General features: G+C 35.7%; 1 protein-coding gene across 1 annotated transcript; it reads left to right on the top strand.

Moving 5' to 3' along the window:
- Positions 1-41,135: 41,135 nt before the first annotated feature.
- Positions 41,136-69,858, top strand: LOC132300672 (protein CHROMATIN REMODELING 24). The gene is made up of 24 exons (XM_059797853.1): positions 41,136-41,656; positions 41,758-41,853; positions 41,933-42,073; positions 42,181-42,279; positions 42,376-43,319; positions 43,413-43,543; positions 43,630-43,684; positions 44,102-44,230; positions 45,168-45,275; positions 45,404-45,459; positions 45,538-45,628; positions 54,469-54,606; positions 54,704-54,781; positions 57,678-57,887; positions 57,973-58,044; positions 58,265-58,345; positions 58,429-58,547; positions 59,409-59,520; positions 60,051-60,119; positions 60,257-60,351; positions 68,186-68,314; positions 68,565-68,630; positions 68,730-68,862; positions 69,521-69,858. Exons 1-24 carry the CDS (start codon positions 41,527-41,529, stop codon positions 69,689-69,691), a joined length of 3,453 nt encoding a protein of 1,150 aa, XP_059653836.1. The 5' UTR covers positions 41,136-41,526; the 3' UTR covers positions 69,692-69,858.
- Positions 69,859-72,089: the final 2,231 nt, after the last annotated feature.

Raw genomic sequence — 72,089 nt, 5'->3', positions numbered from 1 at the left:
ACAAAGAAGCCATTGGATGGAGTGTAGCTGACTTAAAAGGCATTGACCCTTCTATTTGTATGCATCGCATACACATGGAAGTGGATGAAAAGCCATTTAGGGATGCTCAAAGGAGATTGAACCCAAATATGAAGGAAGTTGTCATGAAGGAGGTTGTGAAACTTCTAGATACGGGAATCATTTATCCTATCTCTGATTCCAAATGGGTTAGTCCAACTCAAGTGGTTCCTAAAAAGTCAGGAATCACAGTTGTTAAAAATGTTATGGGTGATCTTATTTCGAAACGCACCGCCACTTCATGGCGTGTTTGCATAGATTACTGAAAGCTGAATTCTGCCACTAGGAAGGACCATTTTCCATTGCCTTTCATTGACCAAATCTTGGAAAGATTGGCTGGGCAACAATACTATTGCTTCCTAGACGGTTACTCGGGGTACAATCAAGTGGCCCTAGATCCATTGGATCAAGAAAAGACCACATTCACATGTCCTTTCGGTACATTTGCTTATCGACGGATGCCTTTCGGATTGTGCAATGCTCCTACCACTTTCCAAAGGTGTATGATGTCAATTTTTTCGGACATGGTGGAGAAGTATTTAGAAGTCTTCATGGATGACTTCTCGGTTTTTGGGTCCTCATTTGATTCGAGTCTCCAAAATCTTAAAAAAGTGCTTCAAAGATGTCGTAAGACTAATCTTGTGTTAAGTTGGGAAAAGAGCCATTTCATGGTTCAAGAAGGAATCGTGCTTGGACATGTCATCTCTAAAAGAGGAATAGAAGTAGATAGAGCGAAAGTTGAGCTAATTTCTGAATTGTCTCCATCTACTACGGTGAGAGAAATTCGCTCATTTCTAGGACATGCCAGTTTTTATCGCCGGTTCATCAAAGACTTTAGCAAAATTGCTAGACCCTTGTGTAACCTTCTTGCCAAGGAGACTCCATTTGTCTTTGATGAAGCATGCCTAAATGCTTTTCATCAACTTCGCACTCTTCTATCATCCGCTTCCATCATGCAACCTCCAAATTGGTCATTACCATTTGAGATTATGTGTGATGCTTCCGACTTCGCAATGGGTGCTGTTTTGGGGCAAAGGGTAGGTAAACTACCATATCCTATATACTATGCGAGTAAGACTTTCTCAGGTGGCCAATTGAACTATTCTACCACCGAGAAAGAGTTACTTGCCGTAGTATATGCCCTTGATAAATTTCGGTCACATCTCTTAGGATCCAAGGTAATTGTGTTTTCCGATCATGCCGCTCTTAAGCATATTTTAATGAAAAAGGAAACCAAACCTCACTTGATAAGATGAATTCTACTTCTTCAAGAATTTGACTTTGAAATTAAGGATAAAAAGGGCTCTGACAATGTCGTTGCTGATCATCTGTCTAGATTAATGGTTGAATCTTCTCCAAATCTTGAAATTCATGAATCATTTCCGGATGAACAACTCTTTCAAATCTCAAATGGGACGTTGCCTTGGTTCACCGACATTGTTAATTATCTTGTAACCGGCAAACTTCCCATTACTTGGTCAAAACAAGAAAAGGACTAATTCTTTGCTACCATCCAGAAATACTATTGGGAAGATCCCATTCTGTTTCGTTATTGCCTGGATCAAATCATAAGAAGATGTGTGCCGGAAAGTGAAGTTCCGAGCGTCCTTGTGTTTTGTCACACACTTGCTTGTGGTGGGCATTTCAGTGGAAAAAAGACCGCTTTGAAGGTTCTTCAAAATGGGCTCTTCTGGCCCACTATCCACCGAGATGCCTATAACTTTTGCAAGGTGTGTGTTCGGTGCCAAAAGTTGGGATCAATGTCAAAGAGAGAAATGATGCCCTTAACTTCAGTCTTCATTGTTGAAATCTTCGATGTATGGGGCATAGACTTTATGGGACCATTCCCAATGTCTTATGGCTTTCAATACATCCTCGTTGCCATTGATTATGTTTCAAAATGGGTTGAGGCTTGTGCTACCAAAACGAATGACCACTCCGTGGTAATTGCATTCGTTAAATCAAATATCTTTGCTCGTTTTGGTATGCCAAGGGCTATGATAAATGATGGAGGAAAACATTTCTGTAATCAATTCTTGAAACAACTTTTCTTGAAATACTCCGTCACACATAAAATGGCCACTCCCTACCATCCCCAAACAAGTGGGCAAGTCGAGGTGTCAAATAGGGAAATCAAGCATATTCTTGAGAAAACTGTCAATCCGACCCGAAAAGATTGGTCAAGAAAATTGAACGATGCTTTGTGGGCTTACCGGACAGCTTACAAGACTCCAATAGGCATGTCTCCATATAGACTTGTTTATGGGAAGCCTTGTCATCTTCCGGTTGAGCTAGAACACAAAGCACTTTGGGCAATAAAAAGGCTTAACTTTGATCTTGATAAGGCTGGAAAGGACCGTTTACTCCAACTCAATGAGCTAGAGGAATTAAGAAATGATGCCTATGATAGTTCAAAAATTTACAAGCCAAGGACAAAAGCATTTCATGATAAACATATTGTGAAAAAGTCCTTTGAAGCCAGTCAAAAGGCTTGGTTATTCAACTCTAGGCTCAAATTTTTCCCTGGAAAGCTTCGAACCAAATGGGAAGGCCCTTATCAAATTATCTCCGTCTCACCTCATGGGGCGGTTGAACTTAAAAATCTAAAAGACGAAGGGACCTTCAAAGTTAATGGTCAAAGGCTTAAACCATACATTGATGGACAAAATTTTCAAAGAAATATGGAATCTGCCCTCTTGGTAGATCCCATTTACTTTGAAAATTGAGAACATCTTACGTCTTTCTAGCGACGTTAAACACTAGTTGTATCGAGTTTCTCTTTCGTTGCATTTTAATTTCCATTTTATTATTATTTTATTTTTATTTTTCTTTTTGTACATTTATGCATTTTTAAATTAAAAAAAAAAGTGAAAAAAAAAAATTGTAAATGAGTAATGTAGGTTGGTGTTTCATTTTATTTCTATTTTATTATTATTATTTTTATTATTTTTGTATATATTTCATGTTAGTTTTGATTTATTCAAAAACATAAAAAAAATTTTAAAAAAAAGTATTAAGTAGTATAGGTTGATAAGTGATTTTATTTCAATTTTATTTATTATTATTTTTATTTTTATTTTTTATCTATTTTTCATTTTAGTGTATATATTCTTTTTAGTTTAGTTTTGTTTTATTTATTTATTTTTTAAAAAAAAATTGAAAAATTGAAAAAAAAGAAAAAAAGAAAGATTGATCCCCAAAATAGGTAGGAGATCGATCCCATTTTCTTGGCAGAGAGCAATAAAAAAATAGGCCAAGTGGATTGATCCCCCGTCCAAAGGGATCAATCCCATTTTACTTGTGTTTCTCCCTTCTCATTAAACAGTGAAGGGGACAATTTTTTGCCTAAAATTGTCGATCCCCCATCAAAGCAGATCGATCGCACCTTAGCCCTTGAAACCAGGAATACATTCCTCTCTTCTGTTGCTTGAAATTCTGCTTCTTCCCCAAAAATCTCTAAACCCAATATCATTGTCCAACCCTCACGGTTCGCTCTTCTCTTCTCGTGGCTGTTCGTAGTTCTTCTCCGGCATCGAGGCTGAGTTTTTCCAGCGATTTAGGCTGGTTTCGCCAGCGATCAATGCTGGATTCTCTCTGTAGATCGCGGCTGGTTCATGGTTCTTCTCTGGCGATTTTGTGGGTCGTCGTTTGCCGTTTTCTTGGTCGCTGTTTCCAGCGATTTCGGCTTGGTCTCGCCGGTGATTTCGGCTGGGCTTATTGCCGGCGAGTTTGTGGGTCAAAATAAAAATTAAAAAAAAAACAGCAACAGAACGATTTTGGCTGGGCTTTATCTTTCCGGCGAGTTTCTGCATCGCCGTTTTCTCTTGTCGTGGCTGGGTCGCCGTTTTCCCCAGCGATTCCGGCTGAGTTTCTTTGGGTTTCGATTGGAACGATTACAAGATGAGTTGGTTTCGCCGATTTGATTTGGTTCTTCTTCTTCAAGTCCCGGCTGGATTGTTGTTCTGCCGGCGAGACCCAGCAGCGATTCCAGTGGCTGTTCATCTTCTACAGCATCACGGCTTTTCATCTTCTGTAGCGCCATTTTCTGGGTTCATCGGCGTCGCAGCTTGTTTGCTGGTATCGCTGGCGATTCTTGGCCGGTTTACCCAGCTCTGCCGGTTGTCTTCTCCGGCGAGCTTGTGATGTTTAAAAAAAAAAAAGGGGGAAGGAAAAAGAAAAGGAAAATGAAAAAAATTAAATAAATAAAAAAAGAAAAAAGAAAAGAAAAAAATTAAATAAATATAAAAATAATAATAATAATAAATATAAAAAAAATTAATTTAATAATAAATTAAATAAAAAATAATACATAAAAAAAAATTTTGAATTGTTGTTTAAAAAAAAAAAAAAATTGCATTGATAATTTTTTTTAAAAAAAAAAATTTGAATTGATTTATTTTAAATAAAATAAATTTCACTAGCATTCCGTCTTGCTAGAGAGACGTTAAACTTAGCCCATTTATTTTTATTTTTTTTATTTTGTAGGTTGTATATACATATTTTTTTTCTTTGTTTTTTTTAAAAAAAACTTATTTTTCTTTCCATTTATTATAATTTGTTTATTATTATGTATATATATATTTATTTTATTTTAGTATATATTTTTCTTTCTAATTTAGTATATATTTTTCTTTCTAGTTTAGTATATTTTTCTTTGTGTTAAAAAAAAAAAATTTAATTAAAAAAAAAAAAAAAACATCTGGGAGATCAATCCCATTCTTGTAAAAAAAAAAATATTCAAAAATATTTGTTTCCAGTATGCCCTTCTTACTGGTTAGGAATGTTTTTCGATTTTATAAAGGGTTTCATGTCATATTTCTTTGCATCGTGTTATATATTATTTTGAACTATATGCATTACTTATCCCCTGTGATATTTGCTGTGAGTTTGCTAGTATGATTATACAGCTAGGTTTTTGCATTCAGGTTTGGGGGAGACATCTTTCCTACTGGATCATTGCCGGACTTTATAGTCTTTGCCATCACGGTATACTCTTTCCATCATTTTTCATTATTCTCATTGCATATTGAGGACAATGTACAGTTTAAGTTTGGGGGTAAGGTCATCATGATTTATTCTATTTTAAGTTGAGCTTTAAATGCATGATGATATTTGAGATGTGTTTGACAATGATTTTGAACTTTTGAAGCATAGTGCCTTTGAAAAACAAGTTGTTAGAGTCTAATACTTCTTGTATGCTCTAGGATACCATTTAGGGGTAAATTTCAATTTTTGACATCATGTTTGCTCTTGTAGTACACATCATCTTGTTGGTTGAAAATGCTTTGTGAGTTGGTTCTAGAATTCTACACTTGCACTAGTGCACACTAGCATTCAATTTGTGGGGTACATGCTTAGTTGATTATTGTCTTGGTTTATCCCAATTGAGCTAGTATGCTTTGAAAGCTTTCATTCTTGATAAAATGACCTTGCAAAAAAAAAAAAAAAGAAATAAATAAAAAAGAAATAAAAGCACTCACCAAAAGTGAGGAATAAAAAAAAAAAAAAAAAAAAAACTGCATTCTTTCAAAATGTCAACTGATTAAAAAGGAAGACAAGGGAAGAATGTAAGATGTATGATTAGTTTGAGTTCGTAACCTAGCCATTCCGAGTCATTACGCCCTTAGAAGTGCTTTTACACTTAACGCCCTAAAACCATCTGGTTTGGGAGTCGTTGGCTCAACGCTTGTTACATGGGGTGATTAGAGAGCTTAAGGAACTTGGACATTACACATGGTCATACATAAAAATTAAAAAAAAAATAAAAATGAAATCAATAAAAAAAAAATGTTTGATTAAATAACTAGGTTCATTCAATGTCTTGATGTCTGGTACTATATTTGCATGCTAGTTTGAGGGTAAGGCTATGCCATTACTTTGATTTGCTAGGATAACAACACATTTTGATGTGGTTCACTTAAAAGGATGAAAGAATTGATTCAATTTGCATGATTAATTGATTGATGTGTGGAGGACCGTTTTTGCTTACATGATGTTGAAATGTTGATAATAGCTTAGAAATGACAGAAATTTGCATACTTGAGGTAGTCTACTTTCAACACTTGTTTAATATGTGTCGTTGCTTCTCAAGTAAGAAAAAGCTTTCGATGTTTGTGGGTACCATTTCTGGAAACCCTCACGAGACTTCACTCGTCCACTAGAGGTTTAAAAGGCTTGTTGCATATGCTAAATGCAACCGTGATCCCTACGAAAGTGGTGTTATCTTTATTTGTTTTATTAGTTCATAGTTGTATATATGTTTATTTCATTTCCATGCTGTAGTTCATTGCTAGGGACTAGCAATATCTAAGTTTGGGGGCGTGATAAGTGCTTAAATGTTGCACATTTCAGCACCTAAGCTAGGGTATTTCAGTCTTTGTATCTATCTTAATTTCATGTTTTAGTCCTAATTTATGTTTATGTTTATTTCAGAGCAATAAAGTTAAAATGAGCTAAGAACGGTCCATTAAAGCCTTTTTAGAGTCAAGCAAAGATATTCAGAAAAAGCTCAGAAAATGGCAAAAAGGAGGTCGCAGCCCATTGCTCGTATAATGTGTTTATTCTTCAAAAGCGGTCAATCTCAGGCCTTTGATGATGTTCCCAAAGATGAAGAAGCAAACTAATGAGCTCGGGGCTAAAATTGAGCTAAATAGGGCTTAAAGGAAATTTCCAACTCTGGGAGGATCGATCCCCCAGGGTGGGGGATCGATCCCCCAGGACTTGGCAATATTACAGATTTTTTTTATTGTTTGGGCTTATTTTGTGAACTATTGGGCTTTAATAGGGTTGTTACTTAAGGCCCAGTGAGCTATTAGATTAGGGTTAGTATTTATTTTATTTAGGTGAATATTATTATTGGATTAAGTTTTTTAATTATTATTCTGTATCGTATTTTTTTCTCTCTGGAAAAACACGAGAAAGAGGAGAAAAAGCAAGAACAGGCTAGGGTTTTAAGAAGAAGCTCAGAGATGATGAATCCAAGGATGGAGATTGTTCTGTCTTCAACTCCATCAACCATGAGTGGCTAATTCTCCTACTTAGGGTTGGATAAACCCTAAGCATGTAACCTATTCTCTCTCTATTTTCATACTTTTTGGGGATTTATTTATGTAATTGATGTATAGGCTTGAATAACATGATTTAATTCTTTCAATTGTTTATTCGTATTAATCTCATGTTGTCTTATGTGTTATTGATGAATAAACAAGCTATACACTTGAATTCCTTGTAAATTGATTCTTGTGATGTCTATGCATGTGGTTAATTAGTTGTAATCGTGTTCAAATTAATGAAAAATTACTTTTATTTGATGGATGGCACTACATGTTTAGGTTAATTTATTATCTAATTAGTTTTAAATTCATGTTTAATTAGTTTAATTTAAGATTAATTAATTTAATTGCAATTCAATTATTAGATAAGTAGACCATCTATACTTATGTTTGAATTCTATACTTTTTGTCACAATTGCATTATCTTCTAGATTAATGTAAGCTAGAATTGTAACTTGAATTGATGGACCATTCTTTGGATTGGAGAATTGCACTACACTTAGTTTATTTGTCATTAGGTATGCAATTCAAGCTTGAAATTGATGCTTCATACTTTTCTTTGCAAGTATTAGCTACATTATAATTACATTTAATTATTTCCCCAATTAGTTGAAAGTGAGTGAGTTAAGGAATGTGCTTAGTGGTGAATCCTACACCCTAAGTCTCTTTCCAATCTTTTATACTCTACTCTTTATTTGCATTATTAAGTTTAAAATTAGTCTAATCCCAAAACCAAACCTTTTTAGTAATCACATAAACACTAAAGTAGAATTCAATTCTGGAAAACCTATAATTGTTTAGATCTCTTGGGACGATCCCTACTCACTTTATACTCCATAGTATAAGTGTTTAGTGGTTTTATAAATTTTAAAATATGGTGCCCACTTGACATTATTTCTAAACCTAAAGTGTTGTGCATTATTTTGTGCACACGCTTGGTCGTACCACATACTTCCTTTTATTTCTCCTGATGGCCAGCTCTATCTCCTCCACTGGGTTAAATAAGAAGCCCTGGTCTGCTAGAATATGTGTGATCAAGTGGCCAAAGGGTAGAACTAGGACTTTGCTTTATCATTCCGTCTAAACACTAGATTATCCCAATACTTGTGGATAATTTCTCAGATAAGAACCGGAACTGAAGCCCAACATCCTTGGTTGAAACTGTACAAGGCCTTCAAAATCCCTTCCCGCCTCTGAGTATTATGCCCAGATGGAAAAGCATTGCGGAACAGCACAGTGTCAAGAAACCATAATTTGAAGGGAATATTAACCCGCTCCGCATGAGGGTTGCCTAAATAGGCTGTTTGAGAAGAAAGAAATGCAGCTATATCTATCTCTGAAGGATACTCTGGAATGATCAGGTATAATGATGGTTAGTCTCTATGACCACTGGAGACATGTGGGGGCATTCGTAGACTATCTCTATAGAGACAATAGAAAGGACAATATCTCACCCATCCACAGTAGTATGAAAGATTTGTGGGTCATCCTCATCCCGCCGGAGGTGCTGGTAGAATAATGCAACCAACCGGGGATACACAATGCCGCTGATCAGCGTAAGAATAGCACCAATGCCATACCGTTTCATCTCATCATAGGCCCATTTGGTCTGCTTAGATCGGGCAAAGAAATCAGTATCAAAAATATGCTCCGGCTCCTGATCTCTCTCCGAAAAATACGGATCAAGAAATGCTCTGAAAATGGGGCCTTCTGCATCCATAGATGATGCATTGGAAGAAGATGCAGAAGATAATGCAGTCGCCTCAGCCTCAGATAAAGCAGACTTCTCCTCTAGAGATGGAGGGGGCTGCGGAGGCTTGGCTACTTTCTTTCTAGCAAGTTTCTTTTTCCACTGCATCTGGAAAAACAACATATAGAAATCAGTGCATAGATCTAGAAATAAGGTAAATATCTCGAGTGAAAACACAAAGCATGCCTAAATCAAGTGGAAACATTGAATATATGGTAATGAACATGCTTGTGCAAGAAATTATCAAGAAGGCTTCAAGAGTAGCATTCAAACCATTTTTTTAAATTTTAGAACTAGAACATGCTTCACAGACAAAGAATGGATCATGGCACAGTAAACAATCTCAAATCATGTAAAATGATGCATTGGTAGCAAAGAGGGAAGAACAGTCACTTTCTGAGAAAATATGCAAGTATGTGACCAATGGGACAAGTCTAAGATGTGATGTGCACAGAATATGCAACGTAAATTCACAAACCTAAGATTGAAGATGATTTTGCAATTTTTAAGGCAAGTAGACCCTAGGATGACATCGTATCATTTTCTAAGCAAGAATGTCTACAAATTCAACATTTAAGACCAATGGAGTAAGTAGCGTGACATGGAGGGAACAAGTCATGTCAAATGTCTATCTAAAATTCAAGAAGTATGTACATCATGAAATAGAGACTAAGTGAAATGCACAGTTACAAACACTTCTATCCTAAGCATGTTATGATGAATAAGTTCAAAGATGAATTCTAAACATGGTATGCAACATATGAAGCAATTAAGAGATGATGCACAGATTTCAAAACCAAACTCCATTCACAAATATCCCATCCTCCATTTTCAACAAAATCAATAACCTACGATCACTCAAGGCTCGTGACCCCCTCTAGGCAATATAGCGAATGAAAATGATCGCTTGTGGCTCGTAATCCCCTTCTTTACATAAATGAAGTAGACAAATGGTATAGAATGAAATGGATGAGAATTTTACCCCTTTTTGGATCAAAAGCAATGACCGGTTAAAAACCTCGGTCTCAAGCCCTTACAAGCTTTCAAGAATGATTCACAAAGATATAAGGCAAGAATGATGGCATTTTAAGATCAAATTTTCTAAACTTAAGCACAAATGACAATTTGGTTCAAGTTTCAAACATATTTCATATCAAGACAACATTCCCCCAAACTTATTTCAAAAGGCATTTCAAAGTTTAATTTCATCCCAACAAGTGTGTACTATGGCTTAGCAATGACAAGATATCCTAGAATTGTAATTTGAACTCAAAACATTCAATTTGTCCCTAAACTTATTCAAAGATCAAGAAATCATGATATTGCAACAAAGAATTATCCAAAAGATGCAAACAAGCTTTCAAAACCAACAATGTGATAAGGGTGTGTGCAATTATTGACAAAAGTATTTACAAGCAAAGAAACTTACATTTTATTCCAAAAGCACAACACTTATCCCAAGAAAATTCACATTAGGCCATTTTCTTATACATCATCACAACATATGACTTCAAAAAGTTGGGTTCAAGTTAACATTTCATCACATTTTTCAAGAAAATTTGAAGTTCTCAACAATTTAAGCTCAAAACATATCAAATAGATGTCCTCGCATGGCAAGAATCATGAATTGAACAAGATCAAACTCAATGGCTCTTAAAACATGCATTTGGATGAAGAATAGAGCAAATGGAACAAGTTCAACTCATTTAACGGCATTTTGGACAACTTTGGAAAATTTCAACACTTTGGCTCAAAATTGAAATTTTTGAAACTTCGGAGTTCTAGAATTCACGTGCATTATAGATAGGCATTCTCACAAGAGTCATTCATTGACATTCAACATTTGAAGGAATTTAAAAACTCAACTTCACATTTTAATTCAAAGTCCAAAACTCAGTTTTCAACTTTTGAAAACTAACAAGTTGTGCACAAATGACATTATCAACATTCAAAGATCATTTTCCCAAATTTTGCACCTTAACCATGAGCATGTAGCAATTTAACACCAAAACATTGCAAAAAGTTCCATTGTAAAACATATTCATGCATTTAGACTTGACTTTTCATTTTCAAGCTTAAAAAAACAAGTTTCAACTTCAAGTCACAACATTCCATGCATCTGAAACAATTTAGGCATATCACCCATGCAATTCAACACTTAGGTTTAAATAAATGAGATGAAATGGGGACATGCTTTCAAATTTTCAATTCAAAGGTCATTTGCAAAGTCAAGTTTCAACTTAGGGCTCACAATGCCAAACAATTTCAAGACTTTCAACTTCTTAAGCAATCTCATTCCAACTTACAATTCAACACATCAATTTTTCCTTTTCTATTTTAAACAATCAAAGTTCACAATTTAACTTCAACACAACTCACAATTCCACTTTCTATTTAAGACAATTATGCTTCACAAGTGAACTTCAAGTAACACATACAATTCTACTTTTCATTTTTCAAAAGACAAAAATCCCATTTATATATGACAAACAAAGTTCCATGTAGATGTTTGAAACTAAGGCACAATTGTATTTTCCAAAAATTTCAACATCATTTCCTTTCAAAACCTATACATGTATCGCATTCAACATTTCAACATGGCATTGCAATATGGCATAACTTTTCTAAAACTTTTAACATCAAAGGATATATATACAATGCCCACAGTCTATAGTCAAATTACAGTTCCAAGCATTCTCGGTTCCTTTTTTTTCAATTATTTAATTTTTTTGGTTTTTCAGTTTTCAATTAACAAAGATGCATATATATACAAAATTAAAATACAAGAAAATAAAATGAAATAAAAATTAAACTCAAAAATGGGTACATACCCGAGATGACAGAGAGATGAGGAAACTAAGATTCGGAGAATCAGACAAATTCCGGCCTACCGTGGCCGAAGAAGATGATGGAGGTCACCGGAGTTTGCAGAAAACTCACCGGAGTTTGAATCGCTTCTCCTTGGCCAAAATCGGCCATAGAAGATAGAGAACTTCCGAGATTGGGAGAAAAACTGAGAGAAGAAGAGGGAGAGCTCGGCCACAAGCCAAGAGCTCACTACCGGTGATGATAGCGGCAAAGCTTGGAGAAGCCTTGGGGCTTTGTCGAAAAACAGAGAGGGTGAGGGAGGAGATCAAATTGAGGGTAAGAAAAGAAAGGAAGGCCGAGAGGTTTGGGGTTTGATAGGAGGGGTTTCATTCAGGTGAGGGAGATTGAGAGCTTGAGAGAGGGAGAAAAACCGAAGAGGTAAAAAGTGTGATGGCCTGGTTTTTCAACCCGGTGCGTCAGTGATGAACCGAAAGTTGAACCGGTAATGGATCCGAGATGCGGAAGCGAAAGGAAAATCAAAGTCTCTAGAGATATAAATCATCCCCAAGACACCAATGTGACCTTCCGTGAAGTCACGGAACTCAAAGAAAACAAATGAGCAAACAAGAGTCAAAACGGGCAAAATCCGTTAATTAAGGGAAAAATGGTCAATTTGCGAATAAAAAGGGAAATTTGACTCCAAGCAAGTCAAATGAGGTCCACACAATCTAAACTAATCATTTCACAATATTCCAAGAGGTTCTAAGAACTTTGGCCAAGAATCCCACAAGATTCCCATTCTTGGTTCAAGCAAAATCTGACACTGTCTCACTAAAATATGAATAACTCCCACTATGATTTGAATCTGAGAATGGAATTAGTACCATTGAAAAGCTGACTCAAAATTCTTGAATTTAGGCTCTGGAATCACCCCATTTGGATTAGAAATGAAGAATATATGACTGTTTGAAGTCGGAACGACAGTACTGATACAAAACTGAAGGGTAGTTGTGTGATTTCCATTTAGGTCGACCGAAATAGCCATTTCGGTCGACCAAACTAGGTAGAAACTCACCAAAATTTTGAATTAAGAGAAAAAGTCACTTCAGTCGGCCGAAATGAAGGATCGGTCGACCAAAATGAGCCAAAACAGTACCTGAGCAAAACAAGGAATTGGTCGACCAAAACAAGCCACCGGTCGACCGAAACAGGTCAAAAAGGTGAAAATGAAGCCTACCATGCACAAGAAATGAGAAGAGTTCTTAAGTCTCATTTGAAAACCCATAACAAGATCAAACTTAAAACCGTGTATTTGTGTGCTAATGTGAGTATGCACGCAAACATAAAATAACATTTTAGACGCGCTACAATGGCCAATGGCCTCATTACATTCCATTTACTCCAAATCACATATCAAACCTCTAAGGTTAGCAAAATTACATTTCAAAGGCAAAACTTGAAATTTAAAGTGTGTAGCCCTTGACCTCATGTTATACATATAAAATAGGTTCCAAATAGTGTATCTAAGTACACTTTACATATCGTAAGGCAAAAATGGCATATTGAACCTAACTAAATATTACAACTTTAAAAGTAAAACTTAAACATGCTAACACTTGCATGTGAACAAGAATACATTTAAGAAAACTTCAAATCTAAAAATCACCCAAGGCAAATGTAAATCCCCAAATCTTGAATCATGAAAAATGTCCCTGATAACTTTGGCGTGAGTAACGTAAAGCTACTCGTAGGAGATGAGCATGCATAGACTAGCATTTTACAAAATTATCACCTTGAGGTGAAACAAGTCAAAGGGGCTCATACAGCCTAACGTCTATGTCAAAATAAGACTCAGGGAGCATCCTAAGTTACATAAGTATAAATCAACACGAATCATGATATATATTTGAAACGAATCAAGGTTAGGATAATCCAAAGAACACGACAAGTTTATAAATTAACATGAATCACATTATCAATGTAATTGAACAAGGTTTGGAATAATCCATACAACACGACAATAAGGATACTTGAATACAAGGATCACATTATCAATGCAATTAACATGATTGGAACATTCCAATTAACACGACAAGAAGATTACTCGGATATAAATTACAAGAATTACATTATCAATGCAATTAACATGATTGGAGCATTCCAATTAATACGACAAGAAGAATACTTGAAATCAAGGATAATGCATCATATCAATGCAATTAACAAGATAGGAACATCCCATAAAACACGACAAGATCTTAGAACTTCAAAAGACAACACTTGAAATCTAAGGGTTTAAATCAAATAATGTGGATACTCGGATATTGCCCAGACTAAAACCGTACTCTTGGGATCACTTTAGGGCTACTAATCCATGGGCTCCTTCCCTTAGTCCACACTATAATGTAGGGAGCTCTCTATCTCCCGTACTAGAATCAAGTCCTAGCCATGTCAAATCTTAATTGATATCACCGAGTTTTCAAAATCAACAAGTTGTGCAAGTCAAGATAGTATCAAGATACAAGTAATGCATTAACCACATTTCATGCACAACCAAGATTTTGGAAACACACAAGTCATGCCCTAAATTCTCAACTATAATGGCATGTGAAATGTCAAGAAATCATAGTGTGCATCTATATAGACTACAACCAAGATATATAGCACATGGAATCCATTGATGTAAATATATACCACAAGTATAAGATTAACGATTTAATTATTTACTAAACAACACATGAGTAATTATACCATGCCAAGACTATTGTGCAAGTTCATTAAGTACATTAATGAAACCAAGATATAAGGGGGTCATAATGCTTGATAAAAAGATAAAAGTCCATGAAATACAAGTCCGATTCATAAGTTTGACAAGAGCTCAATATCAAGGCATGATTAACTCGATGGGAGCATAAAAGGGAATTTAATCTACTTAAGGGATTAAATTCTCAAGATTACAAGGCAAGTCCAAATATTCTACGAACAAGATATGTCAAGAATCATGTCAAGGATAAGTTCAATATCAAGTTACAAGTTGATTTCATACAAGACACAACCATGTGAATTAAATTCCATACAAAAGAAATAAATAAATGTAAGTTTCAAAATTTATCCGATTATTCTCTATTTGATACACGTGAGAGAACTTGTCAAGGAAATCATGAATACCAAGTTAGAAACTTAATCAAGTCCATGGAACCATTGAATAGATTTTAATTAATTCATTTAAGTAAAATCTTTAAATTTTAAAATTCATCCAAATGCTCTCAAATTAATGTATATTATATAACATGTCAAGACTTGATTTAATAGCATGATACAAGTAATTTCCATGTAAGCTACAACCCTGATAATTAAACCTTCATAGAAGAAAAATAATAAATGACAGATTTCAAAACCTAATCAAATATTCCCGATTTAATATATGTGAAAGTATATGGCATGCTCATCAATAATATCAAGTCGGAAATCCAATGAAGTGAATAGTACACTTGGAATAAATTAATTAATTATCTCTAGATTTTAAAAAATCTCCGAATACTCTCAAATTCACATATGTTGAAGAGTATGGTAGGGCCTAATATAATATGATATCACATATTGATTTCAAGCTAGATACGGCCACATGAATTAAATTTTCATTCAAGAAAAATATTAAATAAAAACTTCAGTACTTGTCCAAATGCTCTCAATTTAATATATGTCAATGATCATATCAAGGTGTAATTTAATATCATGCCACATATTTAAACCAAGCTATAACCAACCGGGATAATCAAATCTCATACAAGAAAAATAAATAATAAAGTTTCTAGATTTGATATCAAGGCATGTAAATAAGTTGTATAAGCATCAATAGCATGCAATACATTAAGAATATAAACTTATTGAATCCCCTACCTCAATTTGAGATAAATCTCAAATTCCTACCGAAAGAAAAGTGCTCCGAATCCGATGATACTCCTAGGTTATGTCGTGGATAATGAGAGGAACAACTTTAACCCTTTAGGTACCAAGAAAATCCAAACCCGAACTCGAAAATGGTCGGAAATGGATTATAATAAGGGGGAAAGGTGCGCGTCGTCAAGGCCTTCGATAAACGCTAAGGCACTACGATATTTTACACGAGGCCAGAAGGCTGAAATGAAGGAAGAAGAAGGGCAGCCATGGCTGCCATAGATGGCAGACCAAGAAAAGGGAAAGAGATGATGAAAAAGTGATTTTTGACTTTAAGTCATTCTTTTTATAGTAAAACCCAAAAAAGGCCCCGCCGGGTTCGAAAAAGTGAAATTTAAGCAGACGCGCTCGAATGGCAAAACCCCATGAACAAAAAAGAATCAAAATGAGAAAATATGAACAACAGAAGAAACTGTGTCAAAAATCGAGTTCCGAGCAAAAAGATATGCCCCGAACAAGTTCGGCGGCAACTGGGGTCAGAAATCCCTAAAACTAGGGAAAACGACCAGGAGGAAATTCTAAGAGTACATGACTCGACGAAATGAGAAAATAAATCCCGTGCGAGGATGCAGGCTCAAAATGAGACATTTTGTAATTAATTACACAATGCCCTCCAAAAAGTGTTAACTGCACTAATGACCCAGAATGAAAATATCTTTCAAAAATATTTTCTTAAAAACCCCTGAAATAAAATATCTTCAAATGATATTCATGAAAAACACCCCAAGAAAAGAAAATGTTTCTGAAGAAACTTTGTATCCATGCCCCTATAGACACCGGGAACAACCAAAGTACTTTTCTACAAAAGTAAAGATATATTTTGTGAAAACCACTTAGAATGAAGGTACGTGAGTTGGAAATGAAATCCGAGCACGAAAAGTGAGGTTGTGCCAAAAAGTGACAAACGGGAAAAAAGACGAAAAGTGAATAGTGTCCAAAAAGTGAAAATGTGGAAATGACTCGGTCCTTAAAGGAAGTTGTCAATCCAAGGGAAAGAGTCTCAGAAACCATTTCCAAGCACTCGAGATGACACCAAGTGACGAGAAATAGAACTCGGAAAAGAAAATTAAATAGAAAAAATTTATTCGTAAAATTTGAGAAAAAGGAAAGGAGGGAAAACGACCGGGTCATTACAACCTACCCTCCTTAAAGGAATTTCGTCCCCGAAATTAGGAACATACCAAAAAAGGAACAGAACAAAGACCGAACACAAGGTCAAACCAAATGACAGCTCATAAAGCACTGAAGGACAACTCGATCCAGAAGTCTCAAGATCAACCCAAAGAACGCGAAACCACGAACTAAGACAACACCTCATACGAATCGGCACGTTAACCCAACGTCAACCACTGAGAGAATCCCAAGACAATGAAATGTTAAAACACAATAAAAGAAAAGAGTGACAAGACAGTACGAACAACGACCAGAACCCGCCCACAACATACTCAAATGTGTGGTAGCAATGACAGTGCCTAGCGCCCACCTACACTTACTCGTTAGTAAGGTAGCATCGATGGCGACTAGCACCTGCCTATAACACACAATTTGGTACGGTAGCGTGACAGTATAAGGCACTAGTTCATAACCTGCCCCCAACCAAGTCAACTCAGAAAAACCTATCGATACGGATGACATCAATGTCGGAAACGATCATTACCAAAAGCACTAAGGAAACCAGGCATTTTGTGAGAGTGGGGTATGGTTCAATGATGTCCGGCCGGACCATCTTGGCCAATCCCAAAACTCTAACAACAATGTTATAGGCACCGCTATGCTTAAGGCCTTAAATCCTTGATGTAAGTAGAGCCAGCAACTCCTACATTGCAAAACACCATTGACACTCCCCGACCACGTCGTGAAGCCACGAAGGAAAAAGGAAGTGAAATGGTGCCTCCCTGGCGTGCGTGTCACTCCATCAGATAAAGACTGCGATTCTACGCTCACACGAGCTTTACTCGCATCAACCGTCAGACTAAGGTCTTGAAACACCCAACCAATAAAACAGACAAGAAGGTTTCCGACATGGGTCCTTACAGAATGAATTTCTCCTGTCCAAGGAAGAAACTTCGTAAAATAATAATGCATCCAACGGATACGACAAACCCTAAGAGATAATGTCAAAACTAGCATGAAAGTAAATAACTAGTATGCAACATAACAATGGACTATCTACTCACACAAGTAGTAAGATCACATAAAGTATGTCAGTGTATATAGGAGAAGAACGTAAAGCATGACGATATGCTGTATATAATTATGTTAAGATGAACAAGTGTATACAATTTACTCAGGTAGACAAGCATATACCATATGCTAAAATAACAAGCAGGTACCATGTGCTAAGGTAAACAAGCATTTATCATATGCTAAGACAGTCGAGGTAAGCTTCTACACAAGTTGCCACATAAGCAAACACACATGTTATCAACTCAAAACATGTTATTAAGAAGTATTTATACACATAGAGCATGGAAACACAAGCATGATATGCACCCAAAACCCGTCGTCCAAGGTATTCGAACCCGGATGCTCTGATACCACCTATGACGGCCTTGGTTTTTCAAACCGATGCGTCAGTGATGAACCAAAAGTTAACCTGGTAACGGATCAGAGTTGCGGAAGCGAAAGTTAAACTAAAGTCTCTAGAGATATAAATCATCCCCAAGGCACCAATGTTACCTTCCATGAAGTCACGGAACTCAAAGAAAATGAATGAACAAACGAGAGTCAAAACGGGCAAAATCCGTTAATTAAGGGCAAAATGGTCAATTTAAGAATAAAAAGGGAAATTTGACTCCAAGCAAGTCAAACGAGGTCCATACAGCCTAAACTAATCATTTCATAACATTTCAAGAGGTTCTAAGAACTTTGGCCAAGAATCCCACAAGATTCCCATTCCTGGATTAAGCAAAATCTGACACTGTCTCACTAAAACATGAATAACTCCCACTATGATTTGAATAGGAGAATGGAATTAGTACCATTGGAAAGCTGACTTAAAATCCTTGAATTTAGGCTCAAGAATCACCCCATTTGGATTAGAAATGAAGAAGATATGACTGTTTGAAGTCGGAACGATAGTGCTGATACAAATCTGAAGGGTAGCTGTGTGATTTCAATTTAGGTCGACTAAAATGGGCAGAAACTCACCAAAAAACTGAATTAAGAGAAAAAGTCACTTCGGTCGGCCGAAATGAAGGATCGGTTGATCGAAACGAGCCAAAACAGTACCTGAGCTACTGTAAAATGAGTTTTTACTGTACAATTAAATTGAACAAGGAATCGGTCGACCGGAACAAGCCACTGATCTACCGAAATAGGTCGAAAAGGTGAAAATGAAGCCTACCATGCACAAGAAATGAGAAGAGTTCTTAAGTCTCATTTGAATCCCCCATAGCATGATCAAACTTAAAACCGTGTATTTGTGTGCTAATGTGAGCATGCACACAAACAAAAAATACCATTTTAGACGCGCTACAATGGCCTATGTCCTTATTACATTCCATTTACTCCAAATCACATATCAAACCTCTTAGGTTAGCAAAATTACATTTCAAAGGCAAAACTTGAAATTTAAAGTGTGTGACCCTTGGCCTCATGTCATACATATCAAATATGTTCCAAATAGTGTATCTAAGCACACTTTACATATCGTAAGGCAAAAATGGCATATTGAACCTAACTAAATATTATAACTTTAAAAGTAAAACTTACACATGCTAACACTTGCATGTGAACAAGAATACATTTAAGAGAACTTCAAATCTACAAATCACGAAAGGCAAATGTAAATCCCCAAATCTTGAATCATGTACCTGAAAAATGTCCCCGATAACTTTGGGGTGAGTAACGTAAAGATACTCGTAGGAGATGAGCAAGCATGGACCTAGCATTTTACAAAATTATCACCTTAAGGTGAAACAAGTCAAAGAGGCTCATGCCACCTAACGTCTATGTCAAAATGAGACTCAGTGAGCATCCTAAGCTACATAAGTATAAATCAACACGAATCATGATATATATATGAAACGAATCAAGGTTGGGATAATCCAAAGAACACGAAAAGTTTATAAATTAACATGAATCACATTATCAATGTAATTGAATAAGATTTGGAATAATCCATACAACACGACAAGAAGGATACTTGAATACAATGATCACATTATCAATGCAATTAACATGATTGGAACATTCCAATTAACACGACAAGAAGATTACTCAGATATAAATTACAAGAATTACATTATCAATGCCATTAACATGATTGGAGCATTCCAATTAACACGACAAGAAGAATACTTGAAATCAAGGATAATGCATTATATCTATGCAATTAACAAGATAGGAACATTCCATAAAACACGACAAGATCTTAGAACTTCAAGAGACAACACTTGAAATCTAAGGGTTTAAATCAAACAATGTGGACACTCGGATATCGCCCAGATGAAAATGGTACTCTTAGGATCACTTTAGGGCTACTAACCCACGGGTACCTTCCCCTAGTCCACATTATAATGTAAGGAGCTCTTTATCTCCCGTACTATAATCAAGTCCTAGCCATGTCAAATCTTGATTGATATCACCGAGTTTCCAAAATCAACAAGTTGTGCAAGTCAAAATAATATCAAGATACAAGTAATGCATTAAACACATTTCATGCACAACCAAGATTTCAAGTCATGCCCTAAGTTCTCAACTATAACGGCATGTGAAATGTCAAGAAATCATAGTGTGCATTTATATAGACTACAACCAAGATATATAGCACATGGAATCCATTGATGTAAATATACTACAAGTATAAGATTAACGATTTAATTATTTACTAAACAACGCATGAGTAATTAAACCATTCCAAGACAATGTGCAAGTTCATTAAGTACATTAATGAAACCAAGATATAAGGAGTCATAATGGTTGATAAAAAGATAAAAATCCATGAAATACAAATCCGATTTATAAGTTTAACAAGAGTTCAATATCAAGGCATGATTAACTCGATGGGAGCATAAAAGGGAATTTAATCTACTTAAGGGATTAAATTCTCAAGATTACAAGGCAAGTCCAAATATTCTATGAACAAGATATGTCAATGATCATGTCAATGACAAGTTCAATATCAAGTTACAAGTTGATTTCATATAAGACACAACCATGTGAATTAAATTCCATACAAAGGAAATAAATAAATGTGAGTTTCAAAATTTATCCGATTATTCTCTATTTGATACACGTGAGAGAACTTGTCAAGGAAATTATGAATTCCAAGTTAGAAACTTAATCAAGTCCATGGAACCACTGAATAGATTTTAATTAATTCATTTAAGTAAAATCTCTAAATTTTAAAATTCATCCAAATGCTCTCAAATTAATGTATGTTATATAACATGTCGAGACTTGATTTAATAGCATGATACAAGTGATTTTCATGCAAGCTACAACCATGATAATTAAACCTTCATAGAAAAATAATAATAAATGAAATGTTTCAAAACCTAATCAAATATTCCCGATTTAATATATGTGAAAGTATATGGCATGCTCATCAATAATATTAAGTCGAAAATCCAATGAAGTGGATAGTACACTTGGAATAAATAAATTAATCTAATTAATTAATTATCTCTAGATTTTAAAAAATCTCCGAATACTCTCAAATTCACATATGTTGAAGAGTATGCTAGGGCCTAATATAATATGATATCACATATTGATTTTAAGCTAGATACGGCCACATGAATTAAATTTTCATTCAAGAAAAATATTAAATAAAAATTTCAATACTTGTCCAAATGCTCTCAATTTAATATATGTCAATGATCATATCAAGGTGTAATTTAATATCATGCCACATGTTTAAACCAAGTTATAACCAACTGGGAGAATCAAATCTCATACAAGAAAAATAAATAATAAAGTTTCTAGATTTGATATCAAGATATATAAATAAGTCGTATAAGCATCAATTGCATGCAATACATCGAGAATATAAACTTATAGCATCCCCTACTTCAATTTGAGATGAAATTTTAAATTCTCACCCAAAAAAAAGTGCTCCGAATCCGACGATACTCCTAGGTTATGTCGGGGACAACGAGAGGAACAACTTTAACCCTTGAGGTACCATGAAAATCCTAACCCGAACTCGAAAATGGTCGGAAATGAATTCTAATAAAGGGGAAAGGTGCGCGTCATCAAGGCCTTTGATAAACGCCAAGGCACTACGATATTTTACACGATGGGAGAAAGCTGAAATGAAGAAAGAAGAGGGGCAGCCATGGCTGCCATGGATGGCCGGCCAAGAGTGGGGAAAGAGATGATGAAAAAGTGATTTTTGACTTTAAGTCATTCTATTTATAGTAAAACCCTAAAAGTGCTCCGAAAGGGCCCCGCCGGGTTCGAAAAAATGGAATTTGAGCAGACGCGCTCAAATGGCAAAACCCCATGAACGAAAAAGAACCAAAATGAGAAAATATGAACAACAGAAGAAATGGCATCATAAATAGAGTCCCGAGTAGAGAGATATGCCCCGAATAAGTTCGGCGGCAACTGGAGTCAGAAATCCCTAAAACTGGGGAAAACGACCGGGAGGAAATTCTAAGAGTACATGACTCAATGAAATGTGAAAATAAATCATGTATGAGGATCTAGGCTCAAAATAAGGTATTTTACAATAACTTTCGTTAATTACATAATGGCCCCTCCAAAAAGGGTTAACTGCACTAATGACCCAGAATGAAAATATCTTCTAAAAATATTTTCTTAAAAACCCCTGAAATAAAATATCTTTAAAAGATATTTACGAAAGACATCCCAAGAAAAGAAATTGTTTCTGAAGAAACTATGCATCCATGCCCCTATGGACACCGGGACCAACCAGAGTACTTTTCTACAAAAGTAAAGATACGTATATCGTGGAAACTACTTAGAATGAAGGTACGTGAAGTTGAAAATCAAATCTGAGCACGAAAAGTGAGGTTGTGCCAAAAAGTGACAAACGAGAAAAAAGACAAAAAGTGAATAGTGTCTAAAAAGTAAAAATGTGGAAATGACTTGGTTATTAAAGGAAGTAGTCGATCGAAGGGAAAGAGTCTCGAAAACCGTTTCCAAGCACTCGAGACGACACCAAGTGACGGGAAACAGAACTTGGAAAAGAAAATTAAACGGAAAAAATTTATCCGTAAAATTTGAGAAAAATGAAAGGAGGGAAAATGACCGGGTCATTACAGAGAGAGAGTGAGGGAGGAAGAAAGAGAAAAAGAAAAATAAAAAGAAAGAAAAGAAGGAAAGAAATAAGAGGGAGGAGAGAGAAAAGATAAATAAAAAATTAGGGTTAGGGTGAATATAAATGGCCAAAGCAAAAAGTGGGGCCCAAATTTGAAATTTAGTCTGTTGCAATGCGATCGATCGCAGATTAGCGATCGTTCGCTAATTAGGTACGGTCCATCGCTGACCCAAAATTGATTTTGAAGAACGAATTTTTGGCTCTAGGGTGATCGATCCCTAAATTGGCGATCGATCGTAAACATTCACGAATGACAAAAAGAGCAAGTGTGATCGATCGCCAAGATTGGCGATCAATCGTTAAGTTGATGAATGATACTCTGGAAGATTGAAAATTTTGATGCATAGGAGCGATCGATCATGAACACTCGCGAAGGATGATACCAAGAGGTGACTTTCAGGCAAAAATGGACTCTGTAGACGGCGATCGATCGCCAGGGTTCTGCGATTGATCGTTAATGACAAAAGAAGTGCAGGAAATGCTAAAAAATGCCTAGAAACTCGAATGAATCACTTTGAAACATATCTAGACAACGCAAAAGATAACAAAAGAAAGAAATGAGGGAGGAATAAGGTTTGAAAACCTTACGAATGCTAGTGTTTAACGTTTCTAGCTAGATGTTGGACTACTTAGCCCAAATCAAAAATCTTGTTTGACATCCCCTTTTCAATGGGATACAAGGTACTTTGAATCCCACCCAACAAACTATTCCCTAAGGAATTTGTTAGATTTGAATCAATAGTGTGGGGTGGATTTCTCTCAACACCCAAAGACAGATTTTTAGGCTTCCATGCCTTTGCAATCTTGGATTTTGAAGTAGAATCTTGAGAAGAATCCTTGGAAGGGAGTACACTTGACTTTGGTGACTCAATAATTAGTGGACTTTCAACCGCTTTTTCAACAATATTGACCTCTTCATACTTGTCAAAAGAGTTTGGGGTCGGATTAAAGATGTTCAATTTTACCTTTATGTGCCCAAAAGAAATTTTCATTACCCCAGTCCTACAATTGATGTTAGCATTAGCGGTGGCTAAGAAAGGACGGTCAAGGATAACGGGAATTTGATTATTTGGGTTTGCTACCAGTTCCGTGTCTATGACAACGAAATCAATTGGGGAAAAGAACTTATCAACTTTAATCAACACATCCTCAATGATCCCACGGGGCTTTTTTATAGACCGGTCAACTAGTTGTAAAACTACCAACGTGGGCTTCAAATCTCCCAAACCTAATTGAATATAAATCGAATAGGGAAGAAGGTTCACACTCGCTCCTAAATCCAAAAAAGCCCTATTGATAACATGATCACCAATGGTGCATGAAGTGGTAGGAGAGCCTGGGTCTTTAAATTTTGGGAGGGTGTTATGTTGCAAAATGGAACTCACTTGCTCGGTGAATAAGACTTTCCTAGGTGCTTGGCTCTTGGATTTTCTCTTTTTTTGTGCACAAGTCCTTCAAGAACTTGCATAAGCCGGGATTTGACGAATGGCATAAAGTAGAGGAAGATTCACTTTAACTTGTCTAAACACCTCAATCATTTCATTGACTTTGCCTTGTTGTTTCTCAAAAGATGAAGAAGCTTTTAAAGCTTGTGGAAATGGAGCCTTTGGCTCATAAGGTTTTTCAAATGCACTAGATGATGACTTATCTTCAATGTGATCTTTTTGCCTAGGTCAAGGAGGAATAGGATTGAAAATGGGATGGGTGCCAACACTTGGTTGCACCGGTTCACTCTCTTCACTAGGTTCATCAACCTTGTTGTCAATTACTCTTCCACTTCTTAAAGTGGTGATGGAATTCACTTGTTCATGTATGGGGCCTCTCGATGGGGGAGTTGTTTCCACTATATATTGAGGTTTGGGCTCAGGATGAAGAGGCAATTTCCTTTTCTCTATAGCATTCAAAGTACTAGCTATTTGCCCTAGCTTTGCAATAGATTGAGAATGGGAATGAAGCAATTGAGTATTAGCCTCCAAGCTTCCCAAAGCTGACAAGATTTTTTCTTCAAAAGTGGAACTCCTAGAAGGACCTTGAAAGTAGGAATGAGAGTTATACACTTGAGGATTTGATGATTGGTTCACATGAAAAGAAAAGTAAGATGGACGATATCCTTGAGAATTTTGATTTTGCAAATGAGGGGGAACATACTTAGCTTGGTAACCTTGATTTTGAGGAGGGTTCGCCCTATCTTTTGGTTTTTCTAAGAAAGTTTGGGTGATTTCTCCAACCCGGATTATAATGATTTGAAAAGGGATTGTTCCTCCGAGTTCGGATGAAAGAGTTATGGCCGAAACAAAAACAGACCACAAGGCTGCCAAAAACACAAGGCTCGAAGGCTGCGTCTAGACGCTAAGGTTCGCGGGTAAACGCAAGCCGAATGTGCATTGTGTTCGAACGCAAAGGACTGCGTCCAGTCACAAGCCAAAAATACACTGCGTTCGGACGCCATCAGCTGCGTCCGGATGCCAAAAGCAGAAGCTACTGCCAAGGAAGAAAAAATGGGTGTTCAAGAAGTCCAAAAATTGTCCGAAGGGCAAATGCAATCCTAAAATACACCTATAACATCCCCGGAACTTTTGAAACGATCGCCACGACTTTTGAGCAACAGTCGATGAATAGTGCCAATTTCTAATTTTTGAAAGTTCAAAAAAAATGAAGCCAAACCGAAATATGAAATGGAATCGAGATTTCCGAGTCCAAGACGACGTTTTCTGGAAAAATGCCGCGAAGAAACTCCCCCTAAAATCACATTTTATGAGTGACCATGTTAAGGCTGGAATTTATTTTTCAAAGAAAAATCCCAAAATGCCCCTAAACCAGATTTTTGCATAAAAAATGCAAAATGAGTCCGAAGGGTACTCAAATCATCAAGGAAAAGGTTTTGCACAAAAAACGATCATGCACGCAGACGTAATATACCAATTAGGATGCGCTACAATGATCCACGACTTCAAAATACCGCCGATGCAAAATATAACTTATCAAACCTTAAAAGCGTGAAAAATGCCCTTTAAAGGTAAAAAATACAACAACCGGACCTAAATGTATTCAAAAGACCGTTTGGCCCTTGGCCACACGTCATACATATTAAATGAGTCCTAATGGGTGTACTCGTGCACACTTTGCACCATCCGAATTGAAAATGAACCGCTAAAACCCCAAATTTTCCTAATATTGCCTTAAAAAGCAATATATGAATTCGAAATGCATAAATGAAAACAAAGTGGTGTTTGGCCCTTGGTCACACCTCATACATATTAAATGAATACCAAAAAGTAAATTTGCATACACAATGCACACTCCGATGCAAAAATGACATGTCAAAACCAATAATTTTCATATTATTCCCATTAAAGGCAAAATTCCACATTAAGTATTTACATGTGATTCCAAATGAAGTTTGGCCCTTGGCTATATTTCATACACATAAAATAAATGCTGAAAAATGTACTTAGGTACACGTTACAAGTTTCAAGGCAAAAATGACATTTTAGCCTATGTATTACAACTTAAAAGGTAAACGATATATGCTAACACTTGCATGCTCGTTAAAATTACATCAAATTACTCCAAAATAAACAAGGTGACCTAGGGATGTTGTGCATCCCAAACCAAGGTATCCGTACCTGAAAAATATATCCCAAAAACTAGGGTGAGTAAATAAATTACTCATAGGAAGAAATGTATGCTTATAGATCATTACAAGGGATCATTCCTCCTAACGTCTATGTTCCAAGGTGAATTAAGAGATCATCTCAAGCTACACAAGCAATTGAAATGAAAGACAACATACAAGTATACATGCTCAAGTATACAAAACAATGTTAAAACGCAAGGCACCACATATAAACATACACTTACAAGTACACTAAACAATATTTAATCAAGATATTCAATATACAAGTATACCTACTCAAGGATACAACTAATATTGAAATACACGTAAGGCGAGTATACATGGCACAAGTATACTAAACTATCTCAAAACTAAATCCTCAATATACAAGTATACACACCAAGTACACTAAACAATATTGAAACGGAAACGCAATATATATATATATATAAGTATAAGTATACATTTACAAGTATACTAAGCAATATTGAGATATATGGCATACAAGTGTACAAGCTCAAGTATGCTAAATCAAAACAAAATGAAATATACAACGCACAAGCATACTAGGTACAAGTATACTAAGCGTAAATGAAACTCCACACACCAATTCACAAGTTATAAGTAATCCATGATTAACAACTTGGAAATTGAATGCGAAATGAAGTAGTGGAAAGACTAGGACGTGTGGTCACAAACCAAGCAAGTTATTCTGGGTAATTACGACCTACAAGGTACTACCTAGTGTGCACTTATAACTTAGGGAGACTCTTGTCCTCGTACTAGAGTTAAACCCTAGCCATCACATATATTATGTCCTTACAAACTTTCCAAAATCAACAAGTTCATAACTTTACAAATAAAAAATGTAAGTAACCACGTTCCATGCACAAGTAAAGTTGAATCCACAAAAACCATGTCCTAGAATTCAAGTCTAAATGACATATGACATGTTAAGTCTTCAATATGCGATTTATACATAAAACAATAATATCGTACAACAATTGTGTCAAATTACCATCTTAAGCCACAAGTACTAAATAAACTACAATTTAGTAACAAGTTTTCAAGGTAATCAATTGTGATACTCTAAATAAGCATTATACTTATACAAGATATATTTAAACAAGCTAAATAAGACATTGATATCATATATCATGCTTGTAATGTTTCTGATTTTTGTCATTTTTATTTTTTTTGGAATTTTCTGATTTTTCGAGGGTATTTTGTCTTTTCTCGTTTTGCGTACTGGACAACGTGGGGTGCACCGGATTGTCAGAGGGTTGTTTGGGACATTTCCTTGAGTTCTGGACTCTTGGAATTGTATTGATTTCCATCTCGGCAATTTTTTTTGTTTTTCGGATCGGGAGATTCCAGGTGGGACCCGCTACCGGGATTGTCGTACACGAGAGTTGTGTCACGGGTCCATTGCAAGTCATACATTATTTCATTGTGCATATCTATTTAATTAAATGATTAATGATATGGTGGTGAATTAATTTGTGTATATAAATATATATGTATATTAATTTTAAAGGAAAAAGAGTGAGATATTTTAGTAGTGGGACCCACCACCACTTACCTTTTTTTATGGTCAAAAGGCCATTACGTGGCCTCATTCCTTCTCTCTCTCTCGGCAGGTTCTCTTTCTCCCTCTTCACTTTCTTCTTTTTTTTTTTTTTTTTTTTTCCACAACCTTCTAAGCTTGATCTTTCCCACACCTTTGGGAATTTGATCTAACCACTTGAGACAAAGTTGACAAGCGCGTCGAGGCCGTCATTTTGATCGGAGCCAATCTCCTTTTGGCCACCGTATGGATTTTGAAATTTGGGGGCATTTTAGGGCTTTTTCTCCATTTTAAGGTAGGGATGTTCTAATTTACAACTTTTTTGATTTATTGTGAATTTCCCCTTTCAATTTGTTCCCAAGCATGCTTAATTTTAGTATCTTGTCTAGGGTTGTTGAGATTATAACTATTTATGATGATGAATGTGCCTAATGTGTTAATTAAAACTACATTTATGTCTATTCTGTTGTGGTAAAGAAACATGTTTACTATTGGCATGTTGTATGTCTTAAGAGGCTGTTTGGCATATGTTTTGTTTTGTTTTAGGCTTGCTACAGTAGCTTTCAAGCCCAAAACACGTTTGGTTGGGCTTGTTGTGTTTTAAACAGTAGCAAAATAATTTCAAAAATGGGCCCAAAATATGAAACACCATTTTGGTGTTTTTGATTGTTTTTGTACTATTTGGGCTACATTACACTGTGGCGGAGGAAAGAAATTGCTCATTTAACTGTAGCGAAGGAAACACATATAAAAGGTAAAATTTGTCATTTTCTAAGGTTTTGGGTGCCGTTTCTATTTGGGCGATTTTGGGCGATTCTCAAATCATCTCAGCCTCCCCAATCGCCTCTAACTCTATTCTTGTTCTCAACTCTAAACTTGCATCTCTCTGCCTCTGCAACTACAAACTACTATAGTCCACAAGAATCAGATGTTCAAAACCCATATCAGAATCAGATGTCTGCAAGAATCAAAAGTTCAAACCTATATCAAAACACATATTAGCATATCATTTCAGATTGTTCAAAAAATCAAAACCCATATCTTTTAGTTTCCATCGCCTGCTGTTCCAGTTCGGGTTTGCCATTCGCAAGCTTCCGCCGCTGCCCGCTGTCTCTCAACTCTCAAAACCCATATCTGCGTATCATTTCAGATTGTTTTAATTTTTTTTTTTATTTGAAATCAAGGTCTGTAATTCTTGTTTTAATTTTTTTTTGGCTAAATCAATTTGAAATCAAGGTCTGTAGTTCTTGTTTTAATTTTTTTTTTGGCTAAATCAATTAGTCTATCGAAATTATATTTTTTTGGCTAAATCTATTTGAAATCAAGGTCTGTAATTCTTGTTTTAATATTTTTTTTGGCTAAATCTGTTTTAATTTATGATCTTTTTTATATTATTTTTATTTTATTTTATGAATTTTAGTTATAAATATTTGTGAAGATAATGACTGAAACAGGATCTCCTTGCAGGATTTGCAAACAACTTGTAAACAGGATAATAATTAGGTTATTGCAAAAAAAATTTAGGGCTTTTATATGAAAAAATATTGACAGTATTTGAATTATTAAAATGTGGTTTTTAGACATTTTTTGTAAATAAATTATAGAATTTAATGATATAAAATTATTATTTCATAAAATGTGATATTGTAACAGTTAGAGTAACCAAACATGTTTTGTATGTTTTTGTTTCTGACATTTTCATAGCAAAACATAGTTTCCAAACGTGTTTTCGAATTTTTTCCAAAACACTCCTACAACAAAAACATTGTTTCTGTTTTAGTCAGAAACAAAACGCCAAAAACAAAGCGCATGCCAAATAGGCCCTAAGATTTCCAATTGTTACACAAATTTGATATTATTAGTTGTGAAAATAAATGTTTAGAATTCCTTCTCAAAATGTGAATATGATGTTAGTGGAATGTGTGGAATTTAATTATTGAGTTGGTATTTGGAAGCATGAATTCATACATGCATTCACTGGGAATAAAGAGAGGAAAAGTGTTTTAAAAACAAATAAAATTGTTTTGGGAAAGATTTTCGAAAAATGTTTAGGAAAACCGGACGCCTAGGAGTCGCCTAGTGGTCCGTGGCGTTAGTGTGATTTAAAGAGGACTAGGGGGAGACCCTAGCGTGGCTGAGCTAACTAGGCCGGATACGACGCCTTGGAGTTACCTTGTGGTTATGGATGGTTAGCCAATCCTCCTTTCATGATGCCTTGGAGTCGCCTCAGGTCGGATTTCACTAACGGTTTAGAAGGTGAAACGATATTGTTTCGGAAATGGGGAGTGACATTGCATGGCATGACACATCATTGGCATACATTATGTACTTGGTAGTTGGGTGACATATCTATGTACTTGTTGATGTATTATGGCCTTACTTGCTCTCCCGAGGCATGACCCCATACTCTTTCAGTCTATTCATTATGTGGATTCATGGGGTCGTAAGAGGTGTGTCTTAGACACTTTCTACTGAGCAGTTGGCTCACCCCTTTTATTATTAACATTTTCAAGCCATGGAAATGAAGTGGTGGAAGAATATCTACTGTAATACCCATACTTTTAAAAAAATAGTCTTGGTAGTCTATTTTATGGTTTTATTGTAGTTTGTGCATTGATATATGTTTATTTGGCTATTTGCTTATTTGTTTTATTTATTGTTAATTAATTAATTAATTGAGTTAATTTCAGTTATTGTTCTATTTAATTGTTATTTTATTTAATTATTGTATTTCTTTGAATTGTTGTATTTAATTGGTTTTTATTTTTTTCTTTAGTTGTATTAATTTAGTAATTATTAACTTTAATGTCAAATAAGTTATATGAGTTTTAAATTACGTTAATTAACTAGGTTCTCTAGGAAGTCAATGTGTGTAGCCGACATGGATAAATTTTAGACTACACGGATGGGCCGACTAGGATTGGAAGTAGGGCTTGGTCTCTAATTATACATGGACTAGGGTTATTGTTATGAACTTATAAATATAAACATTACGGTGGTTTAGGGTTGGAGAACAGTAAGCGTAATTCTGTAAAACAGAGAAACAGAGAGATACAGGGAGAAACAGAGAGAGATAAAGAGAGGAAGGCTAGGGTTTTGGCTTAGGCTAAGACTGAATCAAAGAGGGCATTTGTAATACCCCTCGGATCCGAGACACAGGTTGATCAAGCCCAGGCTCAAAGCCCGAGGGAATATCAAACAATTTAACTATTTAAAAGCAAACACAGAATAGAAATTTAAGAATTTAAATAAAGAATCAAAAGAAAAATAAAATCCTCCAAACTGAAAAATATTAATAATCCAATCTTTCCAAAACCTCCAAGGTTACAACTTGGGAATCCAACTAGTGGACCCCGAAATAAAACTTCAACTAAAACTGAATAACTAAGAATAAAAATAATCCAAGACTAAAGCGTGAAAGGAAATCCTACGTTGCTGGTGGAATGAATGAGAGTCTCTGCTTAGCATGATCAAGCTTGAGACTGGAACCGTCCAATACCTGAAGAGAATAATAAAGGAGTGGGTCAGACCCACGAGTAAGTTCTAATCTAACTGCAATCCATACAATGACCCGATACGTAGATACACCGTAGACACCTCACAATATCTATCTAGTCCATACATATAAATATATCCACACTAAGGGACATTCACTGGTCTATAATAGGGGTTTCAACCTGAATAGAAGGCAACATGCGAATACACACCCAAAGGTGGGCATAAATACCTAGACCTAACAGGGTACATCTCAACCTGTTATAACCAGCTACACATCCACTACATATACGCACCCTAACCAACGAGTCTAAGACTCAAGTTCATCTCGTAGTATCATAAACATATATATAAAGTCCGTCCAAAACCAGGGTATGTAGTTCAAATATTTATTAAACTGACATACAATAAACCAACTAGTTAGTCACTCAACTTATTCAGTTGATATGACTTAACTACCATCCATTAATCCAGAAAGCCACTCAACTTAGTTACAGTTGATATAACTTAAACCAAAATTAGGATTCAATATTTATAAATCCATTCCTTTAATCCATTAGGTTAGTTTTAGGCGTTTTGAGATAAACCGTCCCTAGTATGCCACCGTCCCATACCGGTGCATACAATCCTCCATATCCTTGTAAATTACATCATATGTATAACAGTTTAGTAATTTACAATCCAAAACTAATATCCAAATAATTGCAGAAAGAAGATTAACAATCTAGCCATTAAAATCCAGTATTAATCTATGTAATTGCATCGAAGAATTAAATATTCTAACAATTAACATCCAAAACATGCATAGTTCAAATTTAATAAAACAATGACCCTATCATGTATTTAAAATAAGTTCTATAATAATATTATAGTCCAATAAATCGCTAAATTAATTCAAGTGATTTAGTTCCTTCCATCCAGTAACAGTGTACTAAGTCATATACTTATATTCTGTTATATCTTTTGGCACAGAGTCACACACTATGCCACAAGTCCAATTTATTAATTTAAAAGACTTCACCGTGCATTTAAAATAAATTTAGAATCATTTTATAGCACCCTAAACCGTTAGATTAAAATTAGTCAGTAAATCTCCTTCCAGCCGTTAACTGCACACAAAGTTGTCAAATAGCGTACTGTTAATTCTATTAAAACTAAGGGGTAAATTTATGCAATTCAAGACCTTAGTTACATGTTAAACTAATTATTTAAAAACCCATTAAATTTCTAAAACTGTTCAATAACTCAAAATGCCCAAACAGTGACTGAAAAGTCACTGTATGCACAAAACAAAGGAAGAGCCTGCTCTAGAAAAATGGAGCAGGCTCAATGTGTCATAGAGCCGGCTCTAACACCACCTTGGAGCTGGCTCTAACAGGTGGGAGCCAGCTCTTGGCATTCCAGAGCCGGCTCTCTCCCCCCTGTGAGCTTTCAGCCTCCGTTCACTCCATTTCAGCCTATCTGCTCTGTCCTCGGCCATTCGAACCCTACTGTTCTTCCTCTAATTTAAACTTACAGGTCTTAAGTTACATCTATTACCATTCAAACCTTGGTTGGTTTCAGTAGGATTCAAAACAAAATTAAAACAGTGAGACGTTTTAAGCCAAAACAAAAACTAACACAACATACATCACAAAAGGGTTTTGCAGATGAGTTTTCACAGTTAAAAGACGATCAAATAGACATATACAAATCATGCATGATTCAGTTAATGGCCAATTAATCTCCTAGAGGCTGTCTAGGTGCACAGAACATAAGCCAGAAGGAAGGAGGAAGAAAAGAACTTGCCTGTACAGTTTTGTAAACAAAACCTTGTTGCCGTTATTCTAAGCTTTCCGACGACCACTGCAATATTGTCTAGCCTCCTATAACTTCTGTTCCTCCCTTCTCCTAAGCCTAATCTTGAAGCCTCGGTTGGAAACCTCACAAACTTGCTCTGCTCTCTCAAAGTCTCACTCTGTAACTCTCTGTATCTATGTTACGTGAGTAGGGTTTTTTCCAACCCTTAATACAGATTATAACTATGTATATATAGGCGTAAAAAAAAACCCTAAACCCTAATCCTTGTTTAATTAGAGACAGAGCCCTAATTCTAATCCTAGTCAGCCCACGAAACTATCTATGTTACCATACCGCGGCTTACCTATATGTGAATTGCAAACCAAAGTTAACTGTAACTTAAAACATAATTAAAATCCAATTAAATAATTAAATAAGTTACTTAATTCAATTTAACACACGTCACATAGTTAAACAATTAAATCAAATAATAAATAAAAATAATTAAACCAAATAATCACACAAAAATACAATAAAATAATAAATAAAATGCCGAGACTATCCTTTTAAAATTAGGGGTATTACATTCTTCCCCCCTAACAAAAGGAATCCCGTCCTCGAAATTCGCTCTTACCTTCTTCCAATATTTCAGGAAACTGCAAGCAAATAACATCCTCCCGTTCCCAAGTGGACTCAACCTCATTGTGATGACTCCACTGCACACGAACTAAAGGGATAACCTTATTGCGAAGGATTTGATCCCGACGGTCGACAATACGACATGGTGGCTCTAAATAAGTTGCATCCGGCTGCAACTTAATCTCCCCAACGTCGATATGCTGATACCGATCTTCATCTCACAAAATTTTCCACAACATGGAAACATGAAACACGTTGTGCACATGATCCAAATTATCTGGAAGTGCCAACCGATAAGCAACAGCGCCAACTCGGTCCGTAATCATAAATGGACCCACAAATCGCGGTGCCAACTTCCCTTTCTTCCCAAAGCGCATAACTTCCTTCATAGGAAACACTTTGAGTAGAACCTGATCCCCAACCTGAAACTCCAATGCCCGAGTACGATGATCAGCATAGCTCTTCTGCCTACTTTGGGCAGTACGCATGCGATCTCAAATAAGAGCTATCTTCTCAGAAGTATCCCTGATGAACTCAGGACCCAAGAATCTGCTCTCGCCAACCTCCATCCAACAAACGGGGGATCGACACGGTCGGCCGTATAACGCCTCAAAAGGTGCCATCCCAATAGTCTTCTGGAAACTATTGTTATAAGCAAACTCCACAAGTGGTAGGTGATCCTCCCAGTGGCCCTTGAAATCAAGAACACACGACCGAAGCATATCCTCCATGATCTGATTCACACGCTTAGTCTGTCCATCAGTCTGAGGATGATAAGCAGTGATAAGATGCAACTCTGTACCTAAAGCCTTCTAAAAACTCTTCCAGAATCCTGGCACAAAGCTCGAATCCCTGTCTGATATAATAGACAATGGAATGCCATGCAGCTTCACAATCTCTGAAATGTAAAGCCTTGCCAACTGCTCCGAGGTGTAGTTAGTACAAATAGGTAAGAAATGCGCTGATTTGGTCAATCTATCCACAATGACCCAAATAGAGTTATAACCCTTGAAAGAATTTGGCAATCCCTCTACAAATTCCATAGATATGCTCTCCCATTTCCACTCCGGAATCGGTAGTGGCTATAGAGCTCCTGGCGGCCTCTGATGATCAATCTTGACCATCTAACAAGTACTACATCGCGAGACAAAAAGAGCAATGTCCCTTTTCATACCTGCCCACCAAAACTGCCGCTTCATATCCTGATACATCTTATCACCTCCTGGATGAACAGAGAACTCAGAGTGGTGAGTCTCAGTCATCATATCCTTCCTCAAATCATCAGTAAAAGGTACCACTAACCATCCTTTGTACCTCAAACCTCCATTAGCCCCAACATAGTAAAATGGAACCTCGCCGGAAGCTATCTCTGCAACTTTGTCAATGCACTGCTGATCCGCGAGTTGTGCTTTCAAAACCTTGTGAATGATAGAAGGTGTAACTATCATACAAGCCATGAACGCATCCGACAATTCGTCCACCTTCTTCAACGTATTCCACTCAGTAATGAATAAAGCAGAAAGAATACCAACAGGTCGTCAACTGAGTGCATCCGCCACCATATTCGCTTTCCCTAGATGGTACTGGATAAAAAAATGATAGTCTTTCACAAACTCCAACCACCTGCGTTGTCTCATTATCAGCTCCCGCTGAGTGAATAAGTACTGCAGACTCTTGTGATCACTAAATAACCTGAAGGACTCACCCAACAGATAATGCCTCCAAATACGTAAGGCAAAAACCACAGCTGCCAACTCCAAATCGTGTGTTGGATAATTAAGCTCATGAGACTTAAGCTTCCGAGATCCATAGGAAATCAGTCGTTCCTCCTACATTAAAACACATCCAAGACCCTGCAACGAAACATCCGTGTAAACAAGATACTCGATCCCGCTCTGAGGAGTAGCCAAAACCGGTGCAGAAGTCGACTTCCTTTTCAGCTCATCAAAAGCTCGCTGACAGTGCTCATCCCACACGAACTATACACCCTTCTTGGTCAGATAAGTGAGTGGTCCTGCTATCTTGGAGAACCCCTAGATGAACCGACGATAATATCCTGCCAACCCGAGAAAACTCTGAATCTCGGTAGGTGAAGTAGGATGTCCCCACTTTCAATAAACCTTTTGAATGACACACCTGGAACGAACTTTATATATCTATGTTATGGTGCCATGGTATGAGCTTGAGTCTCAGGACCATGGTTAGGGTGCGTATATCGCCTAAGATGGATAGCTGGACAGAGTTGTTGTTCCCTGGTAGGTCTAGGTACACATGACCACATTATGTGCGATTTGCATGATATCTCTACTCAAGCTGAGACAGACTTATTGGACTAGTGAGCATCCTATAGTGTGTACTTATACATAGATAGACTACTCTAGATATTATTGGGTCCATCTAGGATGTATCTGTATATCGGGTTTATGTATGGATCGTAGTAGAATAGGACTTGCATGTGGGCCTGACCTACTCTCTTATTTTTTTTAGGTGCTCGTCAGTTCCAGGGTTAGAGCTTGATTGTGCAGAGCAGATACAGACATTTATTCCACCGACTAAGTAGGACTATTTTCTTTATTTAGCTTTGGATTATGATTTCAGTTCTTTTACTTTACAGTTTAGGATATTGATAGGGGTCCATTTGAGGGATTCCCGAGTTGTTAACCTTATGAAGTTATTTTGGAGTTTTGGATTTTAATAATTATATTTTGAGGATTTTCAATTAGAATTCGTTTCAGCCATTTATTATTTATTTCTTATTATTTCAATTTGTATTCCGTGTTCATTAAATATTAATTATTTGATATTTCTCTCGGGTTTGGGCCTGGGCTTGATCAACCCGTGTCTCAGATTCGAGGGTTATCACATCTACCACAGACTTGAAGGGACTTAGAGTTCATCTTTTGTCATCTTTTGTATTTTGATCCCGTTCTTTTGTAAAGTGATACTTTGGAAATGTGTTTGTTTTGTGGAAAACATAGCCATGTTTTGTAACTATAATCCCGACAGTATTTTTGATGTAATTCATGACTATGTAGATGACTTGTACAGAATGGGATAATGATGACTTGTATAGAATGGGATAATGATGGGTTGTCCTTGTGAATTATTGAAAGTGTTTTGACTATGTCATTTTCTGTATATTGTTGGCGTGAATTCGAGACGGATTGTTTATGAGGTTTATGGTGCGACCGAGCGTGTGCACAAAATAATGCACAACACTTTAGGTTTAGAAATAATGTTAAGTGGGCACCATATTTTAAAATTTATAAAACCACTAAACACTTATACTATGGAGTATGAAGTGAGTAGGGATCGTCCCAAGAGATCTAAACAATTATAGGTTTTCCAGAATTGAATTCTACTTTAGTGCTTATGTGATTGCCAAAAGGGTTTTGTTTGTGATTAAAACTAATTTTAAACTAAATGATTGCAATAAAGAAATAGAGTTTAAGAGATTGGAAAAAGACTTAGGGTGTAGGATTCACCACTAAGCACATTCCCTAACTCACTCACTTTCAACTAATTGGGGAAATAATACTATGTAATCTATATGTGGCTAACAAGTGCAATGAAAAGTGTAAACCATCAATTTCAAGTATGAATCAACTACCTAATGACAATTAAACTAAGTGTAGTGCAATTCACCCATTCAAAGCATGATTTATCAATCCAAGTTACAAATTTAACACACATTAATCTAGAAGATAATGCAATTGTGACAAAAAGTATGGAATTCAAACATAAGTATGGATGGTCTACTTACCTAATAATTGAATTGCAATTAAATTAATTAAACTTAAATTAAACTAATTAAACATGAATTTAAAACTAATTAGACAACAATTTAACCTAAACATGTAGTACCATCCATCAAATGAAAGCATTTTTCATCAATTTGAAACACAATTACAACTAAGCAATACCATGCATAGCCATCACAAGAATCAATTAACAAAGAATTCATGTGTAAAATTTGTTTATCAATCAACCACACATAAGACAATATGAGATTAATACAGATAATCAATTGGAAGAATTTAATTCATAATATTCAAGACTATACACTAATTACATAAATTAATCCCCAAAAAGTATGAAAAGAGAGAGAGAATAGGTAACATGCTTAGGGTTTATCCAACCCTAAGTAGAAGAATCAGCCACTCATGGTTGATGGAGTCGAAGACAGGACAATCCCCATCATCTGCTTCATCTTCTCTGAACTTTTCTTCCAAGCCCTAGCCTGTTCTTCCTTTTTCCCTTTCTTCGCGTGTTTTTCCAGAGAGAAAATACGATACTATAATACAGAAAAATAAATAAATTAAAACTTTTTTTTCTTCTCTAATAATCTTTACCTAAATAAAAACTAAAACTAACCCTAATCTAATGGTTCACTGGGCCTTAAGTAACAATCTCATTAAAGCCCAACAGTTCCCAAAATGAGCCCAAAAATTAAATAAAAACTGTAATGTTGCTAAGTCCTGGGGGATCGATCCCCCACCCTGGGGATCGATCCCCCCAAAGTTGAAAATTTCCTTTAAGCCCTATTTAGCTCCATTTTAGCCCCGAACTCATTAGTTTGCTTCTTCATCTTTGGGAACATCATCAAAAGCCTGAGATTGACCGTTTTTGAAGAATAAACACACTATACGAGCAATGGGCTGCGACCTCCTTTTTGCCATTTTCTGAGTTTTTTCTGAATATCTTTGCTTGACTCTAAAAAGACTTTAATGGACCGTTCTTAGCTCAGTTTAACTTTATTGCCCTGAAATACACATAAACATAAATTAGGACTAAAACATGAAATTAAGATAGCTACAACGACTGAAATACCCTAACTTAGGTGCTAAAATGTGCAACATTTAAGCACTTATTAGTTTAGCTCACAACGAGTCCGGTTCTCCTTGGGTTTTAGCTGTAGATATCAGCATTTTTGTTGGCCGGTTGACAAGGAGCATAAGCCGTCCGACAGTGCATTTTTGAGTATTCTAGAGAGTTGGGTCTCTAAAAGTGGCATTTCGACTGGTCGACGAGCCCTGTCAGCCGACCAAACCTCCACTTCTGGCCAACCGAACCCTCACTTCCAGTCGGCCATTTATGAAAGTCCCGAGAGTATGCACTTTCAGCCGCCCGACCAATTAGGTCAGCCTACCGAATCTTGTGAATCAGCCGGCCAACATAAGGCTGCTAGCCGGCCAATTATTTTCTTCCACTATGCCTTGAGTTCCTCCAGTGATGTTGGTAGTTTGGGAGAGTTGTAGGGTTATGGATGAGGTTTATGCTTGGTGTTGACATAGGAAATGACAGTTGTATCCTTAGTCAACCTCGGGTTCGAGTAAGGACTCGGTTAACGGTTCGGATCCACGGGTTTGAGTCGTTACAATGCTAAGTTAAATTACCATTTTAGGAGGCCACAAGTACTAATTCTACAATAATTTAGTAATATGCTCACAAGGTAATTAAATGTGTTACTTTACAAGGGATTGTCATCCACATGTGAAAAGTCCCTAAAATCAAGTATTCTAGTAAATGAAATAATTTACTTACGGCAATATATACATGCTTCAAAGGCTTTGAATTATCAAACAAGCTATATAATGCATATAAGGTATAATTCCACAAGTCACTAATTATCATGTTATCTCCACACATTATATATATATAAGCTAGGTATGCTCTAAATCATGGAACAAGCTATACAACATATATATAACTTACAATTTGGCAAGCTAAACACATATATACACCAAACATGCTTTTAAATCATTAAACCCTGAGTCATTTCAAAGACTTTCCATCTAAATACAAGACTATGGTTTATCAAGCATGTTAACAATATATATTAAGCTCTAAAAACACCTAAACACTTAGGAAATAAACATACAACAATCCCTACCTCAATTTGAGATGAAATCTCAAAAACCACCAAAACGGAACCTTTCCGAATTCGATGCCACTTCGTGGTTTTGTCGGGAACAACGAAGGGAACAAGAAACCCTCTTGGGGTGACACTAAAATCCAAACCCGAGCCAAATTCCGAACTCAAAATTTGGCCAAAACAGGATTCCAATCGGTTGGAATCGAAGGCCTCGTCAAGGCTGACATAAAAACCTTCGTTGGTTGAAGGAGAATCCAAGAGAAAGGAGATCAAATGGAGGAAAAACAGAAAAAGGGAGAAGGGGGAAGGGCTGGCCAGCTATGGGAGAGAGAGGAGAATTCAGAAAATCCTCTCTCCTACCTACTATTTATAGATTTTCCAAAAAGTGCCCCGGACGGGTCTCGTGCGGCCTCGAAAAGTGAAATCTATCCAGACGCGCTCAAACGACAAAAGTCCGTGAACGAAAAAGCACCCTTATGACAAAAAATGAATAACGAAATAAATGGTGTCGAAAACCGAATTCCGAGTAGAAATATATGCCTCGAGCAAGTTCGGCGGCAACCGGGGTCAAAAACCCGAAAACTGGGAAAAATGACCAGTAAACAATTTTAAGAGTACACGACTCGACGAAATGTGAAAATGAATCCCGTATGAGAATCCAAACCCCAATGAGACACTTTGCAACTGCGTAAGTGACCCAAATGAAAATATCTTATGAAAGATACTTTTTTAAAAATCCCAAAGACAAAATATCTTCAAAAAATATTTACGAATAACACCCCAAGAAACGAAAATATTTATGAAGAATCTCTTTATCCATGCCCCCGTGGGAAAAAGAAACAACTAACGAGCTTTTCTCCAAAAGTAAAGCTACGCATTTCAAGGAAACCAACTAGGATGAAAGCAAGTGAAGTAAAAAATCAACTCTGAGCACGAAAAGTGAGGTTACCCAAAAGCACATGTTGTTTTTGGGCAACAGGTCGGGCCGAACACGCCCTTAGAGCCATTGCCAAATTTAAATGACGTGGGTTGTTAAAAAAAGTAGTGCCTGCATTGTCAGGCGAGTACTTGCAGTCTCAATCGCTAAATTGCACGATCCCAAAAAAGGGGGCCTATTTTTCATGAGCCCCGTGCAAGGCAGGATAGTGAAAAATAGGCTTGGACTCGCATAAACCTACTTCTGCATCGATAGAATTCTCCAACGGGAGTAGAAGTAATTGTCTTAAGAAATTCTTCTCAGTAGAAGAGTAACAAGGTCTTCATATTTAACCATTAAAAGAAATATATTTTTTAAAATGTGTGAAAAATTAAATAAATTATTTAATACATCTGTTAAAAATAGGATAGCTCATTAATACTCTCTGGGAGTAAAATACAATGTTCATTTTTAAACTTTTGAAGAAGAAACGCATTTATGTGAAAAAAAAAAAAAAAAAAAAAGGGAAGAAGAAACGCATTTTGTTTCATAAACAACCTTCGCCTAGACAAAATTTGTTCAGCTTCCATCTAAAATTCAAAATTTCCACACAAAGCGGGAAGAAGAAAAAGAGGCCCACAACTCTCACTCTAACACTAAACCCTTGCCTCGATTCCCTAGCCCAAGCAATTCTCTTTGTGGCAGAAACTCACTGCACCGAGAAATGGCGGAGAAGAACAAACCACCACTTAGTCTGAACCAGCGCCACAATCGCTTCCTTCAAGACCTCTCCGCTTCTCAATCTCGTCCCCATTCCAAACCCTCATCTTCAATCCGTCCCCTTGTAGATTCTGGTATGAATCTCTATATATATGTGTATACTTATATATATATATATGTATATGTATGTATGCGTGTATATATACTTGGATTCAATTGTTGAATGATTTTGCAGAGAAAGATATGCAATCCAAGTTCAATCTGGATAACTACGACGATGACGACGTTCCCGGATTTTCCGGAATCGCTGATTTTGATTCTCCTTCTCCTGGTATTTCCCCTCTTTAGTTCTCCCCCTTTCTTTGCAATTTTGGTTTCTCAAATTGATTGAGCTGTGATTGATTTTACAGGTGAGATAAAGCCGTCGAAAGTTGAGTTTGAAAACACTAAGTTACTGCCAAGGGACGATGATGGCGATTTTGTGAACAGACCGATGCTTCACGAATCAAACTTCTCTAGTATAGTTGCTGATTACGATTCTCATCCTTCTGGTATTTCTTTTCGTCTATTATATAGTGGTATTGTATTTTTCGATCCTCTGCTTTGATTTTGGGTTTCTAAAATGACACTTGACTGGTTGTTGAATGAATTATGGCAGAACAAAGCTCATCGGAGGTTGAAGTCGAAGGTAAATTGCTGTCCTGTGGTCATGGTGATGGTGATAGTGAAGCTTTCCTTGATGAAATGGCGAGTTCTGGTATTGCGCTCTCTCTCTATATGTATATATGTAGTTTATCTCTTCTCTTTCTTTGTTTTGATTTCTTGCATAGATTAATTGATGAATGAATTACAGGAGATAAGCAATTGAAAGTCAAGATCAAAGGTAGACGTCGCCTATGCAAAATTTCATTAAAAGATGAAAATATTGATATTAAGGGCAACAAGAAAACTGCAAATGATGACACACAAAATGATGACACACAATTTTGTGATTTTGATTCACCGTCTCCGTCAAGAAATGTTATTGAGAGTGATAATGGTGATAGGAATGAAATTAGGGATATTCTAGATGATTTGAATTCTAAGTTTGACTTTCTCTCGATTGAGAAGAAAAGAGTCCCCAAACTGGTTGATTTGGAAGGTGATTCGTCATCTGTAGTTATGAATGGAGTTTCTCATCAACCAAGTAAAGAAGATTTGCCTGAATATGAAAGTGATACTTCTTCATTTTCGCTCACATCTGATTCCTCTTCGAGTTCGACTGATCAGTCAAGGGTTGGAGGTGGAGTTGGAACCAGGGTGGTTGAATGTGTGGAGGAAAAAAATTTGCAAATCAAGTTTGAGGGTGAAAATTTTGTTGGTAGCCTGAGCAGAATTAAGAACGCTGGTAAAGGACAGAAGAAGATTGAAATTAAAAGGGTGGGTGAGAAATCTGTATCCACGGCCCAACCTACTTCTAGGTTTGAAATACAAGCAGATGAAGAAGATGATGATTGTGTAGTTTTGAGTGGCAAAAATGAGGTTAAAGAAGTCAAGAGGCGACATAGTATGTTCCAAGATAAATTTGATGTTTCTGATGAGGTGAATGTATTGGATGATTATACAGATGAATCAGTTTCTGGCGTTGAGAACCCCATTATTTTGAGAGGTCCAACATCTTCATACAGGTTACCTGGTAAGATTGCAAAAATGCTGTACCCTCATCAACGAGATGGGATGAAGTGGCTCTGGTCTCTTCATTGTCAGGGGAAGGGTGGCATCTTGGGTGATGATATGGGTCTAGGAAAAACGATGCAGGTAAAAATTTGTAAATTTATGCTATTGATATATTTGTCATTTTCCATGTTGTTTGTTGGACAACTGCTTGAGTTGGTCTGTTCCATATTTCAGATTTGTGGCTTTTTAGCTGGACTTTTTCACTCTCATTTGACAAAGAGGGTACTGGTTGTTGCCCCCAAGACGCTACTACCTCATTGGATTAAAGAACTGTCAGCTGTGGGGCTCTCTGAGAAGACAAGAGAGTGAGGCTCTTAGGCTTGTAGTTGAATAGTCCACATGTTTGTTACACAATATGCGATAACTAAAATGTCTTACCTGTCCTATGCAGATATTTTGGAACTTGTGCAAAAGCACGGCAATATGAGCTCCAATATATACTTCAGGTGTGATCTATGTCTTATTATGCTTCCTATTAGGAAGGAAAAGAACAAAATGTGTCTTTTAGGCTAATAAGCTTAGTGTACTAAAACCAGTAAATAAGCAACAACTATAAAAGTAAATATGATTTTTAGGCATCTCATGGAATAGCTTATTTTTGGGCAAGTTAGCTGATCATTATCACCAAAACTGTAATTTGACTTGGACATGACTTTGAAACTCCTTTGAGTTCGACTTTGGTCCTGATATCCATTGGATCATTCACTGTTGTCATTCATTCACTATGTTGAGTTTTGCCTGCATCTTTTATCAACTTAGTTCCTATATAAATTGTAGTTCGGGTTTGAATGCCCTTCATTTAGTTTTTCAGTTAACCTTTAGTAAGAATTTATTTTTGGTTGCAATATTTTCTTTGTTTTCAGGACAAAGGTGTTCTTCTCACAACTTACGATATTGTGCGTAACAATGCAAAATCTTTACGTGGGGACAATAGTTTTCATGACAAGAGGAGTGAGGATGAACTCACATGGGATTATATGATACTTGATGAGGTAAATTTAGTAATCCGTTTGCAGTTCAATTTTGAGATGCTTCAATTTACCTATTGAAATGTTAATAAACCTAATATTATTATAGTTACTAATTGTTCAACAATTGATAATCTGATACCAGTTAAAGAGTTGGCATAATCCTAGTTTCTGATAGTCAGCGTATGCTAAGGCCCGAACTAGACAAAGAGGGAGGGCCAATAGATCGTAAAAATTAAATAATGAATTTTAACTGAATTTTAAATTTCAATAATCACCAAAAAGGGCTAGCTTAGTGCATGAGGCTCCTGCTATTGCGAAGTTTGGAGAAGGTCAAATGTATGTAGCCTTATCTCTGTACGTGGAGAGGTTGTTTACTGTTTTGAACCTGTGACCACCAGGTCATAATGGAGCAACCTTATTGTTGTGCCAAGCTGCCAAGGCTTGCTTATCACAACCAGCTAAATTTCAATTATCACAACTAGCTAAAATTTAGATATCAATTAATAAGCATGTGAAAATAGGTAAAGTGCAGAAATGTAGAGCAAAAACTCATGGACACATTATAATTAAGTTTTACTTGGAAAACTGATTCCAGGTTGATGAAAGTCACAATTAGAAGAAATGTAGACAACACTAGGATACCAGACTATAACCTCGAGAATTCCCATGTTACTTTTGTTTTAATTTTTACATTGGAGTCATGATTATGATTTATGAGTAATGTACTAATGTCATTTCCGTTTTTAAGTTCATTTTGGCCGAAACTAGAGGTTGAGTTAGACTACTAATTAAAATTTTATTTCAATATATATAAGTTTTCCATTCATAATCAAAGGTTTCTATTTTAACTTCAAAAGTGTACTTCAATACTCATGATTACGAGTATTACAATTTCTTTATCTTCCGTCCTTCAATGTTTTGCTAAAATTTCCTTTCGTGAATTTATTTACATCTTTAGGGACATCTCATAAAGAATCCTAGCACACAAAGGGCCAAAAGTTTGCTTGAGATTCCTTGTGGTTATCGTATTATTATTAGTGGCACGCCAATACAAAACAATCTGAAGGTATTGTGTATCTTGTTCTTTCTGGCTTCTTGTATATTTGTTTCCCCCCCCCCCCCCCCCAATACAAAACCAGTAGTTGATATAGTAGGCTGCTCTTTTGGTTTTTCCTTCATATTGATTTGAAACAGGAATTGTGGGCCCTTTTCAACTTCTGTTGTCCTGATCTACTGGGTGACAAGAACTGGTAATTGTTGTGAATTATGCTCCAATTCAATTTTGCTACCTTCTTCTTGTGGAATGAAGCTATGAGCTCTTTTTCCAGGTTCAAGGAAAGATACGAGAATCCTATTCTTCGTGGAAATGACAAAAATGCTTCTGATAGAGAAAAACGTATTGGTTCAACTGTTGCAAAGGTAATACCTCCCCATATGTTTTTTTTTTTTGGTATTGCTTTGAAAGCTGAACTTGATAATGGGATACGGAAAAAGGTACTAAAAGCAAATGTTGGTAATTTGTCTATGTTGTGTTTCTAATGCTTCCTTTTACCTCAGTTTCTGATGCTTCCTTTTCCAATTTATCTCAAAAACTGATCCAATCCAACCTTGTGTACCATTATCATTAATGGTTTTTCAAAACTAAGTATAAAATAAGTTTTTACAAAAATGGGACTTAGAATCTGAAATTTGCAAGTCTCAATCGATCGAGATTGATGGTTGATTGATGGACAGTTTTCCAGTGAACTCGATCAATAGGTTGATCAATCGAGGAGTTATTCGAGAAATTAAATTCAATTATGGTGTATGTCGATAGATCGACGGTGAGACAGAAAGGTTTGATTGATAGGTCAATTGATGGATGTTTTCGAATCCTGAAACTTCAGGATTCTCCTAAATCAGTGTTTTGAATGGTTTTAATGATCTAAAATGTATTGGACTCTTATATTGACTATGAAGTATAAACACAGGTTTTGGTCAAAGTAAGAGTAAATCCTTCATAGTTTAACATAGAAACACATATAGAGAGATTTTAAGAGAAAATTTGGAGTGCGATTATAAGATTTTTGTTTGTTTTACCCTTTTAGAGAGATTCTCCATATATTCAATCTAGGAACGAAACTGTTGGGAAACGGGTATGGAAACGGAAGCAGGATTATTATTTTTTGTTTCCCCACTTGTTTTTGCGAATTATAAAAGAGAGAGAATAGAGAAAAGAAACCTTGGGACGATTTTTTTTTTTTTTTTTTTCATAATTGGTTTTGTATAAAAGAAAGAAAAAGTATTTACAGGCTCACAGAAGACATTCCCTCAGAATGAAACAGAAATGGAAAACTTATTTCAGAAAAAGAAATGAAATGTAAACAAATCAATCTAAATAATGTCTCTAAGAGGGACATTATAAACATCAAGAACTTCAAATAAAATTTGTCGAGGCACCTCAGAGGTGGACCTAGAACTGTGGTCATGAAGTCTTCGATTTCTCTCTTGCCAAATTCCCCAAAGACCAGCAACTAGCATAGTATGAACCATTTTGCTACTCTGCTGCAAAAACCAAATCAACAAATCATCCACTGAGTTCAAAAGAGTAAAATCAGTCCTCCAATCAAAGAGTATCTGCCAACCATTTCCAGAAATTCCTTGCAAATGGACATTGAACAAACAAATGGTTTCTGGTGTCAATCCCTTGTAAACAGAGCGAACATCTTGGAGCCAGCTGCACCTTTCTTCTCTGCAAATTATACATAGACGGCAGTCTATCTTGGAACAGAAAGACTCCATTAACTGACCACCTCGGTCTAGCTTTGCTCCAGCAAATTTTAGACCAAGTAACCTCTGGATTTATGGCCCTACAGCTTTCCTACACATTTTTGAATGAGAAATTTCCTCCATCCCAAAGTAACCTATCAGTTCTAGAGTGAATTGTCAATGTACACAAATAATCTCTAATAGGTTTAAAAATATCCTCCTGTAACAATTCAAAATTCCATCCACCATCAATCATTAGTTGAGACATCCTTGGGACAATTTGTAGATCGTCAAGACAGCACTCTATGGAGAATCCCAAATTGAGAAAGGCCAGCAGCATCATGCAAACAAAACCACCATCAATCCAATTGAGAACACCTCTTGTATCCCAAATAAGCACAGCAGCACTTGACAGCAGGCAACCCGACTTTGAATACTTTGTTGACAGACTAAACGAACTTGGACTTGGGCTCGTAATATATCCCCGGAAAGCCTGTCGAGTCTACTTTCTTTTTTTTATCCTAGTCCTGTCGAGTCTGCTTTCCAATGATATTATAATTCGTCTACAGATTCCAAGTATCTTGTAAGATGTGGCTTAAAACCAAATGCTTTGCAGAGGTTCGCAATTCTGTAGAAACTTCAACTTTGCAGACTTTGTTCAGTGGTCGAATGAACTCCAAATCCAACCAATAATATATGGTTGGAAAGCTTATCAAGTCTAGTTTCTAACCATATGATGGGCATCTCAAAACTTCAAGTATTTAAGAGAAATCGCCAAAATACAGACAAGAACATGAATCTTGATTTGTGTGGCTTCAAGAACAGCCCCAAATCTTCACTCCAATGACCTTGATTAAGTGCACAAGTTTTGTAAGAGTTGTCACCAAAAGAGTAGTATAGGAATCCTTGGTCTAGAGAGAGAATGTCTTGAAACAACTATGTTGTAGTAGTCTAGTGTGTAAGACACCCAAACATACATATTTATATATATATAGGGGTGGCTGCCCACCTATGTGTGTGTGTGTATATATATATATAGGGGTGACATTAAACACGTCACAATATATAATGAACAAAAACATGACTGTAATGAGTCTAATGACAAGGTAGGAGAGTAACATCATATATAACATAATACATATTTTTTATATTTGAGTAGCTTGATCTTCTAACTTATCAATTGATTATAGAAATTATCAATTGATTAAAGTTCTTCAATTGTCTAACTCAATAAATATATAAATAAAAATATATATTTATATTAATTGTGTCCATGCCAGAATTTGATGTGTCAGCGTTAGGGCTGCAAATGAACCTAGCTGTTCAGCTGTTCATGAACAACTCGGGTTCGGGCTTGAGCTCATTCATTTAGTAAATGAGCCGAGCTCGAGCTTGATTTTCAAGCTTGTTTAGTAAACGAGCCGAGCTTGAACAACATTTAGCTCGGCTCGTTAACTCAAAGGCCCATTTGTATTACCATTCTACATTTAAAATGTTTAGCCCATATGAATATAAGTTTGGCCCAACTCACATCATTTCATAAACAAGGCCCAAAAGTTATAATTCTTTAGCCCATCATCCAAATAAAATTTCATCTCAGCTGTTGGTTTGTTTAGTTAAGAAATAAGATTATAAGAATAAACCCTAAACAAAAAGTCTCCTATAGCGGTAAGCCTGTACCTCAAACTAGTTCCTATCACCTGTGTGTGCAAGTCCTCTTTAGCTCCACCACATAATGCAGCCCTCTATATGCCACACATCTCTCTCTCTCTCTCTTTAATGGATCTTATGCTATGTTTGGTCGGAGGGAGGGATTGAGGAGGGATGCATGAGAGAGGGAATAAAATCATTTTTCCGTTTTTGGTTGGAGGGAAGGGAAAAGAGGAAGGAAGCAAGGAGGGATGAAGCATTCCTCCCTCCTTTGTATTTTTCTATTTGCTCAAAATTGGGAGGAAGAGGAGAGAGAAAAAAGTAATAACTAATATAAATATGTATTTTCCATTTCCAACCTTCCTAAAAATGTGGAATAGATATAGAATTTTTAGATTTTTAAATAATAAAGGTATATTAGTAAAAATAGTATGAAAACCATTTTTCCCTCCTTTCAACCAAACAAAAAAAATGTGTCACCCCATCCATCCTTTCTATTATCTATTCTGTCCAACCAAACAAAAAGTGAGGGAAACACCTTCCCTTCCCTAAGGATGCCTCATCCATCCCTTTCCCTCTCCCTTCCATCCATTTTTCCATTCCTCCAATCAAACAGAGCATTAAGGGCACTCTCTCTCTCTCTTAAATGGACCTCGAGCAGTGGAACATATATGTAGATCGAGTTGTTAAAAACTTGTAAGGTTTGATTTCATCTTGAAAACTTGTTTAGTATTTCTTCTTGAGATTTAGTTTTTTGAAAGAGAGCATTGTGATTTCTTGTATTGGTGATAGTTGTGTACGTAACCGAGCCCGAGCTTGTCGAAATTCTACCGAGTTGAGCCTGAGCTTGGCTAAACTAAGCTCGCTTGAAGGCCCCGAACACGAGCTGAGCCCTAACAACCTAAAGCTCGGTTTGGCTCGGTTCGTTTGCAGCCCTAGTCAGCTTATTCGTATCGTATCCAGTTGGCCCATTTTTTTGTGATCAAACAAAATGAAGTCAAAATAAATATCTTGCATAGATACCATCTTGAGAATACTTGTTCCCATGCCAGTAATAAATAATTACCCAAAATACCCAGTATGATGACCCATGGGTCACTGTAGTAAATTAAAGTAATCAAAAACAAAAACAAGAGTCCATTATTCTCCTAGGTTTAAGAGTTACTTGCTACTCCCTCCGTCCCAATTTAGTTGTCCATATTTCCTTTTTGAGTTGTCCAAAAATACTTGTCCACTTTTTGAATTCAAACAAAATATTTCACATCGTTCTGTAAATACCTTTGAAGTTCTAAAAAATTTCAAACTTATTATATGTGTATTCACATTTAAAAGGATATTATAGTAATTTTGAAGTGCATGTCCCCTTAAAAGTTCTAGTCCTCAAAAGGGACATATATTATGGGACAGAGGGAATATAACACCAATAAATGATTTATTATGATGGCTATTATAATTTTCACTTATAGCCATCCGGTTCAATGTGTTTATACACACTAACATGAATGGTTTTGAATCTTCCACTCAGATGGCTGAGATAATCCACCCTATCTCACAGAAACCAACATGTTACATTCTACTAGATAGAATGTCCAATCCTATCACTCAATGTGAACGGGTTTTGATAATGTAAATCAATGATTTATATCCCTTATGCATGAGACTCTCTCTATGCATCTAAATCATCACTGAATATTCATTGCGCTAGTGGACATTGACTATAAGTAAGTGGTCTATAATTTACTGAACCAGTTGAAGTTTACTAAAAAGCAAGTGAAGACTGAGGAGCATGCGGAACTCCAGTCTATTCTTGCCATTCCAACTTTCACTGAGACTTTCCTGGCGCATTAATGAATATTAGGTAGATTAGTTTCCCTTCCCGCTGGCACCCACGCTAGGCTTCCCATAAGGAAGCGGCCCCACAGAGCACCGAGCATAGACAATTCATTCAATAGGCAATACAATCATTCACGATAAATATATGTAAAGTACTAAAAATTCAGATTAAAATATCAATCACAATTCATTTGTTGGCTTTGTTGGGCACACAATCCGAACAGGGACCAAGCATATTATTTTTGAGTAATTAAATACACAACCAAGGAACTGTTTAATAAGTTTCCTATCACATCAACTTGAAAAACAAAGTATAGAGACACTGAGCAATCACTAAAGAAGCAGTTTGTGAGGAGCGAAGGTTGTTGATAGATCAAAAGAATGACTTGGAGATCTTCTAAGGATGGTATTCTACTTTGTCTAGAGATCAATTAGGAGTTTGAGTGTGACAGAACTGTGATTTGATTGTAGGACATCTCTTTCTCGATAGTGGATTGTGCCTTTACCAGACGAGGTCCCATGGTTTTTTACTCTCGTTTGAGGGGTTTTCACTTAAAAATTGTGTGTCTTGTCTATTCTTTTTAATTTAATTTATTTTGTTTTATTTATTGCTTTCTGCATATTTGTGAATTGGATCAAAGTTGCATACTTATATTTTCACAAATAACAAGTGAAGAATTTATTGAATAATTAAGGGTAGTTTTAAAGCAGAAAAATATCTGAAAGAACCATTCTACCCCCCACCAAGGTCTAAAAGATCAGGATGATCCTACAGATTTGTACATATCAATGGGTATTTAAATATATTAATTGACTTCTCACTATGATGAACATAGATTAGAGAATAGTGTGTACACATGCGTGTGTGAGCAGAATACAAAGAACTGAGAGAGAGAGAGAGTGACTGAAGATAAAGATGACATTGTTTTCTTTTTCAAAGGGAGCTGAGATGGTGCTGAGGTGACGTGGACAATGGTTTGTGATGGCGGTGAGGTGATGTGACGGTGGTGAGGTGATGTTGGAGTTGTGAGAGATGGTAAGACCACCCAATTCTTTTTGGGTGCTTAATGAATACTTGTTAAAAAAAATAAAAAATTGTGATCTAATTTATGTTTACTTGTAAAAAAATAATATAATAAATTATACATGTAACTTATTATTAATCCTATTTCTTGTTTAGGTTGATATAAAACTTCCAATGAATAAAAACATTTGAATATAGGAATTTAGTATTTGATAGTACAAAGCTTTAGATTTAAAAAGCAAGATATGGGGTTCAAAAGTTTCGATTATGGATTGAAGTTTCTGAAATATTTTATATGTAGCCAGTAAATTAATTCAGGAGCTCTCCAAATACTCTACTTTGGTTCTAAAACAACCAAGTCAAATAATTTCTCTTTAAATTTCAATTATATGTTGTTGATGTTGTTTCAATATCATAATTTGCTGTAAAACAATAATTTTATTTACTTTCATCTTTAGATAATTTAAGATCATTTTCTAATTCTCTTATATAAAATGTGCATAGCATGTGCACTTTAATAGTCAATCTATATGTGTGTGTATATATATAATAAGGCTTTGGGTTCGGTTTGGTTCAGATTGATTTTTTTGGACTTCAACCCCCAACTGAACTGATCTCTACAATTTTCTTATTTTGGAAACCAAGCTGAACCACAGTGATCTGATCAGACAGGATCGGATCGACAATTCTGTGGTTTAAATGTGCACCCCTAATAAATGTTTAATACCCGTATTAACATGAATTTGTCAATGGTTCGTGGCCTTAACTGCCATGTACACCTTCAAGCTCACAATTGACTTGTAATATTGATTAGACATAGAAGTGAAGGGTTTCTAAGCACCTTGTGAATCGATCATAATCAGATTAAATGTGACTTTTGGATAACATAAAAGAACAGTGGAAATTCTAGGGAATTGCCTGCATAATATTAAGTTATTACTATTAGCACCATTAATAGAAAACTTTGACAGTGAAAATACTCGCATTAAAATTTTAATATTCTACAATCCAAAAGCTTTATGGAAAACAATTTTAATGTTGATCCACACTAATGCCCACACAAAATTTCATAGTTATGTATTAGCTGTCATAAACATTTCCTTTAGGGAGGAACCTTTAGGGAGGAATTGGGCATGAATCAAACCCAACATGAAATTGGTGGGGTTGGATTAACCTTAATCTTGTTTGTGTCTATATCAACTAGATTAATCTATTTAATTAATTTTCTTGTGTTTGGCAACTCGCTTAACTCAGTTTGACTTGTTTGGTTAATGAATCGTATCAAGCCAGCCCAAAACCTATCAGTGACCTGTTTTAACTTGAATAGAAGGTAATTTGTTTTACTGATATATAATGAATAATTTAGTCATTCCATAATTTTTAATTCCATGTTTTTTTTTTTTTTTGTTGTTTTTCCATTTATATCTGGTTTTTAATTAAGATAAAATATTAAAGAAATTATTAAACGGGCTGTGTCGTGTTATAGGTAACTCATTCATTAAATAGGTTACATGGGTTGTGCCACGTTACATGTTTAATTTTTAATTTTTATGTTTTTAAAACAAAAGTTGTTACCTCTTTAATTAACATGTCGTGTTCATGTCAAGGGTGTTTGACCCCTATAATAAGTGGGTCGTCTTTGGGTTGACTCGTTTAATAGAATACCCTTATTTCAAGATGAATATTCGGCTTGTTGACCTGAATTGCCACTTTCAATTTTCTTAAAGTCCTTATATAACTAGATATTTACTTTATTGTTCTAGCCTTTTCTTCTTTTTGAAACCTTGCTATAAATTTTATATTGGTTTGTGAATAAAAGTTATGAAGCATAGATATGTGCGTGGACACGAGTAAGATACGATACATACATGACTGTGATGTTATGGCCCGAATTGGGTGTCAGGTCACGCCGCGACCCGTTTTCGACCCGACGACTCGTTGATTGAGCTTTGTGTGGGCCTTAAATTTTTGACCTTTTTTTTTTTTTTGCTTGCGGGTTGTGGACTCCATTTAGTACTGTCTTGTAGCCTGATATATAAGGGTGTTTAGGGTTTGGAGTGGGATAGAAAGAACTGAAAATTGCATAAATGAGGGTGAGAGCGAGAGCTAGGGTTTCTGGGCTGAAACTTGTAATCTCCAGATTTTTGCATAGTGAATCTTCACTGTGGACTTAGGCTTTACCAAACCACGTAAATTTTTGTGTCCCCGCCGTGTCCTACACGTGTCTGCCACTTTGCCCTATTCCAAGCATATATTTGTATTGGAGATATGCCCGACACCATCATAGCACCCCGTAGAGACATGTTTGTGCTATCTATATTGAAAGTGATCCTATCCTCCAGAAAAATCTGACCCCTAAACTACAATTTGATGGGTGACTCAGTATAATGCTACCCAGTCTTTAATACAAATTGTAGAATCATTAATTTGTAGATAGGAGATTTTTGTATATGAACCTAAGTTTGAGTAGTTAAAGTTGTTCAAGTTTAATTATGGTGAGAACTTTTAAAATTGACATTTCATTTTGATGTATAACAATTGAAAATCAATTTAATTTTGATCAATCCCCAACCCACACCCACCCACTCACACGAACACAAAGTCCCCCTTGGAGGATATGGTAGGAGTAGAAGCCTTGTTCCTTAAGCTCCTAATGTAAATAAAGGACACTTGCTTTTAATCCTTAAGTAATGATACATTGGGTCATTCTGTAGGCACTTCATGTAGTTACTGTGATGCTTTACATCAGTCTATATTACCTTTTAGCATGCACTCTTAGTTTCTCTCACTATTATTTTATCTTATGTGTGGTACTCACAGCGTACCTACCAGGAAAAAAGAGGGACTCAGAGTAAAATATACTATGAAAATTTCATTGTAAATTTACATTTCTTGCACGTTTGGAACTTTTTTTGTTTGGCCTTGTTTAACCTTGTCTTCATTGCTAGTTGTGAACTAATTTCCCTATAAAGAAATGTTAATAATCCTTATTATTTTCTCACAGGAGTTAAGAGAACGTATTCAACCTTATTTTTTGCGTCGGTTGAAAAGTGAGGTATTTCGCGAAGACGATTCTACAAACACTGCCAAACTTTCCAAAAAGAATGAGGTTATTGTATGGCTAAGATTGACTAGTTGCCAGGTACAACCTCCTCAACTCATTCCACACTAATTTCATCTCTCATTGTAATTTGGGTTAGTGAAAATGTTAAGCTAACACTTTCTTTTCTTTGTTGTAGCGACAACTCTATGAAGCATTTTTGAAAAGTGAGCTGGTTCTTTCAGCATTTGATGGCTCACCATTGGCTGCACTCACGGTATAGTTTTAGACAGTTTCCCTTTCCTGTTACTTCATTAGCCTTTTGTTTTTAGTCTGGTAGAAACATAGAAATTCATTGAAAAAATTTGTTGCATAATGTATAATCTACTTGACTCACACCCATCTACAATGAGTTAATCGTAAAGAAATAATATTGTCTCAAAGGGGTAACGCATGCTATAGTACTTTCAAGTACGTGGTTCTTAATGTTGCTAATTTGCTAAGGTAGGCATTAGGCAGTAGAGTTCTTTTAGTTTCTATTTCTAATGCAGTTATTTATTTCAAAACAATGTACTGATGTTGATGGATGGGTAGCTCAACTATGTAAAAATTCATCATCATCCTTCCCTTTATTCCATATGAATGCAGTTGGCCACATGAGTTCTCTTTTTCCATTCTATTCTATTACAAGCCAATTCTCCTCTAATATTTAACTTTTTAAAATCATTTCTAATGATTTCATCCCATGTTAATTAAGGGCGCCCTCTCCGCCTCCTACCCTCTATGCAAATTAACTTTCCTCTTCTCACCAGATCTATAGGCCTTCTGTGTATATGTCCATACCACTTAAGTCTACTCTCTCTAATCTTATCACTAACAGCTGCCATACCTAATTTCTCCCTCACATGTTGGTTTGTGACCCTGTTTCTTCTAGTGACTCCTGTCATCCATCTTAGCATCTGCATTTCCGGTACTTGAATTCATTGCTCTTGTTCCTTTCTTAAATCCCAACACTCAGCGCCATATAAGATAATTGGCTAATAAATTGTTCTATAAAATTTTCCTTTTTGTTTATATGGCATTCGCTTATCACACAAAACGCCATTAACTTGCCTCCATTTTGTCCAACCTGCGCCAATTCTACTAGTTATATCACATCTATCTCACCCTCCTTCTGTATTAATGACCCTAAATACTGAAATTGTGCACTTTGGATAATTCTTTAATTTTGAAGTGTCCAACTCTTCACTAAATTTGCATTTCATGTATTCAGTTTTCCCTTTCGATTCTAATGCAAACTCCACCTTTCTAATTTAGTTGCTAATTTTTCTTTAGAAGTGTCTAGTAGTACTATGTCATTGGCAAACAACATGCACAAAGGAATGTTTTCTTGTAAATCTAATCTAAATAAGGAAAAAAAAAAGACTTAGATGATCACCTTATGTAGTTACAAATGATAGGGTTAAAAGTTGACATTGCACCTCACCTGAGTTGAATGTGAAAGGCTGTAATCAGCTACAGATCTTATTAGCCATACTCCTATTTATATTACATGGTGAGTATTACATAAACGGAAAGTAAATCAAATCACAATTCCTATGCCTCTGATATAGGTTGTCATATCACAGATCCTATGCCTGTAATATAGGATGTAGACGATGAAAATAATATCAAATCCCTGAATTAACAGTTGAGTAGGCATCAACGTAATTCTCAAGATCTTCCTCAATCAAGAGTTACTTTTAGTCGATAATGTGACTGTTTACTTTTCTTGGGCACTTGGCAGACTTGTATCCTGAAACTTTGTATGTGGAGGACCAAAATTCAGGTTCCATAGTAACTTTCACATTTGCTGTCCATATGCTTTCTGACAGTTTTACTGATGTGGCAGTACTTCGTTCTGCACTTCTAGACTGCATATGGCGCTGAAATCTTTCTTCAGTAGGCTATCTTATCCAATTTTCACCTTGATATGCCTTTCTTTGCTGCCCTCTGTCTCCCAATATCCAGATTCAGGGGAGAAATGATTCCATATTGTTCTAATATTGTGCTCAGTCGAGAAATTTGATGTTGCAGATTTTGAAACTCTTGTTTTGTGGCTATCTTGCTTCCTTGCCTAGCCATAGATCCGCAGTAATCACGATCATACCGGAAAGGCTCTGATACCACTTGAGCCAAACAGGGGGAAAAAACAGAAGTCTCTTTACAGTAGTAAGAAAGACTGGGGTTACTTCAATCACCGTTGGAGCCTAGATTTCTAAAGGGAAATCTGGGAAAGCCTAAAGAGAAGTTTAAAATCTGATAATATCTCAAAAGTATTGATAAAGACTTGGTTACAACAGATATAGAGGGCTGACCCTTTATAATACAACTATTAATGACACTTCAGTTTTCTAGACTCACTTTTAAGATACCCACAAAGCATTAATAACAACTTTTACCATTCCCATGGCATCATAGATTTCCATACTATAATTACTTCCAATAAACTTTGAGTAGACATCTTCCAATACACTATTGACTGCATTAATCCTGACTAAACACTTTCCAAAACACCATAAATTATTTGCATCAGGACCGTTTTTGTGAAGGGGACTCGAATTGACATAGATTCAAGTATGCAATTAGTTGGTCAACTTCCTTTCTAGCGTTGCAGAGATCCATTCTGAATTTTGCAAGTAATATTTTAAATAAAAAAGCTTCTTAGTTGAAAGTTTGGAGGAATTCATATGTTAGCTGATATGAGGATTTGGTTTCTATAAGCATAAGTTATATTTCATTATCTTGTAAAGGTTGTTGATAAGCATATAAGTACCGATGAGTGATTCAAAATGCAATGATCGTTGAACAATTGAAAGGGGTGTTATTTCTTTTGAACCATCCAAATGCTCTTGATTAAAATACATGCAAATTACATGAGGGGCAACTGTTTTCCCCTTAAGAAGAAAGTAGTATGTTTCATGGTGTTGACTGATAACATTCAAATTTCTGTGTTTCCGTTACTCAGACTGAAGGATTCACACTGAATCAAAAAGAGTCTGAGCACGTCTCCTTTCTTATTTTTTAAGAAAAGAGATGGACTACACTTTCCTGCTTTTGGTCATTTAGCTGTTTGGGGTTGCCATTTTCTCCTCAATAAAGATAATAATAAAATATCACGTGTTTTGGTGCAGATTTTGAAAAAGATATGTGATCATCCACTTCTCTTAACGAAAAGAGCCGCTGAAGATGTACTTGAAGGGATGGACTCAATGCTAAACCAGGAAGACCATGGTGTGGCAGAAAAATTGGCAATGCACATTGCTGATGTCACTGAAAAATACAACTTTGAAGAAAAGCATGATTATGTCTCATGCAAGCTATCTTTTATACTATCTTTATTGGTTAGAAATGTCACAAGCTATTGAATGGATACTTTGGTTATATTGTTTGATTGCTTTATTCTAACGTTAAAATGCTCTATCACAGGATAACTTGATTCCGGAGGGGCATACTGTTCTTATCTTTTCTCAGACACGCAAGATGCTTAATCTTATTCAGGTTAGTCTTTTATCACTTTGTAATTTAATGTTATAAATTCCTTTTTCAGGACTATCAAGTTTTAGTGTTCTCTGCATATGATAATATGTTATCAATTTAGCTAATGCTATAGGATAATCCTTGGTTAGCTATGGACAAGAATTATGAGTTATATAAATATTTTTAAATTTTTTATTTCTGCTTCAGCACGAGACTAATTTTTGTGACATTTTCTTTCCAGGATTCATTGGTATCTAATGGTTATCAGTTCTTACGCATTGATGGTACCACTAAAGCAAGTGATAGAGTAAAAATTGTTAATGTTAGTGTTCTGCTTTATTGAAATGATTTAGATAAATGCTATGGAGTTTTTCCCCCCTCCAATTTTCATGTTGAGTATCACAGGATTTCCAAGAGGGGATTGGTGCTCCTATCTTTCTCTTGACATCTCAAGTTGGTGGTTTGGGCCTTACACTTACAAAAGCAGACCGTGTGATAGTGGTTGATCCAGCATGGAATCCAAGGTGCATGGTTTTACTTTTTCCTGTTCAAAGTATTGGACTTCAACAAGCACAAAACTTTATAAATCTAAAACAAATATCAGGTAGACCCATTATAGTTGGGGCGTGCTCCTCTAGTGATAAACATTATAGTGGGAGTTCATTTCCATTTATCATGTGCAAATTGTCACTGCCCTTTAACTCCTTTTCTTCCTTATTTGAGTATCTTTATAAGTAAATGTACCTTTATATTTTCCCAGTTAATTATTTGACACCTCAGCTCTCCCTCTTCTCTATTTTGTTAAAATACACGTGATTAATTTTCTTTATCGGTCTTTCGTTCATTTTATAATGTAATGTGTTAACATGTTTTTTTTTTTCTTTTCTTTTATTCTAGATAGTGTTTGTAAGGAACCATTTTCAGTTCTACTCTGTTACATGGGAAACAGGGCAAAATTTTCTATTTATATTTCTGTAGCGAAATAACAGTTGGAAAAAACAAGATCAAATAACTCAAAAGTATCTTTGAGCAGTACAGTTCTCATTTGCCTCCAGAACCTGGCTAGGTTGCGTATGGTACTTCATTTAGCTATAGAATGGTTCTTAGTTTTTAACACTCTGCCATTGTTCCATATTGGGTGCCATTAGAAATGGTAAAATCAAGGGGTAATAAGCATGAGGATGTATGCTCGAGTGTGGGAGCAACCACTTTGTGCAAAATAATGCCAAAGATAAGGTCTGTTTCCAATCTTTTCCTCTCATCACATCACGCAGGTGGGACAGCACTGCGTAGTGGCCTGTTCTTTTCCTATCATGCTTCCAAGAAAGGTGACAGTGTGGCTTTGTGGCAGAAGTGTTATTAACCTTGTTTTTTTATGCTTGCAGTACTGATAACCAAAGTGTTGATCGTGCATACCGAATTGGGCAAACGAAGGATGTCATTGTGTACAGATTGATGACTTGTGGCACAATTGAAGAAAAAATATACAGAAAGCAGGTTTGACAAATATATTCTTTTTGTCATTATTGTGCACACATTTTTTTAATGCAATGACATAATGTCACTGGCCAAAAAACGAAAGAGAAAAGACAATAAATAATTATTAGCCCTGGTGGTTGATGCTTCCTGAGATTGCACCGAAGAGTTGAAAGTTACATTGCTAGAGAAATTTGTTGATTGTAGCCACTTGTGCAAGTATTTAAGATACTTTCATTAGTTGCATACTTAATCATAAATAAATTATGTAATTTTATTTGAAAAGAAAGTGTAATTTTCAATTCATTTTTATTTTTATGAACTTAGATTTGTTTGTTTGTAGTGCATGAGAATGCTTGCCCAAGGGCCCTTTAAAACTTCAGGATCTTTATTTAATCGAATGATTGAATAAAACTTGTCTGCAATCTGCATGTTGTTCATTACAATGAAAATGCATCCTCATGGAAGAATAGTTGCCTAGGTAAGGCAGAGATGTCTTCAATTTGTTTCTTCTATGTTATAACCTTGACTGCTTAATTTTCATGATATAGATATTTAAGGGGGGTTTGTTTAAAAGCGCAACTGAACACAAAGAACAAACGCGGTACTTCAGTCACCAGGTATGTTCTTAGAAAGAGCAATTCTTTCAACACACACACACACACGCATTTGTTTTGTTTTAACTTGCATACTTCTAGCTCACAAACATCTCGAAGCTAACATGCTCTAAATACTTAATTTCAATTGATTTTTCCAGGATCTTCAGGAACTTTTCAGTCTCCCCAAACAGGGGTTTGACGTTTCTCCTACTCAGCGGCAGTTGCATGAAGAGCATGGTCACCAACACTCAATGTACTAAGTTTATTTCAGTTGAAATATATATTTCTTCAAGATTCTTTTTTTCCCTTTTCTTTAATGTTCTTTAGGTTCATTGTAGTAAAATTGTTTCTGATTGGTTTAAGGAATGGAACCTGAGGCACTGATAGAGAGCCGTGTAAGGTCCGTTGATCTAGACCTAGAGAGGTGTGAATAGGTCTGGTACGTTGTTTAACCATAATTTAAAGAATTTTTGAATGTAAAACTTGTTTAACAAAAATTCAAATCCAAAATATAGCAGATACTAAAAACCTAACAATCCATAACAATGGTTAGCAATAAAATAGTTGAGTAAAGTAATCAACACCAGATTTTTATGTGAAACATCCTAAGCAGGAAAAAAACCATGGGACTTAGTCCAGACAAATCCTATCCACTATAAGAGATAGATAGATTACAACATTAGTTCATAGATTATACCTCAAGAATTCTCTCGTTAACTCTAGACTCAGAATACTCTAAACTTATCCCCGAAACTCTCCAAGCAGTCCCCGTTCGTTAATAACATCCTCTCCTCACAAACCTGCTTTTCTAGCGATTCAGTCTCAACCACTGGTCGTGCAGGCTTTATTCACATACGGTGGATTGAAAGACTGTGTTGAACACTTATTTGTAGTGTGCAACAATAGCTGTCAACACACGAAGATTACACTTACCAAGTAATGCAGATGATGAATGTAAAAGAAAATTGAGATGGACTTTTGAAACTCACAATAATATGCTCTCTCTATAACTGGATTTTCGTAGTCAGCAGCATCATCGCTGGATTACCAAATGTGAAGGATTTTGGGTTGATTATGGTGGTGGTCGACCACTTTTCCAACACCATTTTCTTTCTATCCCGAATCACGTGTATATGTATTTTTCCCTAGCATTATGTATGTATAGGCTACAAAGTAGTATAGAGAGATTAGGGTGTTTAAAACAAAGTTAGAAATTGCTTTTCCGAAAGGTTCAGTTACTCGACAACACTCCAGAGGCCCTCGATTGATCGCTCGATAGATCAAAGTCTTTTGTAGGTTTATACTTGAAAATTTTCCAAATGAAGTTTCCGAAAAACTCCCTCCATGCAAGATTAAAATAATTTAAAGATTCAAAATAATATTAAAACATGGAATAGAGGGTTCCGAATTACGTGACTTTGGGAGGGTAGTGTCCTTGTTTGTTTGGTGGTGCTTGTGGAGGGAACAAAGTAGGAGATCTTTTGATAAGGGTGGTTTCTATTAAGCAAAAACAATCAAGCCATGTGTAACAAAAGTAAAATATGCATTCCAATTCTCAATTAACTTAATAATTTTCACCAATTCTCCCCCTTTTATCACAAAATTGACAAAATATGAAATATGCAGAGAATATAATAAACTGCATATTCCATTAATAAAGTATAGAAACATTGCATATGCCGATAATGGGATAAAATAGCTCCAACTAAGTCTTATTGACTTTTCAAATTGTTGGAGGAACACGAGTTAAACCTAAAAACATGAGAAACATGTAGATAAAAATAAACTAGACATAACATAGATAAAATAAATAAACATAAAAATAATCAGTGATCTCCACGATCAGCTCCACCATCATTGCCGCTTGACCCAACACCACCAAGTGAACTTAGAATCAACTCTTTCAAACAATGAATATCGTATTGGATGTAGCCAATGATGTCACATTGAGTGAATCAAAACCATTATTCATGGTGGTCAATTGGTTCTCCACATGATCAAAGCGTGGTATCCATGTGGTCAAGGCGAGTGTGGACATGCTGGAGGTAACTCAAGGGTTGGTCATTGTGATGCATATACAACCCTCTAAGTGAAGCTCCATATTATAAATATCATCGCGTGTGGTATAAGGAGCATGTGGAGGAGGGACGCCTTGATGCAGTTGTGGTTGTGCAGGGGCTTGTTGTTCCTCATCATCGCTTATTTTCTTCGGAAAATCTTCTTCCTCATTGCTCAATCGATAGTCCATGTGCTCATATCGGAGGCTAGAAGTAAGATGAGTGACTAACTTGTTCATGAAAGTTTTGTTGAGAACTCCATTCCATTTAGCCAACTCCATTCCATTATCGTTGAGGAGAGAACAAATGTGTCATGAGAATGGAATGCCTACAGCTTTGTTTTTAATTCCGATAATAATCATATGGCGACTAATATAATCGGGGGCAATTATATTGCATTGTCAAGCCCCATAAATAATGAAATACGAGAAGATGGCAAGTGAGCTTAACATGATTCTCAGGTTCAATTTTGAACTCAAAAAATTCTTCGAGAAATTGAAACTTAGGCTTCAAGTTAGTGTCTTTAAAACGAGAAATATGTGAGGCTTGGCGATCGCATATTACCAAATTGATGTTGGCGATCAGTATGCTACTGACAAGCATGGACACTGACAAGTGTCATAAGCACGATATGACATGGATACGTTGAAAGTTGACACGTTAAATGCTAAAAAAGTAGGACACAAACACAACATGGACGCAACTAATATAAATATAAATAGTTATTTATTTATTTGTTGAATATGTAAGGCAATTATAGAACTTTAATTAATTTATATTTTCTATACTAAAGTCTATTAGTTTGAAGATGAAGCTATTTGAATATCAAAAATAATATACTATTTATATATGAATCATATGATATTAATCTCGTATCTTTTCATTATAGTTATGTTTTTGTTCATTACAAACTTTGACACATGTTTAGTGTCAATTTTTCAAAGAAAAAAAGGTTGGACACTTTGATATATGTTCGTAATGTTGTTTCCAGGACTGTTTTGTGTTTGTTTTATATAAGATGAAGAGTGTAGGATGTGTTGATCAATTGTCCGGAATGAGTTGATCAGGTGTCCGAAAACACGTGTCCTGTAGTGTCCTTGAAGTGTCGTTGTCCGATAAGGACACGACACCTAGAAGGTCTCTTGCTTCTTAGGTATGCCATCTTCCTTATTCTTTGGTAATACTAAGCCATTCTCCTGTTGTTCACCTTGAATGTATTGTGGGATCTGTTACATGGAATCTTCAAAAGTAGTGAAGTACCCGTGTCGGACACATATCCCTCGGACATGGGTATGGGATATGTGTTTGACACTTTTGGTTAGACATGTACTTAAAAAACATATCCAATCATTCAATTACATTATATTATTACTTTAAAAAGAGTTAAATGCCTATATTGAACATTATATAAGATAAAAACATTACTTTACTTTAGAAAATAAAATAAAATAATTAATAAAATGAATATTTAGCTGTGTCCGTGTGTCCTTCTGTTTGGAGATTTGACACGTTCAACACATGGATACATACCCGTGTCCGACACCCGTACCCGAGTCCATGTAACATAGATTGTGGGTGAAGTCCTTCTCATGCAAGTTTGCATAGAAAATCTGCACCGAAGTGATGATGGGGAATCCATGAGCCAACATCGCACCCTTCCAACCACGAGAAGTGATAATTGAATCGACACCATAGTTGGCGAAGTCATTGAGTTCCACCCTTTGTTCAACTATGAGCGGATGGTGATTGAAGAGATCGAGTAGTGTGTACATGCATGAGATGTAATCAGAGGGTCTTTGGACTTGAGCAAAGCAAACTGGGGATTGTTTGGTTGAGCTTGGGAAAGTACTTGTCCCAACGATTAGCACAATTAGAGCAAGAGTCCAAAAAGTAAAAGCCATTGTAGCGAGTGGGCAAGAAGAGCTTTCGAGAGAGAGAGAGAGCATTGTAGAGAGAGAGCTAGAGAGTAAGGAAGGGTTTTTGGATGTATGAGAGGATTGGTTAGAAAGCACATTTATTTATAGAATTTTAGGTCTTATTCCTAATCCTTATAAGAGGAAACATGATTTGATGGGGGTTAGAAGATGAAAAGTTACCTAAAATGATGCCACTAGATTTCAATTTTCAGAAAATTTCTAAATTTTCTAAATTTTTGGCCTAAATATTAATATTAAAAGTAAATTAAACTAAAAATACTAATTAAACAATTGACCTACAAAAATATAATCTTCAACGGATTTTTGGATTTATCAATTTTTTATTTTTATTTTTTCAGTTATTTGAAAGCATATAAATAAATGTACTCAAATAGATATATTAATCTATATCATGCCATAAACTCAGTTAATCAAATCAATCAAACATCCAATCGATTTAAACCTAATAGGAATCCACAAATTTCAAGATTTTCAAATTTTGAACAATAAAGTTCAACAATTCGGTTCAAATTTTAGTGCATTTATAACCTGTTAGAAATTGATTCAATGAATCTCATGCACTATTTTTTGTTTAACTCGACACAAATACAAACTGTCTTATATGTCTTAAAAAACAACAGTATATTTCACCCAAAAGATTACAAGTTCTAGTGACATATTGCCTATATTTTTCATACTTCTCTTTCTTTTTCATGACGGTTTTTGCTCTATTGAGCAATCAGCTATTTCGTAGGACAATTTTTGATATTCAATATACTTTAAGGCTTGATAGCTTTGAACACATCCCATAGGTCGCCATTTTCATGAAAAAATATGCAATCAATTTTCACAATATATTCTTTTTGATTTTTAATGATTGCTTCACACATATTTTGTTAGACAACTCCCTTAGATTTAGGTTTGATATTAGCTTCTATATTTGTATTTCTTCTGTTACATATGTTTAGGATTAATTGTAAGCTATGTTAGGCAGGTCCCTTAGATTTAGGCTTGCCTTTTTACAAGCCCTTTTTGATTCCATGTAACACATAAATACCCCTATTGGGATGAATAAAATTGAGTTGAATTTTCCCAATTCTTTTAACTTTCAGATATTTTACACATATTTTTATAGTAGTTGTCATAGGACCTCTTTCTTAATGAGTAAATTTCTTTTAATGTTTAAGTCTACGTCGTAGACATATGCACATATATATGTGAGTTAGTGTGTGTGAATGATTCAAAGAACTTATCACTTATCGAAAATAAACAATCCAACTCTTACTTTGAATTCATTAACCTTTTATGATTATCTTGTTTCCAATGTAGTTTAATTGATTTGAATGATCATTGTGATTCTCACGACTAAAAAATAATGCATGATAAAAACAAATGTTAAATAAATAAACAACAAACTAAAGTGATAAGTACACACAGTTTTAGGTTTTCAGAATTTTGCAAATAAAATTATCCTAAAGCCTAACTTTCTTACTTTCAGAAATTATTAAACATTTGATTTCTTACCTTTTTGATGTCCCAAGGAATCTAAAGGAACTTGAACAAAGATTTTCAAGGTATCCTTACTCAATCGCACAACTTTAGATATCAATGAATTTCTTTTTTTTGGTTGTTATTAGGAGGGTGTATTCTCTTCAGATTTGTATTTTCCATTCTTGTTGTTTCTCTTCTTGTCTTTTTAATTGTTCTTCCTACCATTGTTGCTTACCCTGCAACCATAGTTTGTAATCACAGGTGGCGGTGTTGACCTCGCACATAGTTTGCATGTGACTTTTTACATCATAGTTTTATAAAGATGAATTTTTAGTGACTTTTTAATTTTTATTGAATTTTTGAAGATCATTTTACAAAAATAAAATGTATGTATTTTGGGTCGATGTTATTAAAAAGGCTTAGTAATTATTCTTTTTACGAAATTAATTAATAAAAGTAAACTCAGTTATGAAATAAATGAAAATCCATAACATATGTAACAACCTATTCAATATCTGCATGAATTTGTCATGTAATAAAATATCTGCAAGGGTTCAATTTGTCATGTAATAACCTATTCATGAATTTTTCTTGTATATAGTTCAGGGCATCAATAATTAGATGCAAAGTGAACCAAAGTAGTACGGGACATTTTATGTTGACAAAAAAAAGCTACAGTGATCATTTTTATAGATTGGTTTACAAAGTACACGAGCTGAATTAGTCTTGTATATAGTTCAAGGTTCAATTTCTTGGATTTGTAGTTAGTGAATTGAAATCAGATTGGTTTATTTATTACTAACAAAACGAAACTGGTGTATGTTGTGTGCTCTATATAATGGAATTGAATTTTGAGCTTTTTGCTGTTATTTATCCTTTCGACTCAGATATACAATTCTTCACACGTGTGTTAAAATTAGGAGCATGACTGCTTGGACGGAATTAAAATCGAGGATGTAAACCTCCGAATAAGGCAATTTAGGTTTTCCTTTTAGTAGGTAAAAAATATGAAGAAGTTATTGGTCCAACTAGTTTAGTTTTTTTTTACCACTTCAGTCATAAGAAATGCGTAGAAAGACAAAAAAGGCCGGTTCCGGGTGATATGGGCCGAACAGGCCAGTTTTTAGTGTGAGTTGCATGGCTCTGTCTGAGTGCCTATTGTTTGGTTGTGAATTTCTAATTCACAAATTCACAGCCGAATCGGCCGACTCTGTATGCGAGTCAGTCGGCTTGAGGCTGTAATGGCCATTTCTCATGTTCTTTTTGGGCTATGATATATCAGTGAGTCGCATTATCAGAGACGAAATTTGCATTAAGAACCAGCTGGTTTGCTGCAAATCAGCCGGTTCGCCGAACCATGCCTACTACCATGTAAGTATTCGACTCTGAATTATGAAACCTAAAGTTGTTCCAATTGCACTCATTGTCAACATCTCTAATGCTTTGATGACAATAAAACCTTGGGTGTCTTACTTTGTCACCATAAGCAGTAAAAAGGGGGAGGCTGAAAATTTCTTTGGGCATGAACAAACTTGTTGTTCTTGGGTACGTTTTGTGAAGCTCTCACTTGCTTGTTTAGTATCCTAGGAGAAGAAATAGAAACTTGTTTCGGTTTCACCAAAGTGATTAAACAGTTCCAACAGTTTCTTCAACCAGTTTCATCAACAGTGTTCTCAAATAGTTTCACCAAAGAAATGGAAATGTAATTTTAAATTCTTATTAAGATTTTTGGCTCTTAGGAGCTTGGAAGGATCGTCATCATCCTTTTTGTGCTAACTTTCGGTAAAACTATCAGCATCATCTTTGGCGTCACTATCACGTTCACTAGTCTTTCCATTGGAAGTATTCAAATGATTCACATTTGCTACCAAAGGACTTAGAAAACCTCATCAGCATCAGAAGAAAAATCATCATTTTAAAGGTGGGAAGAAGAGAACACAGAGGGGGGCAGGGGAGAAGGGAGAAGATAGACATGGAGGTTAATTTAGTCATTTTGCATATTTTAGTTTTTAATTTTTATGACTATCATATCGTTGAGGGGAAATTGGTAAAATTGCATTAAAGGTCACACTTCATTAGGGTTGCTAATTGTATGGGTGCAAAGGCCAAACTTGGAGGGACGTCATGGTAATGTGGTTGAGACCCATGCTCCATCCTCCCTTTGCAAGACAACTCTCAACCAATGTGCAAGCACACACTACATATTTTCTTCCAACTGTCGAGAACCATAAAAAAAATAGATAACGAGAATAATGGAAAGAAATAGAAGTTGGCAAGTTGGTGAGTCTGAAATTTGGATTTCTAAGAAGCTCCTATGTATTTTGAGACCCGCTTTTATTATTCTGAAATTGCCGGTGTTAAACCTCAAGAAGTTGTCTTGACAAGTTATTTTGCAGCATACACACTCTATCATGTTCGTTAGATCTATTCTTTGATTTTATTGAATTCGGTTTACATTAAATTTTCAGCTTTATTAATCTCTACTAATTTATTATCTGAGCTCTTTGCTTTTGCTTGTTTGCTTTTTGATGGATGTTTTCATACACATGAAATCACATCTGAAAGTAAATGATTTGCAAATGATTTATTCCCTGGTCCTAAGTACTATATTTTTTATCCACAGGGAAGTATCTCTGAAAGCCCACATAGAGTTCCTTGAAACTCTGGGTATAGCAGGAGTTAGCCACCACAGTTTGCTCTTCTCGAAGACAGCAACTGTCCCCGCTGTAGAGGAAGAGGAGGAACTAAAAAGGTAAGATCTTTCTTAGGTTCTCTTCCTGTTAAGGACAGGCGTTAACATCATAGATGAAACCTAAAATTTGCATGTTGCTAGCATCCATTGACGAGTTATAACTAATGGGTGTTATAACTCCAATCCAATTCTTGAAGCAGTTTGAGCTATTATAGTAGAAGTGTTATGTTCTTTATTGTTTTCATTCTTTTTTATGGAATACCGCGACATTTCAAAATTTGATTTATTAGCTTAATGTTTATGGATGCAGGGTAAAAGCAACTACAATTTTCAGGAACTCAACTGCATCCTCTTCACTTGAACATAAAGTTGACGGGTATGGCTCTTGAGCAGTCATTTAATCTGCTCTTCATCAATTATCTTTACTTTAAATGGATCTTTTCAATTGATGTGGCGAGACCTGCACTTTCTGCAGGGCTGAGTTCGCATTCAATCCCAAGGATGTGAAATTTTACAACAAAAATTCTTCCCTGGACAAAGGAGTTAAACCGACTGAATCTGACATCAAAGAGAGAATCATGCGGCTATCTCATATTTACGCAAATAAGGTTCTTTGATTATAAACTGAATAAGTTCTGATATTTTTCTTTATAGTTTTTTTCTAAAGAAGGCTTGGAGGAACTGTCTTGAAACGATGGTCAATACTTTGAAATGCATTAATTCGTTCATCAACTTGGTTGTTCAAAACTATTGGCGAAGGTCAATATGCTTGATTGCCAGTAGAGCTTGCAACTGGATCTGAATGATTCACATCTACATTAGGCTTGCAAATTGATCTCAAACATCTAGACAAGTCACATTACTTAAAAAGCCAGACATGAGACTTTTCTTGTTTGTGTATGTACCCTACCTCATATTTGCCCTGTTTAGAAGTTAACCTCCATTTATTTTTTTGGGCTAATAGAATGGATTTTGTACTAGTATCTGTATTAGCCTTATTTTTTTGATTAAGCTGAATATCAACACAAAAGTTTGAACCTATTATGCTTCTAAGAGCTGAGTTGCCATCAAAAGAACCTCTGCCCTTGCCTATTTAGAGAACTCAGCATAATCCATCAATATACAAGATAGTATAGGGAGGTGTCAGACACTTTTCAGCTAGTGCTGGACTGATTCAATTAAGTCAATTTTATAAGTATAATTGCTTGTGCTTGGATATCTTTGCTATTATTTTTTTAACCTTGTGTTTTTTATTAAAATTTTCAGGTTACGATGGCAAAACTACCAGACAAAGGAGAGAAAATCCGAAGGCAAATTGTTGAACTAAATTTGGAGCTTGAGAAGATTCGGACGGCAAACAGAACTGACAATGTCATTCATTTGGATGATCTAGCTGGAGATCTTCAGAGCAAGTTGAAGGTACAAGTGTTGGACTAGAACTGCTGTAAAAAAATAAAGTGGGTTTGTTTCTCAGGTAAAATGAAATCGGTCATGTAAAATATTATCATTGTTTTGTATCCTGCTCTTAAAAATCAACGTGCAGTATTTTATTTTGGCATCACACAAGCTGATGATGATAAAATTACCCAATTTACTTATTGTCCTTTACATGCCTCCTCTCTCTAGAAAGCTTCTTCAATTTCAGCATCACTTTGTGTTCCGGACAGGCTTACAGAGTGTTTGGCATGTGTCTGACGACATACGTGTTTGTGTCGGACACGTGTCTGACACGAGTACGACATCCTCTTGGACTTGTCCATGCTTCATAGATGATTAATTATAAATGCTCCTTGAGCTAACCAAGCCAAGATGAGGTAATGCAGGCGTGTGGGTGTGAGCTTGAAGACACTAAAATGCTTGGACGTTGATTGTACCAAGTTAGTTTATCTAGAGGACAGTCTCATTGTAAGTTGTGCACTCAATCATTTGATTAAGGGAAGCAAGTTCACAACCTCAATAATTAGCATTATCATCCTTTAATTTTATGTGAATCGGGCGGCAACTGAATTCTCTTTTTTCACTTTATATTCTATTTTATAATATTTAACTTTTTATAATCATTTTTAATGATTTGGGCACCATCTCACCCTTCTATTCTATGCAAATTAACCTCTTTACACTGGTTCGTCAATAGTTCTTTTGTGTATGTGTTAATTGTAAATACTATTTAAGTATACTCTCTAATTGGTGTCACTTAATTTCTCATATTTTGATTTGCCCAATGCTCTGTGCCATTTAAGATAGTTGATTTAATAACTATTATATACATTTAGACCATATGACAATAATAACAGCACTAGCATCCTCCATTTTTTTGGAATACTGGTTGGAACATGAAATCCCATTCACAATGCATTTTATTTCACATTTGGATTTAATGGAATGCCTACAATGGGGCCTAAGAGATAAATACAATATAAACTACGATTGAGGGGGAGAATTGCTATATATAGGTTCATAATCTTTGGCTATGGAAAAGTAAAGTGCTATATGTAGTTTCATAAATTTTTTATGACACAACGCACTTTTTATAACACAACCTATTTTAAAGCCGTGAACAGGCGGTTCAATATAATTCGAGGCATTAGGCGAAAAAAATAAAATTGGCTTTTTAATGTATAATATATTAATGTAAAAAATATTTAATAATATTTATTAAAAAAATACATTCTTGTTTTTTGAGATGAAAGTTACTAAGTAGATTCTTATATTCAAGTTTTGTTAAAGTATCTTTTTTAATAGATAATGCAGTCAATTTATTTAATCTTTCTTGTGGCATGGTTAGGTTAGATATGATTTTATCAACTTTAACTTTAAAAATCTCCTTTCATTATAGGTATTTTTGTTCTTTTGAAATTAAATCATATGTTTTAAATTGTTCAAACTTATACAATGAATTAAAGAAATAGCTTGGTCAACTATTTATAAAAATTAATTGATTTTACAAGATTTTTTGGTTGATTGAGTTAGCTTATATTTGTAACAACCCGAACCCGTGGGTTCGAACCGTTAACCGGGTCCTTACCCAAACCCAAGGTCACCTAAGGGCACCATCGTCAATCAACAGGTCAAGACACTTTCTATGTACATCAACAGCTCATCACGGGAGCCAAAGAAACTGTTGCAAGGTAAAATAATAGCTCTAGAGATGGTGGAACAAGAATAATGAAGGCCATGCATTTCTGTCGGCCGAAATGGACCAACCGGTTGACCGGTTGTGGCCAAAAATACTGCGAGGCTACTAGAATTGGGTTGGAACAGTAACCAGTCGGCTGAAGCAGTCATTTCGGTCGGCCAAAATGACTCTGTGAACTGAGGCTCTGCTACTGGATTTCTGTGAGTTTGAAAACTAATGATGGCCTGCTATGGGACTTTAAACTGAGAAAAAATCTGATTTACAATATGTAAGAATATTGAATCCAACACCACATCATTAAGATCGGTCACAATTTAATCATACATGATTCCTCATAATCATCTACAAAGAAACTAAAGATTTTATAGCATACAGACCATGAACCAACATCGGAATTTTATAAGTTTCAGTTGATACAACACAACACCAATCACCTTAAGGTTCTACAGAATGACAGAGCTCCATATATAAAAGGTAGTGAAATGACTATTACATTCTAAGTGTGCAGTAGAATGTCATTGTCTGTCACTTCTTTTCCCAAACCTGAAAAATGTTAATATAAAGGGGTGGACAAATTGCTTAGTAGGTGATGCCTAAGACACACCTCTTATGACCCCATGAATCTATACAAAGCATAGGTAAAGGAGAGGGATCATGCTTAATCGTAAGGGAAAACATAGCAATAATTCCAACAACAAT

Source organism: Cornus florida, unplaced genomic scaffold (genome assembly GCF_030987335.1).
Source record: "Cornus florida cultivar Cherokee Brave unplaced genomic scaffold, ASM3098733v1 CherokeeBrave_3.0.0_Hap2_Chr03, whole genome shotgun sequence".
Lineage (NCBI taxonomy): Eukaryota > Viridiplantae > Streptophyta > Magnoliopsida > Cornales > Cornaceae > Cornus > Cornus florida.
The sequence above is the reverse complement of the archived record's forward strand: the minus strand, read 5'-3'. Positions and strand labels throughout refer to the sequence as shown.

What these genes read in the sequence shown, in the direction of transcription:
- LOC132300672 (XM_059797853.1), top strand. Translation starts at nt 41,527, where the DNA reads ATGGCGGAGAAGAACAAACCACCACTTAGTCTGAACCAGCGCCACAAT. An exon ending in CTTGAACATAAAGTTGACGG is followed by an intron (nt 68,631 to 68,729) that starts GTATGGCTCTTG and finishes CACTTTCTGCAG; the next exon opens with GGCTGAGTTCGCATTCAATC. An exon ending in CTCATATTTACGCAAATAAG is followed by an intron (nt 68,863 to 69,520) that starts GTTCTTTGATTA and finishes TAAAATTTTCAG; the next exon opens with GTTACGATGGCAAAACTACC.